Raw genomic sequence first — 72089 nt, forward strand, 5'->3', positions numbered from 1 at the left:
AAGAATATTCCTTTAAGTCTTATTCTTTAACCAAACCAAGGCTGCTCTAAACGCAAATATTTCTTGAAGAGGGTTAAGCTGGGACTGGGGTGGTGTGGGTAATTTGGCACTTTCTTACTGCCAATGACCTCAGAAAATTCACTCTACACAGAAAAAGTCATTCTCTATTAAACATCTAGGAGACAAGACTTGTCCTAGACAGTATATAAATATTGCTTCTAATTCTCCCACTTACTCATCATCATCATCAAGGTAAGCGACCTTATCTGCCTATTAAAGATAAGGGACTGTTTTTCATGAATGTAAGAACAAGTTTGGACCCCAAAGGGAAAAAGAGATGATAAGATAACATGGTGGTATATACCGTGTAAGAAGGGAGTGGAAGAATTTGCATTTCTGTGATAATTAAGGTCTATTTCTGAGCTTGGAGAGAAGAATTCTGTATCACTTTATGTTAATCTCTAGGTCAACGCAATTAGTTTCACCCTGAGAATATTTGCCTTCTTTAAATTTATGTAACTTAACACCGGAAGCTAGAAGTCAGCAGAAGTTAAATTTAAATTTATAGAAGTATTCTCCTAATCATCTTGCAGTATAAAAAAGGATAAGCTTAGAGGCTCTTACACTGAAGCTAGACAGAAGAAAATATTCCTGAGCAAGTTTTCTCGGTGCAGTGGAATATCTACATGAAGGAGATTGGATAATTCCTATTTATGAAAGCCTTGATCCCAATTAAGATGCTTACAACTACAGATATCTGAAAATCCAGTAGACAATGACTTAAAGAAATAGGAATTTTATAGCCTTAGGTAAGAGTAGATGCAAGACCAGTTAATAGATTCTTCAATGATGTCAAGGCTTCTGATCAGCTTCCCAGTGACCCCCTCAGGGTTGCAAGATGGCTGGCAGATAGTAAGCATTATATCCTAAAAAGGGAAAAGGAAAGTTTAGATGTGTCTTTCTCCTTACAATTGAAGATAACTTCCCAGAAGCTTTCTAACATTTTCGTGTATGTCTCATTGACCAGGGTTGTGTTTCATACTCAGATCAAAATAACCACTGGCCAAGTCGGGAATCCCCACGGGCAACTCATTGTAATCAACATTCAGTGTACGGGATTGATGAGAAGTCCACAAAACACATAAGACCAAGCTTGAACAGCTAGTGTCTGCAAAATTGTTATCGAATCCCATTGGTTTTAAAGGCAGAACGATTCTTCAAAAATTGGAAAAATTGTTTCCTATTTTCCCTTCATGTCTCATACAAGCTCTTGACTGAAATATCAAAATCAATGCATTTCTTTCTTTGTTTCGGCACATTGATACTTACATATTTAAAAATATGTTTTGTAATTATTTAATGAGTATTCTAATCCTGATCTCTTTACCAATGGGACGGACATTGCTAGCGTGCTTTCCAAATTAACCACGGTAAATGCAAAAGTAATTCTTATAGCTGAGATGACACCACGTCTTGTAAAGCTCTCACTTAAGCAAATGATGAAATATCATTAATCAGCCTTTTTGTTCACTCCTTTTTCAAAAAAAAAAAAGTTTTAAATTCAGGTGCTTCCATAGTTTCAGTTAATTTCCAAATCTCAGGGCTAAAGAAGCTTACTAATTTGAAAAAAAAAAAATCTGTGGATTTATTTTATTTCTACTGATTGAAATATATTGGTTTTTAGAGGAAATGTCTTTTGGTTCCAAATTATGTATATTGTGCAGCCTCTGTATGTATTTTCCGAGTGATTTAAATGAATTTGAATCAGCTCATTAGGTTCCAGACTGGTGCTGAACATAATGACTCATTCCTAAATTAATATTGTCTACCCTGAACTACTCCTGTCTAAATCACTTTAATCACTGGAAAGATTCATACTTTTCAAAAGGACGGCCACATTCAAATGAATTCTGCAACAGTTCATTAGGTAATGATGTCATTTATGTTCCCTGGGTCAGCAACTGTGTTCCCGCTCAGCTTTAAAAATGGACTGACTATGGGCAGATAAACAGGTACTTTGTATGCATTTGACGTTCATACATGCACAGAAGGGAGGCATTATGTTGGCATGAAATGTTTCAATTTGGGACATTGCTATGTCTCAGATTTAGCCTCATTTTTTTTTCTTTCTTTTTTTTTTAGCTTAGTACCTTGATTGGACACAGGTTTCTGACTTTCAGGAGCAGTTAATGTGTCAAATGCTTTGTCACACCTCACTGACACCAGACCCTTCAAAAGGAGGTTCTAACTGGACTCCAGCTTGGGCACAACATCGAGCATGCTTTTAGGAAGAAGAACATCATATTTGACATATAAATGAAGGCTACTTCAGGAAGACCCTGGGAGCAGTAGACATGATTACATTCCTATGGCAGAGCCAATGAAAAACCTCAGACTTCTCCCTGTCTCTGTCCCTTGAAATTAACAAGAAAAGGACAAACTGGGAGCTGAATGTGCTTAACATCTTAGCGTATTAGCGACTTATCTTTGAAATGAGCGTGCCCAGCAGTTCCCAGATGTGTATCCAAGAACAAACGTCAGGCCGATCCCACATGAATCACCAGGGGAAGAGTCCCCCTGCCCTCTTCTGGAAGGCTCTCCTTCAGGTGAGACCCAGAAAGGTATGTAATTTATCTTAGTTCACAGTGCTGGAAATCAAACAAGAACTTACACTGTGATTCTAACAGTGGATCCACTAACTTACTAATCTATTAAACCCTTCAAAAGCATTGAGTATGTAAAAGATCTCCCTGTTATTGAGTGAGCTAGACCTGACGCCAGGATTTTTCGAACATTATATCTCATTCAATCTTTGTAACACTTTTGCGTTATGGATTAGACACAGTTGGGACGGGTAGTATCTGCTCTGTGATTACCGGCATCTCAAAGTTGGAAGACTCAAAGCCTGCGGTGGATCAATAACTAGAATTTTTTTTGGAATTATCTTCACTACATGTTTGACGATTGATGCTGGCCATCTGCCAGCAGCTCGGCTGCGCGTGTTGCCTCTCCATGGGGCCTGGGGGTCCACGAAGCATGGCAGCTGTGACCTGTGGGGGAGCATTCCAAGAGAGCCAAGGGGAAGCTGAATCATCTTGGTGCGACTCGGCCCCAGAAGTGAATTCATTTCACTTCCGCTTGGGTTGCAAGCCTGCAGAAAGTCAAAATATAGACACGCTTATCAATGGAAGGAGGATCAAAGTTGCATTCAAGAGCATGACAGATTGTTATGCCATCTTTAATAAATGACACCTGCCACACCTTCTTTACTAAAGTCACGTAACGAAGCCACGAGACCAGAGAGCATGTGCAAATAACCAAACACTATGGATATCTCCATGGGCTTACTGATGCAAGGCCCCCAGGAAAACTCTATAACGGAATTCTAAGCAGCCTATTTAAAATGCTCTGCACATGAACCAGTGGCTATTTTTATGTGACTCTTTTCTCTCAATCAGAGCCTTTTTCTTTATTCTGTACACTCATGCACAGAGCCAAGTATCTCAAGTAATACTCGGTCTCCTCAGGCAGAAAAGTTGTCCATTTTCTTTACATTTAATAGAAGACACGCAAGATAAGGAAAAAGCCCACAGGAGAACACGCCGTATTAAAACATGAAGAAACGGATGCCGCTAAGAACTTGTTTCATGATAACTTCCTATGAATTTTTTACCAAGTTCACAATTAGATTAAGATGGGAAAGAGATATTTCGATAGTGTGACTTATCGTGCTACCGCATTTTCTCCTCTTTTAGGGGTGATTACAATGGAGAAATCTGTTTCCAACCTGTCATACCTCCCAAGTTATCCAGGATATTTTTTTCTTTTCTCTGCTGTCTAGGACAAGAGTGACAAAACATAAAACACCTGTAGGAGCACAAGAGGCGATGGTGGTAAGGTGGCCGGTGAGAAGCCAGGGCATTCTTTAGACAAGGAGTATGCTAAGAAGAGATTTATATAAATACGGTACGTGCGTCTGTGTAAGACAGAAAGAGAAAATAATCCCCTGGAAGCCGGAAATGTGGGTTTCATCTAAAAATACCTGATATTTAAAAAAATTTGTTGATTTCCTATGCAATACTTTAGCACAGGACCTAGGTTTCCTTCCTACTCTGCTGTCTCATGGTATAGTACCTGGGGAAAGGCTCTATTTCTCCCACTTTCTCCTCTTATTGGAACGATTACCGTATCAGATTTGGAAGCTTTTATGTGTGAAACAGGGTCTTGATCATGATATGCCTTAGGGGTGGGACTGACTGAACATTCTTCAATTCTGAATCACTGGCAACCAACCGAAAATCTGGCACTGACACAGTCCTAATTAAAGAATGGAAAAAAAGGATATTGGAACATTGTTTCAAAGTCAGATAACTTGTTCAAGTTTAGTCCAATTCCAAGACCAAAGAATGGACGTCAAGCCCCAAATACCAAGGATCGAAATCATATGAGGTAAATCTTCATTTCTTTATAGTTCCTGATGGAAACATGGCATACAGTCGACTGGTCCAACTGGGCAGAAACAAATCATTTTATTCAAACTTCTTTTTAATTCGTAAAAATACATCTTCATGGCAAGAAGATTCAAACAAAAAAAACATCCATGCTCATATATCAAAGTCTCCCTTCTGCTTCCTACTTCCCACTCCCTGATCAGAGATAACCCCTGATTACATTTAGACATGAACGTTTTCAACTTCTTTCTCCAGGCACACTTGTATGCATGCGTGCATGTATCACATTTATACAACATCCAAATGAATCATTCTGTATATTATTCTAAAATTGGCTCTTTTTTTTCCAGGAAAATTTTTGAATCGGTAAGTGTTGGACTGCTTTCTTTGTCTTTCTTCTTTTTCAAGATTGTGTAATACCTTATGTTGCCATATATTTTTTAAAAAAGCATTTCCTTATTTAAGCTGTTACAAATGAATCTGCAATAACAAATCTTAGATGTGCTATTTAGGCACGTGAACATGTTCCTCTGGTATATTTCTAGACATGCGTTGTCGATTAAAAGAAATCTTTAAAAGATTGAATTCATCAGATATTAAATTTCACTTGCCAACACAAATATTCGATGCTTATGATATCTTTTCCATTTTAGTGAATGGGAATTGATCATTTGTTACCAATGTATGTTTCTCTGAATCCTAGTGGCTTTTGGTAGAGGTTCATATACTTCTTGATCATTTGTGTTTCTCTCTTTCTATGAATGAACTGCTCATATTTGTCTACTTATCCCTGGGATCTTTTATTGATTCTTATTATATTTTTATATATTATATACGCTAATCTACCATTTCTTTAATATGTTGAATTTTTTCTTTCTCCCTGTGTATTTGACTTTAAGCTAATTTTCTTCTTTGTAGGTCAAGAAGGAGAAATTTAGTGCCCATCAGTCTCTAACTTTGACTAGCTATGTGACCTGGTCAAGTAACTTAATCTCTCTGTGCCTTAATTTTCTTTGCTAAAAATGGTAGTAATCATAATACAGTATTTTGATTGTTGAGCAGATACAATGTGTTAATACAAATCAATCATTGAGTACCATGCCTGGTGCATATTACGCAGTCGCTAAATGTTAACCATTGTCATTTTTGTGCCATACTTAGTATTAATTAATAACCCGTTAATTGCTAGAGTTGGTTCTAATATTTTATTTATTTTTGTGTCAACGCTCACAAATGAGCTTGTCTTACAGCTGTGTCCTGTACTGAGCTTTTTGAATTGTGTTAGTCTCACAGAATCGACTGAGCAAAGCAACGTATTTCATCTATGTCTTTGTTCTCTCCAAGAAGGAGGCAGGGATTTCTTTTTGAAGGTGACTCAATTGGTCCCAGAGGTTTCAGTGTCTATTTAAAAAACAATCCACAACTGGATGAGCATACATAGCTCCAGTCCAAGTTTTTCGGTCAACGCCAGTTCACGTGTCTGAGAGATGATACAAGCAAATTCAAGTTATCATAACTGCACTCCATTCTTTACCATACATTTCTCTCCTAGTAAGTCGTACATAACTTGTCTAATATAAAGGGTCTTGATGATGTCAGAAATCATAGCCAAAGCCCCACAGATTCGATTTCTGTCACTTGTCATGCACTCACAGCCACGCAAACTGTGCACAAAGGAAATGAGTACAGGTATGTAGCATTATTTGGCCACAAAAAAATCCCAGCGATGTAGACGTTAAGATAAGTTCCGTGATTTATCTTATTTTGATGAGAACACTCAGCTGAAAATGAGAAGGTTGCTATATTTCTATGTCAACAGAATACAAGGGGAACTTGGAGAAGACATTGGTGAAATATTTATTTAAATCAGGGAGAAGTAAAGTCATTGAAAAGAGCCCCTTTTAAAGGGGGGTGCAGAGCACGGAAGCAAAGGCTGACCGACTAATAATTCTTGATGAATGCCATTCATGATACTGGTGGAAGACAGAAATAAAAGTTAGGCAAGTTGGGGGGCAAGACAGTGGGGGAGACACTATTTGGAAAATACTGTAAAAGGGAAATGAAGATAGAGAAGAGAATCAGAAAATGAGGACAAATGAGAGAATTCAAAATCACAAGGACTTGTATCTTTTATTTTTTAATTTATTTTCCTTAAGTTTGTTTATTTTTTTTAAATTTTTTTTTCAACGTTTATTTATTTTTGGGACAGAGAGAGACAGAGCATGAACGGGGGAGGGGCAGAGAGAGAGGGAGACACAGAATCGGAAACAGGCTCCAGGCTCTGAGCCATCAGCCCAGAGCCTGACGCGGGGCTCGAACTCACGGACCGCGAGATCGTGACCTGGCTGAAGTCGGACGCTTAACCGACTGCGCCACCCAGGCGCCCCAAGTTTGTTTATTTTTGAGAGATACAGAGAGACAGAGCATGAGCAGGGGAAGGGCAGAGAGAGGGGGAGAGACAGAATCCGAAGCAGGCTCCAAGCTCTGAGCCGTCAGCACAGAGCCCGACGCGGGACTCGAACTCACAAACTGTGAGATCATGACCTGAGCCGAAGTCGATGCTTAACCGACTGAGCCACCCAGGCACCCCAAGGACTTGTATCTTTTAAAAGTTTTCTCCAGTCATTCATACAAATGGACAACATTTTTTCATTTTGCTTTATGTTTCTGTTTTATTCAATTATGCCATTCCTTGCGGTCTTTCTTCTTTCTGATTAATGTCATTATTCAAAACATAGTTTGGAGAGAAAGATCTTAAAATGAACGGAGTGGGAAAACAATGCTTACAAGTTTATCTTCCAAGTTTATGCCTGACTTTCATGTCTCAAAACGGAAACTCCATATAGAATCAGCATACCACAACATTCTAATGTGCAAAAGGAAAAAAAGGAAACCCCGAATTTCCCTTATCTTTCCTAGAAGCTTTAGAGTCCCAGACTTTTATATGTAGGATATACAATCACACCTTTTATCATCTCTTTATAAACAAATCTCAGAGTTTACATTATTTTTGCCTGAATGTGGACAGTACCATTTACCAGCATGATAGACTTTCCCCCACTATTTAAAAGAAAACAAGAAAGAAAACTTGGGTTAAGACAACTGAATGGAGTAAATCAGGATGTTGAAGAGCTGACTTCTTAGGAATGTTTAGTAATGATTTCTATCAGACAAATTTGTAGCTTATGTATTAAAAAAAGAAGGCATGGTTCCATACACTGGGTACTCAAAAATAATTACGATGAAATTCTCTCTCAATGACATGGTAAAATTTAATGATTTTCAATACAGTTGAATGATTTTTTTTGTTTTAAATTCTTCTTATTAACTCACTGAGGGGAAATAAAAATAAATTATTTTTAGACTTTTAATAGCTCAAGTCATGTTCTTTTTTTAATGTTTTTTTTTCAGACGGAGAGAGAGAGAAAGCATTCACACACAAGTGGGAAGGGGGCAGAGAGAGAGAGACAGAGGATCTGAAGTGGGCTCTGAGCTGACAGCAGAGAGCTTGAGGTGGGGCTCGAACTCACAGACCATGAGATCGTGACCTGAGCCGAAGTCGAACGCTTAACCAACTGAGCCACCCAGGCGTCCCTCACATCATGTTCTATTAAAAAAAAAAAAAATGTTTTCAGTGTTAGAGCACTTCACTTCCAGGTAAGTACTAGTAGATTCTGGAAGTCTCTTTCAGCTGATGAACTGTAAAACCTAGATACATTACCAGGCTCGTATCTTAAAGGCATCAAGGCTTGTAAGAAAATGAAAGCTCACGGAACAGAAGAACAGATAGGAGAGACCCAGCAGAGGAGAACTGATGGGATCCCAGTTATTTTTCTCTGGTGGCATTTACTAGGTTTGAGGGCAGTTTAGGAATTGAGATGTGTGCCACATGTCTGGCCAGGGGACCTGGCCAGGGAAGAGAAGACAGCGGACCTTTCACCAGTTACGTAGCGCGAGAGTGAGAAACAGCTAAAACAGGGAGACGTCCTATATTGTTGTGCACTCGCTCCTAAAATTTCTGATTCCTGAAGCTGTACAGAAGACTGAGGAAATAAGCCTAAACTTTCCAAACGGCAAAGGAGTGCCCTGGCCTTTATGAAAACACATCGAGCATAGGGAGTGCACAAGTAGGAGGTGAGATACAGACTTGGCCCTGGCAGAAAACCTTATGCCTTAGTAATAGAGGCATTGGGTTGAGCCTATTGGGATGAGCACTGGGTGTTGTATGGAAACCAATTTGACAATAAATTTCTTTTTTTTTTTTTTTTAATTTTTTTTTTCAATGTTTATTTATTTTTGGGACAGAGAGAGACAGAGCATGAATGGGGGAGGGGCAGAGAGAGAGGGAGACACAGAATCAGAAACAGGCTCCAGGCTCCGAGCCATCAGCCCAGAGCCTGACGCGGGGCTCGAACTCACGGACCGCGAGATCGTGACCTGGCTGAAGTCGGACGCTTAACCGACTGCGCCACCCAGGCGCCCCGATTTTGACAATAAATTTCATATGAAAACATATATATATAAAAAAAGGAAATAGAGGCAACCAGAGATCTCTTTACCAAAGCTGTGATCTGATTTGGACTGAGGTTTTCAGCCCCACGTGGTTTCTGCCCATCAGAGGACACGGTTAAACCTGTCTGGCTGAGTACTGCATAATCTGGAGACTCTGTGTTTCTTTTTTACCCAATGAAAACACTAAACTTGGAAAATATCCAGACTATGTGACCAGTGATGAACAATTTAAAAAAATAGACAATAGAACGAGACCCATATATATTGGAATTAGCAGAAGAACATGATGAAAAATATGAAAATAATTATGAAAAATACACTCATGGAACAGACACCAAAAAATGGGAGAAAGAAATATGGATGGAAAATTGTAACCTCAGGGGTGCCTGGGTGGCTCGGTCGGTTGAGCGTCTGACTCCTGGTTTCCACCCAGGTCATGATTTTGCAGATCATGAGATGGGGCCCCATGTCGCCCTCTGCACAGGTAGCACAGAGCCTGCTTAGGATTCTTTCTCTCTCCCTCACTGCCCCTCCTCCACTCACACACACTCTCTCTCTCTTTCTCTCAAAATAAATTCACTTAAAAAGAAAGAAAGAAAGAAAGAAGAAAGAAAATTGCAACTCCAAGCTGAAATTTATATATAAAAAAATGGACATTTTTGTACTAAAAAATAAATCTGAAATAAGGAACCTCAAGGATGGGTTTAGCAATAGATTGGACACAGCATGATTAATAAGTGAAAAAACAGATAAATGCAAAATGCAAAGCCGATGCACAGAGAGAAAGAGGCAGGGAAACAAAAGGGTGAGAGAAATGTCACGCACATTCGATTAATATAATATTTGCATACATGGAGTCTCATAGACAGAATAGAGCAGTAGAAATAGTTCAAGAGATAATCACCAAAAATTTTCCACAGCTGATGAATGACATCAATCCAGGCACCAAAGTTAACAGAAGTAGAAGACATTGAAAATCTTAATCTCCCATCTATTAAAGAACTTGAATCTGTTATTAAGACAACCCCAGAGCCACCTGGCCTCCAAGTGAATTCTTCCAAATATTCAAGGAAGAAATAACACCAATATTGAACAGATTCTTACAGCAAGCAGGAAAAAGGGGGAACACTTGCCAGCTCCTTTGTAAGACCCAGGGACACCCAACACCAAAACTTCTCAAGGACATTAAAGGAAAGGAAAATCACCAACTAATTTCTCTCAGTCACGTAAATGCAGTGGTCCTAAATCCGATCCTAGAAAATCAGACCCAGCAACATATAAATAGGATAATATATCACGAAATGTGTGGTTTATTCCAGGAATATAAGGTCGGTTTAGCATTTGGGAAAATGCATGCATATGTTCACCAAAAGACGTGCACATGAATATTCATAGTAGCAGTATTCATAAAGCCAACCTGGAAACTACCCAAAGGCTTATCAACAGTTGAATGGATAAATAAATGATGGTATATTCACACAATGCAGTACTATATAGCAATGAGAATGAACAAAATATAGACACTCACAAATATAGTATCGAGGGAAACAAGCCAGAAAGGAAGAAGTACCTATTTAACATGCAATTTGCATAAAGTACAAAAAAGGAGGCAAAGTAATCCATGATGTTAAAAGTCTGGATAATGGCTCCCCTGGGGTGAAAGAAAGATCATGATTAGAAGGAGACGGGAGGGGGGCCTCTGTGTGTTGGTACATTGTGTGTTACATTTGTAAAATGCATTAAGCTTTGCACTTACGCTATATGCACTTTTCTGTATGTATAGTCACTTCGATGCCAAATTAAGGAATAAATGTGTTCTAAACGGGAAAAATGCCTGACTTCAGCACTATATATCTAAAGGAAAAAAAGAAGGAATTTAGCCCCCCGCCCCCAGCTCATCATGTTTGTTATTTTAGTGATAATACTCAAGAAAAAAAGAAGTGTGGGATGAGGTGGTGTTATTTGGAGTACTGAGACTCCGTTTATGATTCATTTACTTAATCAAGGACTGTGTTTGCCTTGCACCAACGATTATAGGTTTACATTTTTTGCAGGTGAAATCACTCCAGGATGAAACCGAAGATACCCACTGATCAAAAGAAAGAAAATAAAAGACGTGGCTGGGGGAAAAAAAATCCTTTCTAACAAATCCATTAGACAAGTACGTTAACTTTGAGCAGCATCATTTGCAGAATCAATCTCATAATTTTCTCTTTTGGCAGATTTTCAAAGTTTTCAAAATACAGCTAGTTCCGTAATTCAAGTCCCACAGCAGTGGTGCTGCGTTAATTTTCTAATTTCTTAGTAAGAGAGTCAATCTGCATAATCAGTTTCTGAAACAATGGTGTATATTTCCCCCGTTAAATATCTGCTTATGGGGCGCCTGGGTGGCGCAGTCGGTTGGGCGTCCGACTTCAGCCAGGTCACGATCTCGCGGTCCGTGAGTTCGAGCCCCGCGTCAGGCTCTGGGCTGATGGCTCGGAGCCTGGAGCCTGTTTCCGATTCTGTGTCTCCCTCTCTCTCTGCCCCTCCCCCGTTCATGCTCTGTCTCTCTCTGTCCCAAAAATAAATAAACGTTGAAAAAAAAAAATTTAAAAAAAAAAAAAATATCTGCTTAAAGGAGAGTATTCTTTGATCTGTGACTTATAAGGGAGAAAGATAATGAAGCTAAATATAATCAGTGCAACCCAACACATATTTAAGAGCATCTAAAATGTGCTGAGTCCAAGCATTGGATATGTGGCAGTTAATATGTTAAGAGTGGCCACCAGTGTGTAAATAATTAAAGCAATTTTAAAGAGCTGAAACCAATCATGTAAATAAGGAATGCGTAGGTAGAGAAGATGCCAAGGATTTATGTTGAGAGGATAGAGTTGGGGAGGTGGCTACCCAGGAAAAGCATTCGTAGACATTCCTCAGATAAAGCAAAACTCGCCTTCCAGAAAGAAATGGCGCTCTGCAAAGCATTGTGTTTTCATGGAAACGTGAGAAGTATAATATGGGCCAATATAGTTGGCAGTTGGAAACAGATTGTCGGAACACTTTGGCTTTTGTGCGTCACCTGTAGGCAGTGGGCCCTTGAGTAAGGGTTTCAAAGGCAGAGCCATGATGAGGTTTGTCTCAGCGAGAGGACTCAGGCACGAGATTGACCACAGATCTGAGATGGTGAGGAGCCGAGCAAGAGGAATGGCCGTGGAGTCGTAGAGGATTCCGCACGTGACAGGCAGAGGAGGGGAAAACACGAAGTGAGATTTGGGTAACAATTCTAATTCGTATTGTGTTTGTGTGCATTTGTGTGTCCTTTCAGTTGCTTTTACTGGTCGACAAAGTGTGGATCTGGGAGTGAAAGCATCTGGAGATCCTTCCCATACAGCTGTTACATTCTTCACGAAGGTGACATTTCCAATCGTCACCATTTCTGATGGGCTGCGTAAATGGTTCCGTGAAACTTCTGCACACAACTGTGGACCATTCTGAGTGGGCCTTTCTAAGTATCCTAAGATATTGACCTATTGACCCATGACTTTTTATTCCCTAGTAATGGAAGCTGTGCACCTGCCTTGAAAGAAACTAAGCGTTACTCTGTCGGCTCATCATTCTTCCCCACTGGAAAGGTCAGGCAATCTGTCAAAATAATATATAAAGTCACTGTTGTGGCCCTCCTTCCTAGCAATTCTGATGCACTTACATAAACCCAGTTGACACCAATAATAAAATTTTGCCGCATCCTAAGGTAGAGGGGCGAAAACAAATCCAAATTAGGCTTATATCTTAGAGCATGAGCTCAGTATCCTGAGTACCTAGCACAAGGCTGGCCACATGGTGAAGAAGTCAGTACATACTTAATTGAACTGAACTGACTGGAAGAACTTAGAATTTTTTAGAAAAATGTTTGCTTGGGGGCGCCTGGGTGGCTCAGTCGGTTAAGAGTCTGACTTCAGCTCAGGTCATGATCTCGCGGTTCATGAGTTCAAGCCCCGCGTCGGGCTCTGTGCTGACAGCTCGGAGCCTGGAGCCTGTTTCCAATTCTGTGTCTCCCTCTCTCTCTCTGACCCTCCCCCGTTCATGCTCTGTCTCCCTCTGTCTCAAAAATAAATGTTTGAAAATAAATAAATAAATAAAATAAAAATGTCTGCTTATTTATTTATTTATTTATGGGTGAGAGAGAGTGAGCATGAGCAGGGTAGGGGCAGAGAGAAAGAGACAGAGAGAGAGAGAGACAGAAAGAGAAAGAGAGAATTTGAAACAGGTTCCACGCTGTCAGCACAGAGTCCAACATGGGGCTCGAACTCATGAACTGTGAGATTATGACCTGAGCCAAAATCAGACACTTAACTGACTGAGCCACCCAAGTGCCCCAGAACTTAGAATTTTTAACATATGAGGAGACTTTTTTGTTATACCAACTAGGACTCTGGTAGCCTTGATTTCTTCCACAAATTGGCAAAGAGTTAGTCCTGTTCTAATGTTGTATCATGGTATCCCTGAATTTAAGTTATTCAGCTCCGATCATTAATTTACTAAACTTCATGGGGAATAGTGTGGTCATAGGGAAGTAAAATATCATACAATCACATGAAAATCAGAATTTCCTACTTGACCCTATCTGAGACTCGGGTTAAGTCGCTGGCTCGTCTGACCCTTAGGTTCGCCATTTGGGTAAATCATTCCCAACTATGAACTACTTTTTATCTACGGGGTCCTTTCAAGGGTAATGTGGTTGTTAGTAAAATGCTTTGAGATTATCTGAGGAAAAGATCTGACATCCTATTGGTTTCTTAAATCAGAGTCAGGTGGGAGGTTCTAGTTCAAGAGATTGTTAGCAAAATAGTACTCAGAAAGATTCAAAGAGCAAATGTCCACAGAATAACATGTGTGAGGCACACTCCCCCCCCCCACTGCCATTTTTCACATTTACTCTCATGGAGGTAGCAGTGAAAAACCAGCTCTAACAAAGAAAGACCTCCCTTAAAAATTGTCACTTTTGTGAAACCAGGAAGTTTCTTCTAGACACTTAAGAAAGCCATCAGAGAGTTGAGTTTTGGGTACACACTGAAGATTGTGTTCTCTGGTCCATTTTGAATATGTTTTCCTCAAAATCACAGCAAAGAAAAGCTTTATGTTTTACATTTTTGTTGAAGTCTTCTTTACCGAGATATTCCATTTTCAGATTGCTCTTGAGATGTTAGTGTAATTGCGTCAAATAATTGAACTGTTTTGCATACACAAATCATAGTTTAGCATTTGGCTGTGATATGGCTTCCATTCTGTGTTGAAAAGAAAAATTAATTACAAGCTAACTGAAACAGAGATGAGATAAATTAGTGTTAGTTCCAAATGTTAAAATCAAGGCACTACCAATACTTTCTAGATCAGATATTAGGAGGCCTACTGAATATTCATTCATTTTCAGATACCTAATATATCTAGAAATTCATTCCCCTGCTTCCTGTCCCTCCCTGTTCCATCGCTCTACCCAATGTCGCATTCACCGTCGCTGACAATGGAGGTTTGGTCGGCAGTCCTGTTATTCTCCAGGACTGGCTTTTGAGCTTCCGTTTTAAAATGCAAGGAAATTGAGGGGCACCTGGGTGGCTCAGTCAGTAAAGCATCCGACTTTCGGTTTTGGCTCAGGTCATGATCTCACGGATTCGTGGGTTCAAAGCCCTGCATCGGGCTCTGCGCTGGCAGCATGGAGAGCCTGCTTAGGATTCTCTCTCCCTCTCTCCCTCTGCTCCTCCTCTACTTGTGCTGTCTCAGTCTCTCTCAAAATTAAATAAATACATACATACACAAAACGCGAGGAATTGAGAGGGTAAGAAAAGAGAAAGGAATAAGATTTGCCCCAGCTAGCAGCATTTTATGTTGTTGCATCATATTCCAGAATTGTTGCCTGTCCTCGAATTCTTTTGAGCTAAAACTTGCCGAGGTCCAGAAGACAATGGCTAAACTGTTGATTTTATTCGCCACGTAAATGCTCGACTCATTATCCCAAAGTTCCAAGGTCATAAATCATCTAGGTGCCTAACGCAGATCCAGAGTTGCAAAACATTATCAGTGGGGACGCCGTGGGGCGAATGATGAAGATGAGCCTGCATCATCAAAAGAGCTTCCGGCAAGAATTTCGCGCCATCATCAAGCACGTCTAGAAGGAGCGTGCACCGAAGCATTTCACACGTCACTGAAAAGTTGAGTCTGGGGTAGAAATGGCGGTATAAATTGCAATGTAACGTGATATACCATAAACATGAATTTTACAGTATACCATTTGGCGTTTGGCTGCTGTTGCTGGATGTTGAAGTGTCGTCTGGGCGCCTGCAAATTACAAAGCTTCAGAAATGGAACGTGCCGAGGTCCTTTTTCGTTCAGGTGTCCAGCCGCAATAACTCGCCTGCCGTCCACACAGTGGGCCCGTGGATGCGAAACACGGTAGCATCTGGAAGCCAGTTGATAATGTGTTTTTGGACTTTGGATAAGCTGCTTATTTTGCAGAGCCGCTGCCAATATGCCTTCCCACCACCAAGCTGTCAGGAGCATTTTGTGGTCGTGCTTCGCGGAGTGCATTTATGGATATGTTTGCCTGGGTGTTTGGATGATGAGATCACAGGCCTGTGTGTCACTTGAGCAGGGGAGCTGGAAAACAGCCGTGCCTCGCTGAGTGTTCAATCACATTAGTGGTTAGGGAATTGGGGGGTGGGGGGGAGGAATAGAGGGAGGAAGAAGGAAGGGAAGGAGGGAGAAGATACTCCATGACTGTGTACCAGCCTCCCTCGGCTAAAATAAAGGCACATTTTCATTACACAGCAGCGTTATCCAGTAGAAGCAAACGCAAGCCATATATGTCACGACAAAGTCCCTTGTAGTCACGTTTAAAAAGTAAAACCAAATGGGCGCCCCTCGTAATCGTGTAGTTTAGTGAATCCGAAATGCTATCATTTCAACATGTAATCAAGAAACAACTCTCCGTGACGTGTTTTCCCGTTTTGTTTGGACTGTGTCTATGATCTGTTATGTATTTTATATTTGTAACACCCCTCAGCCCAGGTTCATCACGTTTCAAGCACCTAATCACCACACGGGGCCAGCGGCTACCGCAAGGGACAGTGTAGCCCCAGAGTTCTCATAAGATGGGGCTAAAGCCCGTCGCCAGCTGAGACCACATCCTACGGACACAGCTCCTACCCCTGGCCTATATGCTGCTTTTCTCACCCATTCCTCCCCAAATACCTCACTTGTCCAAAACTCCTCAGCTTGGGCTTAGCTTCCAGGGAAACTGATCTAAGGCAATAACTTAATAAAGGTTTGCAGTTCTTACTTAATGACGAATCAGACAGATTTATTCTCAACATGACCTCATCCTTGCCATAACTCCTGTCTCCCGTCTCGTCAACCTCTACTCATTTCTTCCCATTTGCACTCGCCCCAGAGAACACAGATTCTGTAGGGACCGCCATCGTCCGCCGCAGTCACCTCTCAGTATCCATGGGAAAGGAGACACCGAATCACGTGGTAAGGTAACAGACAGCGATAACTACTGACCTGGACTTTGTTTTCCAGTTTGGAACCACCCTTTGTGCAAGGCGTTCATCACGCTTCTGGCTCTGGAATGGATTCTGCCTCTTTTGAATTTCTCCAAGTGCAATCCCAGGGTCAGTAAGGGTGTTCGGGATGAGCGACAAATGCACTGAGGTGAAGTGTCAAAACAAATAACCCTTTTCAAAAGACTAGCGTCAGAAAGGAGAATGAGATTTTGACAAGGCCCTGTGAGATGTATGCGAATGTGTCCTGTAGTTTATTCTTTTTTTTTTAATACCACTCACTCAAATTCCATTAAGAAAAATAAGCATTCGGTTCCTCTCATCATTTGGGAGCAAAGTAAGAGACCTCAACCATTCGTCTTTCTATGGAGCCCAAACTTAGGGATGTGTGGAATCCTAACTGTTCCCAAGATGGCAGAACACTGGCTAACAAGGGAACACGTTATGCACCTTCAGAAATCTCTGCTCCGAGATAACACTGAAGCCGTCTGTCTGTCGAGCAGCTATGCAATTTTATTTTATTGACTTTCTTTCCTTCTTTCTTTCTTTCGTTCTTTCTTTCTTTCTTTCCTTCTTTCTTTCTTTTTTCTTGCTTTATTTTTAAGTCTTGAGCAGAAGCAGACGGGCAAGTTGCATGTAAGAGCATTGACAATATTTTAAAATCAGCTCGGTTTGGGGCGCCTGGGTGGCGCAGTCGGTTAAGCGTCCGACTTCAGCCAGGTCACGATCTCGCGGTCCGTGAGTTCGAGCCCCGCGTCAGGCTCTGGGCTGATGGCTCAGAGCCTGGAGCCTGTTTCCGATTCTGTGTCTCCCTCTCTCTCTGCCCCTCCCCCGTTCATGCTCTGTCTCGCTCTGTCCCAAAAATAAATAAAAAAAACGTTGAAAAAAAAATTTTTAAAAAAAAAAATAAAATCAGCTCGGTTCAAAAGAAGTCAAAAGTAGAAAGAAAACTCTTCACAATTTGTGAAGTAAACTCCAAATTGTTCTGCAGTTTTTTCTCGTGCGTTCGAATTCATGGTGATCTCAAAGGCACTTTTTCTAAGGCATTCTTCGGACTTGGTCATAATGGGAGACAGGAAGGTTGGTGAATGCAAATTTTTGTTTTTTGGGGTTTTTTCGTCAGTGAAGATAATCAGTTGAAATAGAGGATTAAAGGGACGCCCGGGTGGCTCAGTCGGTTAAGCAGTCAACTTCTGCTCAGGTCATGATCACCCAGGTCGTGGGTTCGAGCCCCGCGTCAGGCTCTGTGCCGACAGCTCAGAGCCTGGAGTCTGCTTCGGATTCTGTGTCTCCCTCCCTCTCTGCCCTTCCCCTGTTCGTGCTCTGTCTCTCTCTGTCTCTCAAAAGTAAATACATGTTAAAAAAAATAATTAAAAAAAAAAAGAAATGGAGGATTAAAAGAGATAACGCCAAAATGAAAAAAGAAAAAGAAAAAAGTAACTCTACCATAAACCAAATTGTAAAGTAAGAGGTGAAATATCATTATGGATGAGTGTCTCAATCCAGTCAGTTTGCTGTAACAGAATGCAATAAACTGGGAGACTTATAAGTGACAGAAATTTATTTCTCAAAGTTCTGGAGCCTGGGGAGTCCGAACCAGGCAACAGATTCAGTGTCTGGTGAAGGTCTGGTGAAGGTCTGTTTCCTGGCTCATAAATGGCCTGCTGTCCTCTCCCTGGGTCCTCACATGGCAGAAGGGTAAAGAGAGCTCTCTGGGGTCTCTCTTAAAAGGGTGCTAATCCCATTCGTGAGGGCATTGTTCTCATGACCTACTCATCACCTCCCCAAAGCCCCACGTCTTAACACCATCATGTGGGAGACTAGTTTTCAATACGTGAACGGGGAGAAGGAGGGAGTCATATGCACAAACATTCAGTCTATAGCAAGCAATATCAAACTTGGAGTTAAAAGACTGGAGTTATATTTGTAACACAGGGCCTTGCTTGAGACACCGAATCTCTTGGAGCCACACTGTTCATCTGGCAATGGGAAGACTAGATTGAATGATTATGAAGCTCCCCACCAGTACTCTGGTTCTATGATTCCTAGTCGGCTTGTGTAAGGATGCTTGATGGGATGATACTATTTGCTTTGCCTTGATTGGAGATATATTCCTGGGTCAGTAGGTATGGTGGAAAGAGTTTTGAGGATGGATAAATTCAAGTTTAACTTCTACACCTACCACTTATCTGTATGACCTTGAGCAAATTACTGGCTCATCTGAAAAACAGAGATAATAATGCCTACTTCCCAGAGTTTTGCTGGCGTCCTTGAACAATGTCTGGAACAAAACAGGCAGGGGGGAAAAAAATCTTTCCTTTCTTTTCAGTTCCCGGGAGGCCATTTTCATGACACATCTCCCCTGTATGCAAGAAAATAGTTCTCTACGGGAAACTGGCTTCTTCCTTAACCTGTGCAAAGCAGTATGGGTGGAAGAGGGGAAACTGGGCCCCAGTCCACTCCTGGAAACAATTTCTGACGTCCCAGGGGATGCTCTTGCCTTATTCACAATCTCCCCAAGAGGCCAGAGGACCTAAGGGGACCAGACGGCTTAGGTAAATAAGCAGGCTGAGACAAAGAAACATGTTCGAAGAGTCAACTTACAATAAAAGAGATCTAGAGAAATAATAGAGATCTAGACGCAGCAGGAGAGGGGTAGGGGAGAGAAGGAAAACCCACACACGGATCCATCTGACTCTACGGCAGAATCACGGCAGCTGTCATTGGGATCAGGGTACCAGTGACTTTTAGCACATTTGGCTTTTTGATCCATTGGCAGAAGAAAGGAGTTGGGCCTTTTCCACATCAAAATTGCAAAAAGGATGCTGCTTTATATTTCTCGTAATGTAAAATAAAGCCACGAGCATTGTAGTTCGTCCTCTCTGGTGCTTCTTTAGTGGATAATAAGCACACCAGGTCGTGTTTGTGACATGTTTTTGCATGTTTTTTCCGAATAAATGAACATATTTTGTACGTCAGCTCATCGTTATATCTCATATCTCCTGTTTAACGTGTCCAAGAACGTAATTTTTATTTGGGCAATTTGCATATGCATATTGTTTCCTTATCTTAATGCCATCCTGTTTGGGCCAACTGGTTCACAGACACATGATGGGAATACAATGGCCCTGATAAGGTCTGGTTTAAATGATCAGAAAACTTTCTAAATGGGTTTACATTCTGGATTGTATAAATTAATCATTAAAATAGGAATTAAGGTTTTAGCAGAAAGGTTGTATGGCTTCTTAACCAGGTTTTCTTTTCTTTTTTTTTTTTTGTGTGCTTTTACACATGTATACCAAGGAGTTCCTTATTAACTGTGTGTTATGTCTAGACTACTAATAAAATGGCAGAGAAGGGTAAGGAAAGTAAGAGAAACCTGATACTTAGGAGAATCATGTCAAGGCAGAAAGAAGTTGGACATCTTCTTTTTGTAAGAAAATTAGATTTTTACTAAACATGTAAATAGTAAATATTTCATAATTTTTAGGAAAATGTGTTTGCATTCAGAACTCCATTTTAGGGGGGCCTGGGTGGCTCAGTCAGTTGAGCGTCCGATTTCGGCTCAGGTCACGATCTCACAGTTCATGAGTTCGAACCCCACGTCGGGCTCTGTGCTGACAGCTCAGAGCCTGGAGCCTGTTTCAGATTCTGTGTCTCCTTCTCTCTCTGCCCCTCCGCTGTTCACATTCTGTCTCTCTCTCAAAAATAAATAAACATTAAAAAAAAAAAACCCTCCATTTTAAATATGGCTTCGATGTTTCATGCGTATTATCAACCATTTGAGGAATAAGAATCAGTAGGAACTAAAGGAACATAGATTATCTATCATGCTACGTAATCATTCATCCATGTATTCATTCATTCAAGAAAATATTTACTGACCACATGCTATGTGCCAGGTTATAGAGCCAGACACCGAGAGGATAGCAACAGTGATGATAGAGCCTGTGCCCCCGGGGGAACCCTCAGCTTAGCAGGATAGAGATAAATGGGCAATCACCGTGGACTTTTGTATAGTTCAAAGCCGAAGAGCAAGACCGCTCCTAAAAGCCATAGCACTCCCGTGGCCATAGTGAATATGCTTAGTTCCTCCTACCAAATGCATGTACATATTCAGGGTTGACAACCTTCTTATGTTCAGAAAGACATGAACTTGGTGCATCCTCACTGAGATGTGTGTCTTATACAATTCTTGTTCTAAGTGGCGATGTTGATCTTCTATAAAGATACTAAACAAATTCAAAGGAAGACAGGAAGAGAAGGAATGGGGAGTGGAGGAGGAGGAATCATTCTACAACCGAGTAGTGGGAACCCATGGACTTTGGAGTCGGAAACGTGTAGGATTTATTTCCCTGTCCTCAATTCCTGGTTCTGTGACTTTGAAGAAAAAGCATTTAAGCTTCCGGAGAATCATTTCCTTCTTCACACTAATAAGGGAGGGGATACCTATGCCATAGGGTGACCATAACGAGCAGAGTGGGCATTATGTGCATGAATCCTGGCAGGGTATAGAATACTGAAACACAACAGATGCAGCAGTCCTGTGCAGAAAAGGTACGATTCAGCAGATGCACCAGCATTTGACTGCTCAGACCATAGAACTGGCTCAGAATTCCAATCTCTCTGCCCTTGAAAAACCTTCTTGAACCTCTGCATCAATCCAACTTCAGCTGAAACTTCAAAGCCCTCCACTTTGCTCCACTGCCACGTGGAAGCTGTCTTTGGATCCCCCAGCCCTCCTTGAGCCGTTCTCTGAATACAGGTTCCTAGCGCTAACATAACAAATGACTCCAGGCCCAGCGGCTTAAAACAATGGAAGTTTATCCTCCAACAGCTCAGGAGGCCGGAAATGCAAAATCAGGGTGTCAGCAGAGTGGCTTCCATCTGGAGGTTCTGGGGGAGGACCCATCCCATGCCTCCTTCCCAGCGATCGCCAGCCATCTTGCCATTTGTTAGTCTATCGTTGCATCGCTTCTGATTTCTCGGTCTTCACGTGGCAGTCTCCCCTGTTTGTCTCCTCTGTGTTTCTGTTTCAGGGTCTCTTGCTCCTTTCTCTTACAAAGATACGGGTCATTGGCTATTTAGAAATAGGGCCCTGTATGACTACTACCTTGTAGGTAGCATGCCTTCAGTGTAGTATGGCCACATTTTAATCTAACTAATTATATCTACAAAAGTCCTATTTCCAAATCATGTCACCATCTGAGGCTCCTAGTGGACATCTAAGGGAGGGGGACGCTATCCAACCCAGTATGCGCTAACCCTATGCTGGTGTCCTCCCCCCGCCCCCCCCCCCCATAGCATCTTACATAATGCTGAGCACACAGTATGTATTTAACAGGGAGTATTTCGTTGGTGATGACCCTGAGCTTTTCCAAGAAAATCCTTGGCTTCCTAGTGAAGGACTGTACCTCTTTAGCCTCGAATGTACCATCTGAAAAATGCACTCTATTGTTCACAAACAACAGAATTATTAACACAGCAAGACTGAAAGTGCTTTTTAAAGCCCATACCCATATTAGTGATGACTGAGTAATAGCTTAAGTGCAAGAGGCAGGAACACTTTCTGCTTAAAGCATACACCGAGGCCAGAGTTTTCCTTACACTGTGAAAATGTGTCTAAAAGCTAGAATTGTCCCCGCATGCGAGCAGGAATAATTTTTCAAATGAATTAGATCTTTTCACTCCTGTCTCAAGGCCTGCATTTCAGGGATACTGTGTGTGCTCTTTGCCTGAGGTTTTTTTTTTTTTTTTTTTTTTTTGTCGGTGTCATTTCTAAAGTTAGAAGTCGTGAACTAAAACACGTACCTTTTCTATCTAAGATAACAGGCCCATCTAGCCTTTTATTTTACCATTACGGTTTCTCTCGTGAGGATACAGGAGCTTTGGAATGTCTAAGCCTTTTGGGGAATTGCAAAGATACGCTTTTGGCAAACTGACCTTTACAGAAGCTGTTTGGGATTTAACAGTCCCTCTCCCACTTATCTTCCAAATCACCACCTCTATTTCTTACTAGCATAGTAGAATATCCTAATATAATTGTTGGAAACAATACACGCGGACAGTAACAGTATGTTGTGACTGAAAGTCACATGGAACAAGGGATTCAGCCCGAAAACTTATTCTCGCAAGGCCTCCATGAATGTCACTCAAATGGGAGATTACCAACCAGCTTTGGGGACGGCTGATAGAATTCACTCTTTTACTTCTGCGGTAAAACCTACAGTCTTTGGTATGCCAAGCAAGGATTTCCAGAATCTATTCCTGTTTTGCCCCTTGCCTGCCTGTCTTCACCTACGACGACTCTGCCATAATTATTCATTTCTGACAACTAACGAACCTTGAGCATTCTTTGAATATTCCAGACTTTTGGACCTCTATGCCTTCGCACATATCAATTTATCTAATTTGAATGCCTTCTTTCCCTTTGGGTTATCTGTTACGTGTAGTTAAAGATATATGTGTCCCCGGGGGGTTGGGGGCTGGGGGGGGGGATCTGTAGTACTATGTGTCCTTCTTCAGCACACAAAATTAAGTTAATTATAATCGCTGGCTCTAAACAAAAATAGAATCCTCACGATCTCATTGGATGAGGCAGGTGGCTCCAGCCGTGGAAGGGAAGGCCTCCAGCTCTCCTCTTCTGCCATTCTCCTGGGTGGGCTGCCACCTCAGAGTGTAGACGTTCCAGGAGGGGCATCCAGGCGTTGGGTAGTAGAAAGAAAATTAGTCACTTTTGTCTTGTGCTCCTCTAATAGGAGAGAAAATAAAACTTTCCCAGAGCCCAGAGCAACCACTGTGCCTTCTGTCCCTCGTTCCTGAGCCAGATATCAGATTTTCAGGATTCACATAATTGAATTATTTGGGGGGGGAATAGACGTGGCCATTTCACCACATTGTTATTGTTGAATACCATAACACCCTGGAAGTGAGGACAGAGGCAACTGAAGTTTGTCAGAATCTTTAAAATTCAATCCGGATCCAAGGGTACTTTATGATCTTGTGAGCCCAGGTGCCCGTCGTGAGGGGGAAAACAAAGGCTTCACTTACTAACCATAGGATATTAATCTATCAATTTTGCTCCTCTGGAAACTTATGCATTTGTGTTTATTATAAATATTTTGGTAAGAAATTATGTTCTCTGTGGGTTTTGTATGTATTGGCTATGATTTTTACATCTGTATCTATGTGAAGATGAAAACTCCAATGCATTTACAATGCTATACAAATATACATAGTAGCTTAAGTAAATCTGGATAAATACGAGGGAGATAAAACAGTGTGTTTAAGATGAGACTGATGAGATGGTTGAGAAGTTCACATCTCTCATTTACGAGTCCTTCGGTCTCCATTCACACGATTTAGGGGCTTACAAAGCTGTCACATGACCATTGTCCATTATCCGAGATGTACCAAAAAGAACTTTCTGCAGTAATGGAAATGTTCTATTTCTATGTTATCCAATATGGTAGCCACGAGCCAAACATGGCCATCGAACATTTGAAATGTGGCTAGGGTGACTGAGAAATGGAATTTTTTATTTTATTTCACCCGAACAACAGTACGGCACTAGACGTTACCATATCAGATGGCCGGATCTGTAGTCTTAATGCTTACCTTGACTCTCTTCATATTGTCTGCCTCAGCTCCAATCAACTACAAGTGGCTTCCACAGTTGCCACACCATTGCATATCTCATGTACCCTTGTGCTCGTTCTTCCCTTGCCTGCAATGCCCTTCCCTTTTTATCCACCTGAGAAACTTCTCCTTTTTGAAAATCTAATTGGCCCTTCCAATTAACCTATTCATCCTTAATTGGTCCTTCCTTTGAAGTTTCATGATGGTGTGCCTTATTATTATATTGTTTAAGATAATTTTAAGTGAAACTATTATGTTACTGTTCAATGCTACTCATCTTAATGTGTTTGCGAATAAACGTAACTTTTAGGGGTGTATTTTTTTTACACTGTTGTAATTTTCATAAGATTCATTGATATTGTGACAAAGAAATGTCAGTATATGATTAGGGGGATTATAACCCTGCTATCTGGGAATCTATGGAGACAGTGGAATTAGCTGTGCCAAATTAATGGATAATAAATTCACCTAACTTAGATTAATGAAAAACAAAAACAAAGGCAAATTGACTGTTGATATTATAACTATAAGGGGTAACATTTCTAGAAATGTTCTAGCATGTTCTAGAATGTTCTAGCATGAAACATGGACCATTAATAAGAACTCCCGTATAAAAATGTCCAATGAGAAATACCCCTAACAATGCTAGACTACCCAGCTGATGCTGGAAAACACTGGAAAGATCATTGAATCCCCAGTATCAGTTCCAACATCAGTTGATGAGGCAGTTGATATATTGAAAACCCCTTAGATTTACAGGCTTCGTGACCTTGGGCGTTAGAAGTTGGAAGAGAGTCAGTATCTTCCACACTGAGAAGGCAATTCGAAACCAAAAAATGATGTGAGTCACTCCATACTGTTTACAGTTTTATTCAGGGTAACTTACTGACATGGGGGAAGTGGGTGGATGAATGATCCAGGCAATTATGCAGCTGTTCTCCAGCCCCATTCTCCACCACGTCTGGGCCTTAATCCCCAGCTTTTATGGAGCAAAGGGCATGGTGGTGAGGTCATAGGGTAGTTACCTAAAGTGGAGCCGTCTGTGAACTACAGTAGCACGATCAGAACAAGCTTTCCCACATTTCTTTCTTTCTTTTTTTTAAATGCGTATTTATTTTGAGAGAGATAGAGAGTTAGCAGGGGAGGGGCAGAGAGAGAGGGAGACAGAATTCTATTGTCAGCACATTGTCAGTGTGGAGCCCCATGCGGGGCTCGAACCCACAGACCATGAGACCATGACCTGAGCCGAAACCAAGAGTCAGACGCTTAACCCACTGAGCCACCTGGTTGCCCTTAGCTTCCCCACATTTCAGTCAGAATATACATTAAGCTCCCTGAGGCATGGAACACATGACCCTGAGTGGAATCACTGGCAGCCATGAACAAGATGGAGGGCCAAGGTAGAGCCAACTTGGTCAGCGCTCCGACACTGAGAACATTCCTTCACCATTCCGCAGTCTTCCCAACTACAAAATGACCCGGCTCACCTACAGTCACGTGAGATAATGCATGTGAGATGTATTCTGTAAACACTATAATAAAGGCATTGCCATGATGATGACGATGATGGTGATTATTTCCTGGTCAATCTATTCAATAAACAGTTTCTGAAAGCCTGTCTTTTATTTGTCCTATGTTATCATCTCTTCCAATGCGTACAATTTAGTAAACACATGAACAAAAGTTTATATTCATGGACAAGCTCTAGGAAGCGTCCTGATATCCCTGTCTAAAAAATCAAAGTGTTTTAAGATGGGGCAACCTGAAGGACAAATCCAGTTTGATATGACAAATCAATTTGATATGGGAGGTGAGCATTCTACAGCATCTTATGCTATTACTCAATAAACATACTGAAAATTATGTCTGCAATTTCTCCTTCTACCCACTTAAAATCTTCAAATCATCTTTGACCATATCATATTCTTTTCTTTTTAATTTTTTTAATGTTTATTTTTGGGAGACAGAGGGACAAAGCACAAGCAGGGGAGGAGCAGAGAGAGAGGGAGACGCAGAATCCGAAGCAGGCTCCAGGCTCCGAGCTGTCAGCACAGAGCCCAATGCAGGGCTGGAACCCACAAACCACGAGATCATGACCTGAACCGAAGTCAGAGGCTTAAGCAACTGAGCCACCCAGGTGCCCCAACGATATCATATTCTTTATTTCCAAAGTGTATTAACTCCATCCCTTCCTTCTCAGACACTGCTCTAACTGTTTTGTTATCCGTCATCCAGATTACACATTTCTTTTTTTAAATAAGTTTCTTAAAAATATTTTTAGAGTTTATGTATTTTGAGAGTAAGAGAGAGCAAGTAGGAGAGGGGAAGAGAGAGAGGGAGAGAGAATCCCAAGCAGGCTCCACGCTGTTAGTGTGGAGCCAAACTCCAGGCTTGACCCCACAAATCTTGGGACCATGAACTGAGCTGATATCAGGAGTCAGATGCCTAACTGACTAAGCCACCCGGGTGCCCCCAGATTACTTGATGGGCTTTCTTTCTCCCATATTTGCTCCTTCTGATCTACCCTCCCTGACCTTTCCTAGTCGGAATGCACTTTCCAAGTCAAATATATCATCATTTTCCTCCATAGACACTTCCATCACCACTTAAGGACTATGGATGAACCTAGGTTTCTTGGCTGGTGTATAGGATCCCTTGCCCCCCTTATAAATTCATCCCTACCACTCTGACCAACCCATCCATGTTGTCCAGAGAGTGTGGTTTCCCCATGAACAGACTTTGTTTGGAGATTATACTTCCTTTTTAAGAGCATCCTTCATCACCTCCCTTGACCGAAGAACTTTCATCATCAAGACTTAAATGAACATAATCTCAGTTATACCAAGCTTCTCAAAACAGGACTAATCTATCACTCTTACAGGATTCTCATTAATGTGATCTTAATTCTTCAGAGTGAGTACTTCCCAGGGGTCTGAACATCCACAAATGACTACAAAAGCCTCCCTGAAGTCCTCAGCATGCAAAGGACTTAAGCTACAATAAGAAGAAATAGCACACTTGGTATTTAGGAGCAGAAGGTCCTAATGAGCATCCTCGAATTACCCCTTTACTGGCTGCTCTAGCTAATCATAATTTAAGCCATTAGCGGGCCTCTATGAGATGCCAAGTGATTTCTTTACAAATGTTGCACAGGGGACGACTAGGGAATTGGTTCAGGATAACGACCCTGCCATTTTTATTCCTGCAAGTGTAGGCTAAAGCAGCGAATAGCATCACCCCAGGGTTGCAGTGCTCAGGAATTTCAATTAAAAAAAAGTAATAAGTTAAATTTCACCAAAAATGTTACCCACTGCTCTTCAAGTAGGTACAATAAAGTAAATGCAGATTTGGAGTTTTCCATCAGACTAGATTTGAGTGAAGACTCTACAAGATAAAAGAATTTTCTTTCCTTTTCTTTTTTCTTTCTTTTTTTTTTTTTAACAGAGCTGGAAAATCTATACTTCTTTTCAAAGGCTTGTAACTTAAAAACTGCTTCTACATTTCAGTCAAAGTTTCCTAAAAGGAATTTTTCTTCCGGCCAGAGATTTTTTTACAAGAAGGTGTTCAAATGGGGGGGAAAAAAGAAGGAAAAAAAAAATGAAAAAGAAAAAGCTTTTAACAGAAAGTTAATAGGGTGGCCTAAATGGAACCTGAAATGGAGGCATTCACCCCCTTAATGTGACTCTCCGTGGAACTTCAAAAGGAAAGACAGCCTGACGGGTCTTCACTAAATGCAGGAATGGGGGTGCACTGCAGTGGTCATTAGCAGAGATGGATACTTCACTTCTCCATGTATTTTCTCTACCACTAAAGCCGTTGCTTATAGTATTTAGATTATTCGAGCACCAAAATACTCACCGGCTCGAAAATCAGGATGACTCTCTGTGGACTTTGTTCTCGGCTTTGTAGAGAGAACAGCCATCTTGGGTGGCCGTATTTCGACTGAAGGAAAATGTGCTCCTAAGAACACAAGGTGTCAGAAACCCATCCCGGCGCTCTTGGAAAAATAAGGGATGGTGCGATATTTTCCGTTCTTGTTCTAATCTTTGTCATGACAATGAGAGCTCCACACGTGAATACTTGTTCTCTAAGTGCCAGGGATGGCCTTTCACATTCATGCGGATAAATGTCGATGGAATGTCCACTTGTTGTGTGAACAGTGTGGCTCTTTGCTTGGTAGGAGGTGACACTTGGACTCTTATTTCAACCTGAATTAGAACGCTTCCTCAATCTTGCTCAAAGCCTGAGACATGAAACACTATTATCTACATTATCTAACCTACCCGTTCCGAGTTTTCGAATTGAGCTTTATTTAGCTCCATTCATAGCTGAATGGTTTACGCGTGGAAACACAAAATACAAAATTCAATAACCCGATGTAGTTCTCCCCTGAGAATAATATTTATCAGCAAGTGATTGACTACCAAATGTCTAATAAGGAATAGATCTAAGCTATTACATCTATATTCCTGTTTTCATCTAAATTCGTCCCAACCAAAAGCCCTGGAAGGGGCAAAGCCTATGTGGGATCCCAGGGCCTTGGAGAGAGCATTCCACTGACCAAAAACAGCAAGAAATGGAGTTTCCATGAGATGGACCATAGGATAATGGTGGCCAGATCCCCACTCTGTCCAAAGCACAACCCAAGGCCACGATCAGAGGGCTGAAAGCCAGGGGGCACCAGAAAGCAGATGTACATGAAGAGCAGACGATCAGGAGAAGGTAGAAGCCAGTTGATGCTAGTGGAACAGTATAGGGTGTGATACCTGGTGCCATCTGAAAAGGCCCAGAAATGGAACAGACATGGGCTTCTTTATTGAGATCGCTGTTTAGAAAAGAAACAGCTATACCTGACGGTCTCAAAGGAGCAAAGACAGATTGAGATATGTATGAGATACCTTTCACTAACAACGGTGGTGCTCATACTACAGAAAGCAACTTTCTAGGGGTAGTTCTGAAAGCAAGTTCATTCCACGGATTGCAGAATTTGAGTTTATGTGACCCCTTACCCGCCGTGTGGCTACTTGGGCGGAGTTGTTTTTTTTAAACAGCTCTTTGCCTCAGTTTTCTCATTTCCTAAGTGGGAATAGAATAGTACCACTCATACAGTGTTATCATTAATGGTGAATGGGCCAATAGGTATTTACGTGGCTAAAGTGTGGTGACTGTGGGTCATGTTTCCCAGGACATTGCTAGGGTGAGAAGAAAGCTTCAGAGTTGTGATGGCGATGTACGATAAGAGGAATCTGGAAGCCCCCCAGATATAGATCTAGTCCTCTCTGCTTGCCTGCTATTCTGGCCTACTCCTTGGCATTGCAGGAAAGATGGCGGGCACATGCCACAAGCAGAAGGAAATTGCACGGGGCGCCTGGGTGGTCCAGCTAAGCAGCCGACTCTCGATTTCAGCTCAGGTCACGATCTCTCAGTTTGTGGGATCGAGCCCCGCCGTGGGCTCCGTGCTGACAGCGCAGAGCCTGCTTGGGATTCTCTCTCCCCCGCTCTCCCTCTCTGCCCCTCCCCCACTCGTGCTTTCTTTCTCAAAATAAACAAATAAACTTTAAAAAAAGAAGAAGGAAATCTCTCAGAGCCATGTAATACTTATATTCCAAAAAAAAAAGTAAGACAAAGAGCCCTAAAATCAAAAAACAAAAAAGACAGATTCACCATGAAGATTTTAAAAACCAAATATGAATTGAAACTAAATAAAGCTACACACAGCTCAAACCCAGCTCAATACCTGAAGAAATCCAACGCACCATTCTCTCTCCTCAGCTTCCTGGCAATAGACTTCGTGTGCCCCCTGTGGTGAAAAATAGTATTAATTCCAGTCTCTATTGTTCGTGCTTAAATCCGATGTCCAGAATGCAACAAAGATGCATGAAAGATATAAAAGGTTTGAAAAGGTGCGCCTGGGTGGTGCAGTCAGTTAAGCGTCCGACTTCAGCCAGGTCACGATCTCGCGGTCCGTGGGTTCGAGCCCCGCGTCAGGCTCTGGGCTGATGGCTCAGAGCCCGGAGCCTGTTTCCGATTCTGTGTCTCCCTCTCTCTCTGCCCCTCCCCCGTTCATGCTCTGTCTCTCTCTGTCCCAAAAATAAATAAAAACATTGAAAAAAAATTTTTTTAAATAAATAAATAAAAAAAATAAAAGGTTTGAAAATATGACACACGAGCCAAGGCAAAAATAGACAATAAAAGCAGACCCATAGAGATTCCAACATTAAAATTTAAAAACAATGTATTGAAAATAAGTATCATAAATCTGGGAAAGAAATCATAGGAAAACATGGAAAAAAGTGGGTTAGATGATGGAGAATTTCAGCAGAGAAAAATGAAACAGAAAAGTAAATGTATAGAAATATGTATTACAAATGTATACATATAATCTGGGTGGTATTATACACCATACATATAAATATATAAGGAAGATTACATGAAGAGTTAAAAATAGAGAACCCAGAAATGGATCAAATGTAATTAATTGATGTTCATAAAAGGAGCAAACGCAATTTAATAGAGAAAGGATAGTCTTTTAAGCAAATGATTTTGAAACAACTGTACTTCTACATGTGAGAAAACTTAATCTAGGTACAGACCTCACGCTTTTCATGAAAGTTACCTCAAGAGGAAGCATAGATGTAAATGTAAAATGCAAACTATAAAACCCCTGGGAAATAACGTATAAGAAAATCTAGATGACCTCAGGTTTGGCAATAACGTCTTAGACACAGCACCAAAAGTGATATATTGGACTGCATTAAAATGAAAAGTATCTGCTCCTCACAAGATACTGTTAAGAAAAGGACAAGCCACTGGCTGGGAGAAAATATTTGCAGAACGCATACCTGATAAAGGACTGGTCGCCAACATTTGCATGCACTTTTCACACTTCAACAATAAGAAAACAAGCGACCAGATTAAAAAATGGGCCAAACACCGTAACAGACACATTGCCAAACAAGATACGCAGATGGAAGATAAGCATAGGGAAGAATGCCTCATATCAGACGTTACCAGGGAATTGTGAATTAATAGAACAATGAGCTATCACCACACACCTATTAGAATGGCCAAAATCCAAAACGCTGGCAACAACAAATGACAGCAGAGATGTGGAACAATAGTAACTTTGGTCGACAGCAGGAATACAATATGGTATAGCTCTTTGGATGACCATTTGGCTGTTTCAAACTATCTAAATGTACCTTTACCCTAGGACACAGCAATCACGCTCCTTGGTATTTACCGAAGTTAGCCGATTCGCACAAATTCCTGTACAGGAATATTTATAGATTTATTTATTTGGGTGTTTATTTTAAATTTTTTATTGGAGTGTAGTTGACACACAGTGTTACATGAGTTTCGGGTGTATCACACAGTGATTCAACTTCTGTAGATGTTCTGCTGTGCTCACCACAAGTGTAGCTCCCGTCTATTACCACACAACACCACTGGCCCATCACTGAGTGTATTCCCTAGGTTGTACCTTTCATTCTCATGACTTACTCATCCCCAAACTGGAAGCCTGTATCTCCCACTTACCTTCACCCATTTGGCCCATCCCCCAACCCCTGCCCTCTGGCAACCATCAGTTTGTTCTCTGCATTCATAGGTCTGATTCTACTTTGGGTGTGTTTATTTGTTTTGTTTCTAGTAGCTTTGCCTATAACTGATAAATATTGGAAGAAATCAAGCTGTTTTTCAGTGAAATAGATGAATGGAGAAATGAATACAATGTATATGTAATGAATACAATGTAGTATACCCATACAATGGGATATTGTTTAGCAATAGAATAAAATGAGCTATCAATCCCTGAAAAGACACAAGGACGTTCAAAGGCATATTGCTAAGTGAAGGAAGCTGCTCTGAAAGGCTACGTACCATATGAATTTAGCTATATGACATTTTGGGGAAAAAAAAGGCTCAGAGACAAACAACGATCAGTGGTTGCCAGGGTTTCTGGGGAAGGAAAAAAGGGATGAATAGGTGAGCACAGGGAATTTTTAGTGCAATGAAGCTATTCTGTATGCTACTGTAACGATGGATGCATATCGTTTTACATTTGTTACTCCATAGAATGTATATCACAGGGAGTAAACCCTGATATCAACTATAGAATTTAAGTTAATAAAGTGTAAATATTGGTTCATCAATTATAACAAATGACCACCTGAATGTTAGTTAAGAGGGAAACTGGGGAGCAGGTTGCTAGGGTATATAAAAACCCTATTTGCTCTCAGTCCAAGTTGCATGTGAATCTAAAACTTACCCCAAAACTAAACTCTCTTAATTAAAAGTAAATAAATAAACGTGCAGAAATTCTAGAGCTGAAAACTTTATTATGTGATGTTAAGAATTTATTGGATATGCAAAATAGAAGCAATAAAATATGATTGGTAAAACTAAAAAAATAAAATAAAATAAAAGTCCACTATAAACTATTCAAACTAAAGACAATTTGGGAAATCATCAATCAATTACTATTTTTTAAGTTATTTTTTTAATTAAAAAATTTTAACATTTATTTATTATTGAGAGACAGAGAGACACAGGCATGAGCAGGGGAGGGGTAGAGAGAGAGAAAGGCAAAGGATCTGAAGCAGGCTCCAGACTCTGAGCTGTCAGCACAGAGCCCAACGTGGGACTGGAACTCACAAACTGCGAGATCATGACCTGAGCCGAAGTCGGTCGCCCAACCAACTGAGCCACCCAGGCGCCCCATTTTAAGTTTATTTATTTTGAGAGAGAGAGAGAGAGAGAATCCCAGGTAGGTGCCTCACTGTCAGCGTGGAGCCCAATGCAGGGCTCGAACTCATGAACTGCGAGATCATGACCTGAGCCGAAACCAAGAATCTGATGCTTAACCGACTGAGCTACCCAGGCACCCCCCAATCAATTAACTAAGAAGAAAATAACGTAACAGAATGATTTCAAATGGTTCAATACATGATTAATTGAATTGCCAGAATATTGGAGACAGAAGGAAGCAGACAACATTTTTAAGAAGCAATTGCTGAGACTTTCCAAAATAGGTATAAAACATTGGCCCACGTGTATAAGAAACTTAGTGAGCCCAATCAAAATAAATTAGAAGAAAATTCCACCTAGAGCATCTTAATTAAACCACTGAAAACCAAAGCTAAAATGAAATTTTGAGAAGTAACCAAATTTTTATTCAGTGTTTGTTTTGTTGTTTTTTTTTAAACTTCTGGGTAGTTCCCAGCTTGTCACTCTTTCGCTACAATAAACACTTATGCATCAAGGTCCTGTAGGAAAGGGTCCCACTCATCAGGGAAATACAAATCAAATCCACACTGAGATATTACCTCACACTGGTCAGAGTGGCTAAAATGAACAAATCAAGAAACTATAGATGCTGACGAGGATGTGGAGAAACGGGAACCCTCTTGTACTGTTGGTGGGAATGCAAACTGGTGCAGCCGCTCTGGAAAACAGTGTGGAGATTCCTCAAAAAATTAAAAATAGATCTACCCTATGACCCAGCAATTGCACTACTAGGAATTTATCCAAAGGATACAGGAGTGCTGATTCGAAGAAGCACATGTACCCCAATGTTTATAGCAGCACTTTCAACAATAGCCAGATTATGGAAAGAGCCTAAATGTCCATCAATTGATGAATGGATACAGAAGATGTGGTTTATATATACAATAGAATACTACTTGGCAATGAGAAAGAATGAAATCATGCCATTTGTAGCAACGTGGATGGAGCTGGAGGGCTTTATGCTAAGTGAAATAAGTCAGTCAGAGAAGGACAGATATCATATGTCTGCACTCATATGCGAATCTTGAGAAACTTAACAGAAGACCATGGGGGAGGGGAAGGGGGAAAAATAGTTACAGACAGGGAGGGAGAGAGGCAAACCACTAGAGACTCTTAAATACAGAGAACAAACTGAGGGTTGATGGGGGGGGTGGAGGGGAGGGGAAAATGGGTGATGGGCATTGAGGAGGGCATTTGGGATGAGCACTGGGTGTTGTATGTAAGCGAATTTGACAATAAATTATATTTAAAAATAAGTTAAAAAATAAAATAAAATAAAAATAAAAAGCTTTTGCCTAGTTCTAGGGACTTGAATATTTTTTTCCTATAGTCTTCTCCAGAGTTTTGATAATTTACATTTAAGCTCATGATTTATCTTGCGTTAATTTTTATGGAAGGTGTAAGGTTTAGATCAAGTTTTTGTTTTGTTTGTGGTTTTGTTTCGGGGGAATTTTTGGCCAATGGATGTCCAATGATCTATTTTTTTTTTAATTTTTTAAAATGTTTATTTATTTGAGAGAGAGAGACAGAGAGACAGAGATAGAGAGAGACAGAGTGTAATCAGAGGAGGGGCAGGGAGAGAGGGAGACACAGAAATAGAAGCAGGTTCCAGGCTCCCAGTTGTCAGCACAAAGCCTGACATGGGACTTGAACTCACCAACTGTGAGATCATGACCTGAGCTGAAGTGGGATGCTTAACTGACTAAGCACCCAGAAGCCCCATATATTGTTTTGTTTTGTTTTTTTTAAAGCTGGTCATACATCTGGAAAACTTACTGAACTCTGTTACTAGTAATAAAAACTCATTGTTGATTCGAATGCTGTTTCTTTTATCTTTCAGAGAGAGAAAGAGAGAGTCAGTAGGGTAGAGGGGCAGAGGGAAAGAGAGAGAGTCAACAGGGTAGAGGGGCAGAGGGAGAGAGAGAGAGAGAGAGAAAGAGAGAGAGAGAGAGAGAGAGAGAGAGAGAGAATCTTAAGTAGGATCCACACTCAGCACAGAGCTTTTCATGGGCTCACGACCATGAGATCATGACCTGAGCCTAAACCAAGATTTGGATGCTTAACCGACTGAGCCACCCAGATGCCCCTATTCCAGTGTTTTTTTTTTTTTTACGTAACATTATAGTCTACAATAAGAAGACTTATTTAAAATTTAAAATTTTTGAATTTAAAACAGCTTAAATATAATCAAAAACAACAACTGACTTTCTATCAGAAACACTGGACATATTGAAAGTAAAAACACTACCAGTCTAGAGTTGCATAATCAGCAAAAATATACTTAAAAAATTAACAATATCCGGAGTAAAAATGGAGTTCTCTTCAATTCCCGTGAGAATTTCATGGGTGATATAAGAATATTTGAAAAATATTTGAAATATTTGAAAAAAATCTACAATTTACTTGAAATGGGTGAATTTCTTGAAAGACACAAATTATCAAAACTGATACAAAAATAGAATACCTGAGGGGCACCTGGGTGGTTCAGTGGGGTAAGCGTCCGACTTCAGCTCAGGCCGTGATCTCACGGTTCATGGGTTCGAGCCCCGCGTCAGGCTCTGTGCTGACAGCTCAGGGCCTGGAGCCTGCATCAGATTCTGTGTCTCCCTCTCTCTCTCTGCCCCTCCCCTGTTCGTGCTCTGTCTTGCTGTCTTTCTCAAAAATGAATAAACAGCAAAAAAAAAATTTTTCTAATTGAATATCTGAGTTACTCTATATGTATTAAATCTAGTAAACTAGTAGTTAAGTTTCCCCAAAGAAACATAAGCAGAGATTACGTCACAGGTGAATACCAATCCTATACTGACTCTCTTAGAAATTAGAAAAACACTTTCAGACTCATAAGACTAACATTACTTTGATACAAAATCCAGAAAAACACATTCAAGGAGTTGAAAACTATAGTTCATTATCCCCTTTTGACCACAGATATAAAAATCTTTGACAAATATGGATACATCATGTGAGGCACTATGGAAACAGGAAAAGTCATCCAGCTCAGGTCAAATTTATCTCAGGAATCCAAGATTACTTTAGCAATTAATGCAATTCACTATATATACAAAATATAGAAGAAACATACAATATATGGTCATCTCAATAAAGATAACAGCATCACAAAATTTTAAATCCATTCATGGTAAAAAAATTTGAGCTAATTAGACACAGAAAGGAAATTCCTTGCGATGACAAAATACATCTATGAAAAGCCTACGGACAGGATCATACTCATTGGTAAAATATCTCCTAGGATTGTCGAAAGAATAAAAAGAATAATGGGACATATAACTATGCCTAGTACAAAGCAAATGCTATGGAAGTATTCGCTATTATTAACAAAACCCACAGGAACACCAAAGATCAATAGGAAAAATTGATAAATAAATTCAATATATTCTAGTATTTTCACATTGAGAAAATACGCAAAATTAAAGAAAGTCAGCTAAATCTCTGGGAAACTATAGGTACCAATAAAGTCCCTATCAGTTCAAAAATAATTATGGACCGTTGTGTGCAGGAACCAGGGTATAGTCGTTTGTAAGAGTTGATTATTTGCATTTCTTCCCATCTTCCGTTTCAGTTATTTCATGCGCACAGCTAAAGTCAGCCATGTGGGAGTTTTTATGGCATGGAAATCAGCAAATGCTGCAAATTTTTTTTTCTGCCTCTGACAAGCTGGTTGTTAAACATCTATTGGCGATCCCATGGTCTTGTGGTAGAAGGAGAAAATCCAGACCCAAGACGCGGTAAAGAGAACAACACTCACACATTTCTTTAATTAAGAAAAGTTCAAAGTAAATTTACTTTGGCCAGTTATGTAACTCATTTACACTAAATCGTAAGAACAGGTATTTGCTTTAAGCATAGGTGTGTATGCTTTTCCATCTTGCCATAGGTTATATTTCTTTGCTAATGTCCATCAAATTTTGTGAGGCATGCTAATTATGAGACATACGAATAGGCAGGCTGAGCAATTCTTATTAACCCAAATTGATTAGGCAGGAGTAAATTAGAACTCTGGAGTTTGATCCATGTTATTTGTATCAAATGTCCATAATTCTGCCTCCCCTCGTGGCTCACGATGAAAACTAAGGAATGAAAGTTAAAATAAAAAGACGACCAAGCTACACAACGTCTCTTCCTTCCTTCCTTGTGTTCCGTATGTATGAAAAGGAACGGTTAAAAATTTGCTCATTCTAGCAAAAATCAACTATCGGGACTACATCAAAATAAAAGGCTTCAGGGTAGCAAAGGAAACAATCAGTAAACGTAAAAGTCAACCTAAAGAATGGGAGAAGAGATTTGCAAACGCCATGCTTCATAGAGGGACAGTCTCCAAAATACATAAAGAATCTATAAAACCCAACACCCGGAAAGCAAATAATCCAGTTAAAAAACGAGCAGAAGATATGAACAGACTTTTCTCCAAGGAAGACCTCCGGGTGGCCCACAGACACGTGAAAAGATGTTCATCACCACTTTTCATCAGGGAAATGCGGGTCAAAATCACAATCACCTCCTACCTCACCCCTTCAGAATGGCTACAATGAACCACACAAGAGACAACATAGGAGAGAGGGGAACCCTCTCACACTGTTGGTAGGAACGCTAACTGGTGCAGCCACTCTGGGAAATAGTATGGAGGTTCCTCCATACTCAAAAAACGAAAAATAGAACTCCCCTACGACCCAGCAATTGCACTACTAGGCATTCATCCAGGGGATACAGGTGTGCTGTTTCAAAGGGACGCATGCACCCCCATGTTTGTGGCAGCGCCATTGACAACAGCCAAAGGATGGAAAGAGCCCAAACGTCCATCGCTGTAGTAAAGAGAGAAGCTGATGTAACACAAACCTCCTTTGGTGTTTTACTTCTCAGTTACCTTATGCAGCTTTCTCGCTCGTACCTCCACTCGGAGGTTTTAAACGCATCTCTTTGTCTCTCGCATCAGTCATCTGGGGAGAACTTTTAGCCAGATTTATTAACTAAAAAATGTAGTGACAGAGGTCTCGCGAGGCATATGCTGGGGTTAGCTTCGGACAAGAGAAAACAGTGCGGTTCAATAACGCTTTTCCTTTGAGGGCCTCTTGCCAAGCAAGAGACCCTGTGGCCCTCCAGAAGGTTCTTTCTCCAAGCTCCAAGTTTGCTGCAAGGAAGGCCAATGCACCTACATCACAAAAAAACGAAAGGAAGTTTATGGGACAATTTACCCGCATTGGTAATTTTTTTCCTACCTGGCAAGGTAGTGGGTCTCACGTGGAAAGAATGGAACGCTGTGGATGTTGGGCCCGCCAAAAAGCCAGGCTCCATCACAACACTGCCGCTTGCTGGCTCCAAGTCTTTTAGTCTCTCTGAGTATCCGGTTCCTTTCCTAGAACACGGGTGGGCAACCCCCACCTCGGAAGTCATTGTGGGATTAAACAAGCGCTTGACGCATAGAAAATGCTCGGGCGCCGTGGCTTGCGTTGTTCGAATTGGTGCGATGCTCATCGCTCTGGGAAATAAAAGCTGTCGTTGTTAAGGGTCACGCGTTTTTGGTGATAGCTAGGCGTCATTCGGCCGAGCAGGAATTATGCATGAAGATTATCTTTGAAACGGGGAGGGTGCCGATGGGCATCGGGTTCACTGCAGTCAGGTGAAAGCCGTGGAGGTGTGAGAGCGTGTGGGGACATTGGTACAAAGGCAGGGTCCCACGCGGCAGCCACGGAGCTTTTGATTCCCCGGCTCTGTTGCGGAAACCGAGGGCCCGCCCTGGAGGCAGCGATCTCCTGACCCTCTTGCGGGGGATCCCGGGAACAAATACGGGGAAACGTCGGTTGGTTTCTACGATGGGCCATGCAGTCTGCATTCGTGATCTCATTTGGCCTTAGTAAGCTTGGGGGCTCAACTTGGGGGGGAAAAAACCAAGCTGAAAGCTTTTAGATCTATTTAAACACATCCATAACAGACTGTGTGCTTCAAACCATCGCTGTAACCTGCTCACAGCAGGTCGGTGCAGAGCAGCGTGAGGCCTGCCGGGCCCTCGGCACAGGGTCAACTTGTGTTGGCTTAATCCGAGTCTTCTTGAGCCAGACCATCCCCCAGGGGCTCAGGGATGATTACCTCCGGGCTATATAGAGCAGGCTTCCCGGGCGGGCGTGTGACCGGGGCAGCCCCACAGGGCTCTGCACCAAGGGCCCTGTGCTCGCTTTAACGCTTTGTGTCAATTGTCTAGACGGCAAGTTTTGAAGGAGGCGTTTCTCCTCTTCTTCGACACCGGGTCCCACAAATGGGTAACACATCCTAGTAAGGCAGCGTGGTCAGAGCAGGCCATTAAATCACTCTGCGTTAGCAGATACACTAACGAGCCTCAGATATGGATTTAGCTGCCCCAAATCACACTGGTCAAAGTGAAGAGAGCCAGGATTTGAACTCGAGGTGGTGATTGGCCAGGAGACCCTTATTGTGCAAGGGACTGCAGAAGCCATCCAGGAACCCATGAGAGGCTCACCAGCAGCACTGCCCTTAGCCTCAGCTGAAGCTCATTGCTCAAGTCCAGGGTCGCTGGTCCTGGACCACCACGGCCAGCAACCCCGGGCCCTCCTTCCCGACTCAATCGTGCTCCGATCCTTCCTGCCACAGCCTGAGCCCCTTTCTCTGAGCTTCTACTGTAACACAGATAAAGACAACCAACCATACCTCTTCTTCTGCACCCTCAGTTTCAGCTTAAAAAAACCTGATTAATTTTCGTCCTGCTAACATATTGGTTAAAGCAAAAAACAAATCACAAAAATATGTTCTTCCTTTTCATACGTTCCATTTTCCTCCTTTGCCTTACACCTGACCTGCAAAGCACGCCAGGGCAAGTCCCGTCTTTGTCTCCCCCACCCCCCCTTCAACCTCAGTGGTGTTTCCCAAGGGCATTTTTTAATTTTTTTTTTTTTTTGAGACAGAGCATGAGCAGGGGAGGGGCAGAAGGCATTTCTTAAGTGAAGATGAAAAAGGAATACAGAGGGAATGTGAAAGAAGAGGAAAGACAGGCTGAATGATTAAGAACGGCTTTTCCTTCTCTCCAGTGATCTGTAGCTGGAACAAAAGCATTTGGCTTTGTTTTCTTTATAAGTAGAACTAAGCAAACTCAGCAATACCTATAACTCTCAAGCCCCAAACAGGTGCCCCCACGAACCACAAGCACAGGATGGACATTAGGGACAACACGAGAGGCTAACACACACGGGGTGACGCCTCGAGGAGGAGGCAACGAGGAGTTTGCAGGCGGGTCAAAACGGGTTTGGCTCCCAGATGAAGCATTTGGGAATCTTCACTTGGGAGTGATTTTGAGCTTCTGTCCCGCTGGGTTTCTTCGTTCCTGAAATGGCAATTGCATTAGATACATCAGAAAGCAGATCCTGCATTTAAATAAGAATGGATTGGAAGCAGACAGGAAGGGGTTAATTACCTTTCCTGGGCAATGTTGGCTTCCTGGACTTGGCCCTGCTTCTGGGCTCCTTGGCTTGTTTCCATCGTGAGGGCCTGTGGAAGGAGGGACAGCAAATGGAGGAAGTATGCAGAGTTGAGAACAAAACACCAAGGGAGCTGAGAAAATCAGTGGAACAAAGGAATTCGACGTGGCCGCCCAGTGAGGATGAAGCCAGAAGCAGGTCTGAAAAGCTAGAGGAGGGGCGCCTGGGTGGCTCAGTGGATTAAGCGTCAGACTCTTGATTTTCAGCTCAGGTCACGATCCCACGGTTAGTGGGTTCGAGCCCGCGTCAGGCTCTGCACTGACACCACGAAACTGCTCGGGATTCCCTCTCTCTCTCAATAAATAAATAAACTTAAAAAAAAAAAAAGCTAGAGGAGCAGCACCAGGGAAATTCTAAGGAGCCCATACATGTGTCCTGTAAGGAGATCAAAGGTTCAGGTTATTTGTCAAATGGCAAGCTTTGCCCACGCTGCTTTGGAAATTTCTGCCCGGCCTTTGCGGTTGTAGCTACACGTTATTTAATTATAAAGAAATAGGTAAAGAAGAGCTAGAAACGTCTGAGGGGAGAGTAGGACAGCTGTGACCTTTGATGCCATTCTTCCTGGGGACACATTCCATGACAGTACTTCCTAAAGCGTAGCCTGGCTTGGAATCCCAAGGGGAAGTTTGCTACAATTGACTGTGGGACCTACCTGCAGACTGTCTGACTCCGTAGAACTGGGGTAGGTCCGCAGGATGAACATTTCCACTAGGTTCCCAGGCGATGCTTTTGCTATTAGCCCAGGGACACGCTGAGAGCCCCTGCTTGCAGAGATCAGTTTATGCAATTGCAAGCAGTTATCAGGGCTCCGAAATTAGCCCTAACTATCGTTGGTGATGTCTTATCTGCAAGTGTCCCATTTTCAGGGCCCGGCCCCAAAAGCCCTTAAACTGCCATCAGAATTTACTGGACACTGCTTTCCCCACCCCACCCCGGCCCCAAATGCATCCTAGAGTAGGTATTCATCTTCCAAATTTGAAATCTTTCTTTGTATGTCTTCGGTGTTTGAGTTTTCCCCACTTCAAAGGCCTATTTTGTGATACTTTCGGTAACAGTTGCTTACAGAAAAAAGGGGTAAAATCCTTACATGGGAGTGTAACCTTTTAAAACCATTACAGACCACAGCTGAGCCTCTGAAAGGTACATTAAGGGGACAGCTGTGCGGGAGGCATTTTGAGGAAATCTCCAAGCCTGCAATTTGAAGATCCTTTTAACCCCCTCCAGCGTCCCAGAGATCTCAAGCTCTCTTTCTTCCGGACAAAATGCTATTTCCGGGGTTTTCTCTTTCGTTGCCTAAGATCCCACCATACCAACATGTGAATCCCCATTTATTTTTGTATTCTTTTTATGTCTGGCTCCTTGGAGCTGTTCTTAGAGTTAGCTCCAGGCAATCTGCTGCAGATGTGTGAGAGGATGGTCAGCAGACCTTGACCATCTTTAAAAAAAAAAAAAAAAAAATAGCACTCCTATGATCTTAAGAATAAAATCCAAGAGGAAGCCTAACACAAGAGAGTGACCTCCTGGTTAAGGTATTTAATCCTTTCTGATATTTGCATCTCACCCCGGCAGGTTTATGTGGGAATGGCTTGCTGAAAGTTTGGGACCATATTGGCATTAGGCCATGTCAGAGTAGATAAGTAGGCAAATCACGCGTCCACGTTTTGTGGTTCTACTGGATGGAAATTAAGGCTCGGCAACAGGTTAAGAAAAAGACATGTTCGGGTGAGGATGTCTACCTTACTACCTTACGTCTTGCTTTCTATCAAGTGTACAGGCTCATCCTCTTTGGATCTCTTGATAGATTCCTGTAACAAAGAAGCAGAGAAACAAGATGTTGGCAACTTTACCAACTGAAAAAAAAATCGTGAAAAGAAGGGCTTCCAGAATGTTATTTCCTTCATCGGTGTTTCCAGACCGCCAGGTTGTTCTTTTCATACCTTGCGAGCGTCACAGCTAAATATGATATTCATACTATTAAGTAGCAAGCATAGCAGAGGCAGGAATCAATGGAAATGGATGCTAACCAGATACAGCTAGTGTGGACATCCTGGCGCATATTAGCTGAATACCGACTCTGATGAGAGCAACACTCAACCAAAGGAGAGCATCCCCTTCATCGTTATCTTTACCAGAGTCACTAATGTAGTTTCTGCTTCCGTACTTTGAAATGGTGGCTTAGGATCAAATAGAGGACTAGGAGCATCCCCGGTCTCCCTATCCTGTATCCCTTACAGCATAGCAAACTTTCTGAAGACTCTCAGTGACGAAACTCTGATGGGACCCAATGACTGGAGAAACAACGTCCCAAAACAAACTGAGAAGGGAACTTCTGTGAAAAATGGCAACAAACGGAGACAGTAGCCGCGCTGGTACTTCCAGTCGAGAGATGACAGAAACTGGGAATAGGACGTGACCAACTTGTCAATAACCCACCGAATGGCCTCCACGTCTCTTGTTCACGTGGGCTACGGCTATCACGATGTAATGGCTTCAAAATTAGAACTAAAACGTTTTGAAAATATTTATTGACTAACTCAAAATAGCATCAATAAATCCATTACACTTTCACAGAAACGACCCATTAAAAATGACTGTCTTTCCCCAAGCCACAACGAATTCAGTGAGAAGAAAGCATAGTTTTTACCTTTTGCAAATGTCTCTAGTTTCTGACTTCTTGGAAGACAACTGGTTTCTCCTACTGTCTCTGCCTGAAATGTTTTGTGCCCTTTTGTTTTAGTTGAAGTAAGTGGGGAAAAAAAAAAAAAAAACTGGCCTCACACATATATGCAGTTGGAGAAGGGGAGGGTGATTTTTAGAGCCTTCTCAGATAAATATGGATACTCTCCTTTGAAACTACACCTACTCTTCACAAGTGCTCATTTTGTAAATGTTATTTAGAATGTAGAACCTGAAACCATATCAATGAAAGTTTTCATACTGTTATATTAAACCTCATTGGTCTATCTTGCATGTTAAGTGGATATTTTACTCATCAGTGATGTCACGACCTAATACACACACAGACACACACACACACACACACACACACACACGGGTTATAACGAAGAAATGCTAAACAAAAAAGTAAAATGGTATCGGGGAGGGGGGGCTGGGTGGCTCAGTCAGTTAAGCGTCTGACTCTTGATCTCAGCTCAGATCATGATCTCATAGTTCCTGGGATCAAGCCCGGAGTGGGGCACTGACAGTGCAGGGCCTGCTTGAGATTTTCTTTGTCTCTCTCCCTCTCTCTCTGCCCATTCCCCACTCTCTCTCTCTCTCAAGAAATAAACATTTTTTAATAAAATTTTTTTAAAAAACGTGAAGCAGCATTAATATTAGCCAAAATTGACGTGAGGCGAGTAGTTCTGAAAAGAAATAGTTCTTCTTCAATATCTAGGTTCCCAGAAACATATCGTTTACATTAATAAGGCAAAAACTTGGATAATAACAGGGCAAGTCCATTCCCTCTCTCAAAAGTTGGCAGATCACAAAAGAAAGCGTAAAGGTAGAAAAAACTTGAACATTAAAACCAACAAGTCTTGGGGCGCCTGGGTGGCGCAGTAGGTTAAGCGTCCGACTTCAGCCAGGTCACGATCTCGGGGTCCATGAGTTCGAGCCCCGCGTCAGGCTCTGGGCTGATGGCTCAGAGCCTGGAGCCTGTTTCCGATTCTGTGTCTCCCTCTCTCTCTGCCCCTCCCCCGTTCATGCTCTGTCTCTCTCTGTCCAAAAAATAAATGAACGTTGAAAAAAAATTTAAAAAAAAAAACCAACAAGTCTTGTTACATAGATGCAGTAGGACTAAAAGAAGGATGAAGGAAGGAAAGAATCTTTGAGTCTAGTGAATCCAGAATGCTAATTCCTACCAATATGCTTATGAAGTCAAGTACATGGGGTATGGTAGGATGTGACAGTAAGCTGCAAAGCAAAACTTCACAAGTTACAAAAAGCAGAAATCATAGATGCCATTCTCCTGACCATGATGCAAAAACGAACACACAGAGACAAAGAGCAGAGCTCCCAAAAGTAGAGCTTGCTGAACGTTTAAATTGCTGTCCCTGGTAACACAAAATGTAGCCAGAAGTAATGAGGGAAAAAATAACAGGCAAACTGCATCAGGTTTCATGAGGGGGGAAAACTGGGTATTGGTTTCTATCCTCCTGTAAAATGGGATTTACCTTTATAACAATAATAATTTTACAAGATCAAGAAATAGAACATGAAATGCAGCATGTACGTGTCTTAAGTGATAGAACGTTCATTGATAAAACCAAAAAAAAAGATGAGGGAGATTTTGATTCACCGGACTCAAGTGTCCATTGGGTAGAGGTGGATGAGGCATGAATGATTCCGATCACTTCAAGTAATGTCTTCACAGCTGTCTCTTCACCTTTGGGTTCTGGTTCATCATGTGCGGCCTCCTTCAAAAGTTGATTTTGTACTTGTTGGCAAAAACAGCAGAAAAAAAGCCTGTCCAATTCTGCATGCTCTTAGTTTAGCAGCTGCAGGTAAGAGAGAATTTCTCTTTCCTAATAATTTTAGCAAACCTTCTGGGCAGCACCTCATGCCTAATGTAATTCCCCACAATGGCAAAGGGAAGTGTCTGTCGGAAGAGAGGCAACATGTCATCCCAATTGATGGTAAGAATACAGTTGGCGGTTTCCAAAACTCCTCGTTTGGAAAGCGAGAATGTACCCTAGGAGTAAGAGGCAAACTCCAAACTTTGATGAAGGCCACAAAGAGAAAACAACAATGAAGCCTTAAATAGGCACAAAATAAGATTGAAATGAAATGTGACATACGCATTATGGGATGGGAAAATGCGAAATTATAAAGACGTCAATCACTGCCAAATTCATCGTGATTGAAATCTCAAAAGAATTTTTAAAGACTCTTGGCCAGGAGATTTTAAAATGTATCTGGTCCCACCAGAAAAAAAAAAAAGAAAAAAGAAAAAGAAAAAAAAGCGAAGGACAAGTCAAGAAAATGTTTAGGAAATTATCAGGGGATCTTTGTAAATACGCAAAAAAAAAATAGTCGAAACCTGTAATAATTAGTCCACACAATATTAACATAAGAGTAGATATGTCAGGGCCAGACCCAATGGAGAAAAACCTGTGAATAACTAACTGGAAATGATCTTTACAATATTTTTCATACTTTAAATCAGTTGGGGTCAAATAGACCCTTTAATAAATTAGCGTGTTCATATACTATTGGTAACCTTTTGGGAAAACACTGTTAGATTTCTTTTTTTCATCCTGCAAACTAGACTTCTCCACATCAGCAGGTATATTCTTGTATGTTCCTATTTTTATTCTTATGTATAAAACCACATATTACCTTATCATTCATCAAAATGATTAAAGACCAAAGAAAAGGAAAGAAGGAAGGGGGAAAAAAATGAGGGGGGGGATGAGTAAGGGAGGGAGACAGGGAGGGGAGCTCTGTCCCTGATGGAATTCAGGTCGCATGGAGAGGTCACAGCTAGTGCAGCAGGTAAAGCGTGAATGGCACCAAGCTCTGGAGAACTGCAGGGGTGATTAAGAACTTGGTGACTATTTATGGAAGGAGAAGTTGAGAATAACCCTGAGGGACCTCAATTTCTTTCTTTTTATAATGACGTTTCAAAGCTGAAGAGACCAGATTTTAAATTTTAACATCCAAAATCAAATTTTTACCCAAGACATTCTAGCAACTTCATATCCTCAAAGCTACAATTTTTGTAACGCTTTAAATCTAAAAAGAGACTGCAGTAGATAATTCTCTCTGGAGGAGATGGGTTTGGGGTGGGGGGTGGGAAATATATGAAATATGTTTGCTTTCTGCCATTTCATTGGCAACCACACAAGCAGGACGAACTGGAATTAGAAATACAGCTCATCTCCATAATGAAGCATCTACAAATCCTCAGTCCTCGTGTCCTTGCTGCCCTCCTTGGCTTGCTTCTCATTGGCTTTCACAGTTGGCCTTGACTTTTTAAATGTCCTGTTCTCATAGACAGTATTTTCTCAGATCAGACGCCTGGAATTACAGTCCTTGGTAACCAGGAGGATGGGTTTCCTGGGACCAACCTCCAATTTGGTGGAGTCCTATTGAAATGCCAATCAAAGTTCTAGGCAGCAGGGGAAGAAGGCTCCCCGGGAGCATTCTTATTCTGAAATGTAAATTATGGTTTGCCTTGACTTCCAATGCAATCTTTAAGATGTCCTCCTCCCTTTGTTCAGAAAACATTCTCAGTGCAGCTGGGAATGCGATTTCCAATTAACAGACAAATCAGCGTGTAAGGAAAGCAAGACTATTAACATTCTTAGAGTTAGGCTTGGAGGCTTTTTCTCATAGGCCATGTCAGATTTGCAGGATCTCGAAAGAACGATGGTTGGGGTGGACTCTGATTGATTTAGAATGGAATACAATTTTCCCAGGAAGTGTGCTTGTTAGCGTTTAGGAATCATAAGCGGGCAACCCTTGCCAGCTAATTCAGATCGTGTGTACCTAAATATAAGGACGGAGCATTTTATAAATACAAATCGATAAAAATCTATTTTGTAATTCAAATGATCGCTTTTCAATATTTATTTTCCTCTGGGAAATGTTAGAAATAATGAGGAAAGTCAAAGTTACATGCACTCACACATTCACCCATACGTGGGCACACTGCCTTGCCTGCTTCCTTGCCTATTGTACCATTGCCCAGCTGTGGTAGCGTTTGAATTATTACCTTCAATAAGTCGTCCTCCGGTCCGGATGCACCTTAGTCACGTCATTCTGTGCTCACTGTCACTGAACACAGAGCTCATTTCCCCGCGGCTTGATTTCGGCCAATAGGATTTTTGCAGATTGACACAAGCAAAAGTTCTAAATGAATGCCGTGCTTGAAAATGTTTAACAGCTGCCTCTCCACTTATTAAACAGCTTAGGTGTGGAACCAATGGTTAAACAACGGAAGGAAAGAGTTTCTGATTTGTGGCAGTTAATGATTTTCATGGTACAAATACTCCCACCACAGCCAGTTTCGAGCTACCCGTGAGATACCGGTGAATGCGAAGCTGGGCAGAAATATGCATTGACAATATTATTTCATAGGATGTCTACTGAAGGGAAGGAGACAACCTTCCTCTACCCTTCAAGCTCCTCCAGCTGGACTAGAATTACATTGACGTGAGATAGATTAACAGGAGAAAACCCTAAAGTTTTATTACATGTGCTGGGAATCCCAATAATGAAATTGAGACCTAGAGAAGCGACCAAGGCAGGGGGCTTTGGGGGCTCAATCCGCTACGCGTTCAACTCTTGACCTCAGTTCAGGTCTTGATCTCAGAGTTGTGAGTTCAAGCCCCGCATTGAACTGCACGGGGAGTGAAGCCTACTTAAAAAAAAAAAAAAAGACCAAGACAGACAGTTTGTATACTTTTTAGACAAATGTAGAATGAATCTGAGGAATTGACAGGATATAGAAAACCTAACTTTGGGAGCTTCAATTAGTAAGGAATTCTAAAGAGAATTCGGGTGGGGGGAGTAAATTAGTAGAAAGAACAAGGATTGTTTATACAGCCTTCTGGGCTCTAAGTTTCCTATTTCTGGTGATAAGAATTTCTCTTCACCTCCTGGTACAGGGAGGGCACCTTTCAGGTGGGAGATTTATTTCCTTCTATCAGGGGGACAAAGGAGGGTCTGAGTGTTCTTACACAGGCAGTCTCTTAAATCACTTTTATTTAAAATTATCAATATGCCAGTGTGGCACATTGCGAGGCAGCCTGCCCTTGGCCCCTGTGCTATCATACAGATATAATAGATCTAAATGACCTTGAGGTCCTAGATAATAAGAGAATGTAGAAAAGTAATTAGAAAGTGGTGAGCTCTGAACAATTGTCTTTGTTTCTGTTTTAATGTATTTAACTGTATCTTTGTATCATTTAAAATTTAATAATGACCGTTTTTAGCAACCAGCTCACAAAAGGCTAAAAATGTTAACAATCGACTCTTGTCAATACAGTCAAACCTTGGTTTGCGAGCATGATTCGTTCCGGAAACACGCTTGCAGTCCAAAGCACGTGTATACCAAAGCAAAGTTCAAGACCCATGGGTCCAGTTGTGGTCATGTGACATTCGGTGTCAGATACCACTTCTATTTTAAGACATGGCTTGTTTATCGAGCTCAGGTTTAGTAGAAACATTTGCTCGTCTTGTGGAACCCTCGCCGAACAAGTTACTGGCCATCCAAGGTTTTACTGTAAATGCAACCAGCTGCAGCACACTCCTGCTTGAAATGAATGCTTCCCATTGGTCATGCTCCCCCACACGCTTGCCATCCCTGGGAGAAGAAGGTGCCCTGGCCAGCTCACCGGTTCAAGGCGGATAAACACACTAAGCAGCGTCTCCCAGCGTATTTACAAGCCTGCACCCTGACGTAGAACTTCCGTCCCAAGCTCTGCCAGCAGGAGCAGACCAGCAGCCGCTGAGATCCATGGATTTGAGCGAATGCCATTTGAGGCTACTGAGTCTGGAAGTAATTTGTTACGTATTCTTGGCGCGGTAGTTTGTGACTAATGTATCGATCGCTTTCTGAGAGGTAAAAAATGGTACTGCATTGTGGTTTTGTTATTGTAAGAGTCAGTAAGATGTTAAGTATTGCCTAGGAAAATTATTATTGTTTATTTTTGTAATTCCTGTGCAAAGTAATTTAGAAAGATATAAAAGTATTTCCTGGATCATCTGGCTGGCTGGTGTATTACCCCGGGGTTACTGCATTACTTTAGTGATTGCCTCTGATTGATATTTACGATTATTTTGAGCCAAGCAAGTATTTATGGTAATAGCATTTAGCTGTTGGTAAGCAAACCTGACTGACATTAGTAGGGTGTGTTTTAATGTCAATCTTCCCAAAGTCACCCCAGGCCTACATCTGTATTAAATTACCGGTAACATAGATACGCTTCTTTCCGCAATACTAACTCACAATCGGAGGATAGTTCTACGGAATGAGACTCTGTGTTTAAGTTTTTAAGAAAGCGAGACATTGATTTGACATCATGAAAATGGCAACGTAATCGAGTCAACGGGATTCATTTTATTGCTGTCGTCTAACGAGCAACAAAAGCTTAGAAAAGAATTTCATAAGCACCGATCTATATGCAACAAACGGAGGCCATTGCATTGAGCATAGCCATAGCAAATGGAACAGTGATGGTTTCCCAAGTGTTAAAAAAACAGACAGGAGGAAAAAGAGGGATAAAAGTTCCCCTCGCATAGACCTTGCAAGTATGCTGGCCCTAAAACCACACGGACATCAGCCAGCAATTTCACAGTCACATCACAACCAAAAAATGTTCTTCCAGAAACCTGTCACTTCCTCCAACTTCCACCGTTCCTGCCCTGGTCTGAGTCCCCAACAACTCATCCCGGCTCCCTCCCTGGGCACCACTCCTTCTGTCTTTGCTGTACTGGTTCTGCTGAAACAGAACTCACATCAGCTCAATCATCTCCTCAGAAGCTGCCAAGGCCTCCCTACCGCACTCAGAGGGCCTCCAAGTGTCTCCCGGGACCCTTCTCACCTCCCGTCCGCTCGCTTTCCCTTCCTTCATTTTCCTTTCTCTCCAACCCTATTTCTAACTGCTCCCCTCACCCTGACAGTACAGGCTGCACTCCAGACAGACAGACGCCAAGTAGTGGATTGTGAGATCTTTGTTCTTGCCATTCTCCGAGCTCTAAGTTTGCTTCCCACATCACCCTTACTGTTGACTCTGTCTACCCAGGCTCTAACGGGACTGTCTTCTTGGTGAGGCCTTCTCTGACCGTCTTACTTGAAGGTGAACACCACGGCCTTTCTCTCATTACTTGTGTCAGTACATAATAACTGTATGTGACATCATACCAACTTACTGTGTTTGTGACCTCTTTCCGCCCACAAGAATAGAAGTTCCACGCGGGCAGGAATTTGTATCTACCGGTGTTCACTGTGGTATGTTCAGCGCTCAGAGCTGGGTCTACACATAATAGATGCTCAACAAATAGTTGCTGATTAGGTAAGTATGTGTTTATAAAGCTGTGAGGTTTAGATGAGGTCATCAATACACAAGGTTTGGCGTTGGGTCTTCTCTTATAGACCTCTCCCAACAAATGTTCGTGACAGTCCTAATTTTCTTTTGCTTACTGAAAGTCAAATGCAGGTGACAATGTGTAGAAGAGGGAAGAGTGACTTAAAACTTAAGAGACAGGCACATTTTTTTTAAGTGTTCTAAAAAAATCTCCAACAGACCTGATGATTTTTCAAAAACTATTTAGAAGCTTTGGACTTAACATTACAAAATAACAAATTTCAAATTCGCTCAGATCTCTCTCCATTTCAACTCCCAAGAGAAAGTAAATAAAGTGACAGATGAAACAAATGTGATGATGTGATGAAAGGCTTACATTCTTGGGTACTTCTCCTTATGTTCGAACTCAATAAAGAGCTGACTCGTCTCTGGAGCCCTTGCCAGGAAATAAACACATTTTTCCTTTGCTGGCTCCCCTGCTCCCCGGGCTCACGAACTCTGCATTGTTCCGAGCCCTTAAGTTTCTTCTTCAAGGCTCTGGTCCCTCGCTGAACTTGCTCCTAGTGTCTGTAGCTTATCACCAGACCTCAGATTATATCCACCTTCCCCGGAGGTGTTTTTTTTGTTTTGTTTTGTTTTTTGTTTTTTTTTTATTGTTGTTTTTTTGTCACTTCTCATTCTTTCAACAGTTTTATATTCCTTGCTACTTCTCGAATCTCTTTATCTCTCACCATCATAGCTCTGTTAGGAAAGTGAAACTCTCTCACCAAGATGTCACTTGCCTAAGTGATTCTGCTGTTTCCCTCCTCCTTGCTTCGGTTGCCTTGGAATATTTCATCAAAGACCATCACCCTTTTTATTATTTTTTTTTTCCTTACAGTAATTCCTTGGGTCTTTTCTTTCTCTTTTCTACCCGCTGTGGCATGTGCAAGGAAGTATATTAAAATGATGCAGATAGGCTCCCAATGTTTTCTGATTATTTATTAGTCTAATAATACTAATACTGGTATTGGAAGTATTGGAAAACACTTCTGCCATATAAAGTATGAGAATAAATATCCGCTATCTATCTACCCACCACCCAGAATAAGAACTAAAACTTGAGGAAGCATTGGAGCCCCTCGTGTACTCTTCGGCATTCACAGCCATTCTTTACCCGCAAAGAGCAACTGACCTACTGAATTTGCTTGTTATCTTTCCCATGGGTACCTTCCCAAATAAGTATAAACTCTTGTTCATATTGGTGTCCTTAAACATTAACCATTTCTAATGGTTAATGTTAAAAACTAACATTTTTTCCGTAGCGTGTATTTCATATAGATGTTGTCATGATGTGTTCATTCTCAGCATCGTGCTTCAGAGACTCGTCTGGGGTGACTGGTGTAGTTCTCATTCATTCTTTTTTCACTGCAGTAGAGGTCTCTATCATTTTTTTTTTTTAAATTTTTTTTTTTTTTGTCAATGTTTATTTATTTTTGGGACAGAGAGAGACAGAGCATGAACGGGGGAGGGGCAGAGAGAGAGGGAGACACAGCATCGGAAACAGGCTCCAGGCTCTGAGCCATCAGCCCAGAGCCCGATGCGGGGCTCGAACTCACAGACCGCGAGATCATGACCTGGCTGAAGTCGGACGCTTAACCGACTGCGCCACCCAGGCGCCCCAGAGGTCTCTATCATTTAAATATACCATGGTTAAGTTTTACAGTTTGCCATCGATACCTTATTTGTTCTCCTTGTTCCTATACCATCTGATGTCCAATCTGCCTAAAAGCTGCTTAGATCACCATTCTTAATTTCCGTCTTAGTTAACACCCTGCCCTGCTCAAGAACATAAGTAGCTCTCCATTGCTTGTAATCACTAATTCTCTGATGGTTAATATTTAAGATACTTTATTGCACTTCGTTCAGAGTACTGCCATTCTCCCAATCATTTTCTCTAGACATTAGTAAAGCCCATCCTATTTTCAGGCCCTAATAACATCTTCCAAATATGCCACAGAAAACTAACCACTGGAATAATCTTTCTTCCTCTCTCCTTTCTCTGCTTCCCTGTCCTTTCAAAACTTTTACATGATTCAGACCTGGTCCTTCTACTTTAATCCCTAACTCCTCCTTTTTCCTACCCCTGCCAACATGCTTCTGACACTAGGGGTAAATACTCTTTTTCATGAATATGAAGGAAAGTACCCATTCTATTCAAAGTATTCATCGGACCTTCGATGGGAATAGGTGGGGTGCAAAGACAGATACAGGATAAAACATAGCCCCTGTTGGTAGAGGCTCAGATAGTTATACGTCCATAAAGAGACAAGGACAATTCAGCACAGTGCCTATCATGTTCAGATTTTATGTAAGGTGTTCGTGAAGCATAGACATCACCTCTTGCTTGCCTTTGGGAAAGAGGGAAAAACAGACTCTCAGGGAGCAAATAATATGCCTGGAATGAGTTTTGAAAGATGAGTAACCTGTTAAGAAGATAAGATGGCAAGCAAATGGAAGAGGAAGAAATCTGAACAAAATCTCACGAACCACATCACATCGCACCACCCATGCACAGCACGTAGTGGGAATGGAAAGTTTTGAAACTTGAGCGCTAGGCAGTGATCAAATAGCATTTCCCGCATAGAAGTGTTGCGGGGATGAACGAGTTAACACGTCTAAAGTGCTTTACTTTTTTTAGTTCCTGACATCCAGTAAATACTGTCTAATTGTTAGTCAACCAAGAGGAGGTCTTAAATGCCAGGCTCCAGAACTTGGATCGCAGCAAGTGCGAAAAGGGCTTTAAATGAGGAAATGACATAGCGGGCTTTGCTCTTTAGGGAGAACGCTCTGAGGGTATTGCGAATGGAGAAAACAGGACGGGGGACCTGAGCAAAGAGGAAACTGCAGTTCCCACTAAGGGACAGCCAGGCCACGGCAGAAGTGGTCGCGGTGAAGATGAGGAGAGGTGGGGTTCGGTAACCAATGAACCTATTGAACTACCGCTGAATGTGGTGATTGAGGGAGAGGAAGGAAGAACCAAGATGGCAGATAGATGGCTGGATTGAAGAAGGTGCACCAAGTGAAATGAGGAAATTCTCCTTGGGAAACTGAGAGCATCTCCCGTTTGTTCCTCATGGAACCATCTTGGTGTAGCTTCAGACTCGGCTCTCAAATGGTGCGCCCCAAAATGCGGCTGGTGATGACTGAGACCACGAAATAATGTTCTCTAACGAGGCGTATTGTGACACATGACATGAATGGATCAGGTGCATGAAAAGCAACTAAAGCAGCGTTCGCCGAGTAGAAGAGCCTGGTTTGGGGCCCTTGGAGAAAAGGCAGATATTAATTTACAAAAAAAACAGAAACACGTGCCTGCCAATGATCCCTGGATTGAGACTGAAAGCCACTTGTCTTATGATTGAGAAAATGCTGTCTCCAGAGTAGTATACTAATTGTAGCTGTCAGATGCATGTTCTTCAATTGTTCCGTGAGATGAATATATGCTTTATAATGTTAATGTCATAACTAGGCTTAAAATACAACCAGGGATGTATCGTGGCAGCTTCCTAACATGGAGACCGGGGCCTAATTAGCCATTTAAATTCCATAGCCATTAATTTAACTTTCCTTGCCCTCTTGCATGTTTATTGGATGTAAGCAAGTGTTTGAGGAAGTGGAGCGATGAGGGTAAAGAACCAAAATCCTGCCTTGGATTAAGTCACAAATAGGACAAATAGAACAAATAGGCCATTATAATGGAGAAAAACCTAATAGCGGCAAAAGCACACATAAGATGCAAAGATAGTCTGCCAAAGGTTGGAGATCCGGGGAAGGATGGGGAAGCATTGCAGGGTCTCTAAACAGAGGTGGAAAAGATGTGAGATGGGTTTCCAAAGAATCTCCTTGGCTGCAGTGTGGGGAATGGGTTGAACAAAACCAGCACGAGAGGCAGGGGCGTAGGACATGTAGATGTTGGACTGGCCAGTTGAGAAAGAATTAGTACCTTAACTGAGGCACAGTGTAGAATATGGGGGAAAGGATATGGTAGCCAAAGGAGTTTGGGAGCAGGGCAGAAGAATGTGAAAGTGGTGGTCCGTTGAACAAGTGGGGATGAAGGGGTCTGATTTCCATCTAACACCAACTGGTTGGACCGTTACATCTCAGTGACATGGCGTGGAGGGCGAGTTTGCCCTTTGCCTGAATTTGAATCACGAGCGTCCACGGGCGTGTGCGCTCACACGAGCCGCTTACTTGTCACGTCACAACAATCTCATCTTGAGAGGAAATGAAACCAGCCAAACTGCACGGTCGCCGTACTGGACCGTGACCTCCCTGGTACCTACCTCATTGAGTTAGTGTTAAGACGTAATGGATTAAACTAGAAAAGCGCCCAAAATAGCGTCCGACGCATCGGAAGCACAAGGGGAGGGCTGGCTGGCAATCGTTATCCCCTTCCAAAATCCAGGTGCATGGTTCTGGTAGCATCATAATGTACTTCTGAGAATTCCCAGGCCACGGATATCGTGTGCCTCCTAAAAGTGGATGGTGCTGTCCTGCCAGAAGGAGAGCTCGGCACCCAGGGGGGGAGGCTGGCACGTCTCACGGCTCTAACACCCCAACCCTTGCTCCCACTCACCAGAACTTCTTCCTCCCTTTTAATTAAGGCCTTGCTTGGCATCATTCAGAAAAGTCCCTCAAGCTTACTTTGTGACTCATAGTCCAACCATTTGAACAGTACAAATGTTTCCTCTGCAGGAAGGAGCAGATGCACTGGTGGAAAACAAGGAGGTGGGGGGGGGGGAGCCTCGGAAATGCGGAGGAAGCTGGGGCTAAAGAAATCGCAAGTTTTCATAGACATGTTAGCTTCTACAAGCTCCTTATTTTTCATAACACAACAATCATCAGAGACCTTTGTCTCTGAAGGAAATAAATCCAGCCACGGCCGCCTGGGTAACCATCCCTGGGGTATCGATCTGCCATTGGATGGCATACCGGGTGGGAAAGGCTTCTCTCCAGGTAGCAATAAAAGAGTTATCAACTCGCTCTGGTACTCCCCTGGGACCCAAAAAGAAAAAAAGAAAGAAAGAAATCTAAGTCTGGCACCTAGGTACTTTCCTGAGCGGGTTGTCATGGCAACGGGATATAGCAACTGTTTTCAGGATTCTAAGACCTTGGCAATTCTCACGCGTTCCTCTGTCTCAGCTTCTATGTATGCACGGACATATGGATCCCAGAAATGGTGCCAGAACCGAGAAGAGGATTTGAAATTCATGCCAGAATCCCTCTGGGTTACACAAGACCTCAGCCGACCTCGCGGAGTTCAGCTTGCTCCGCAGTGCCACTGACAGCCTGACCCATCCGGTTCCACTGCCTGCTGGGGCTCACTTGCTCCAGCTGCAAAATGAGAGGCTTGGACTCCACAAGCACAAAGGGTAATGTCAGCTCCACAAGGTTTTGAATCTCAGGAATTTTACTGAATTTGCTTCTAGGGTTCTTCATGGTTGAGCTTGAATATGCTGTTGCGAGGGAAAAAAAAAAAAAAACTCCATTAGAAGTATTATTGGTGTCATTACTTACTCCTGTTCCAGAACTTCGTTATTCAAAGAAAGCATTTAACTCACTGTGCACAATGCACATGTTTAAAAGGTGAGATATGTATAGTGTGTGTGTGTGTGTGTGTGTGTGTGTGTGAAACTCCAGCTTTAACTCAAACTCTATGGTCCCCAAGAATGCAGAAAAGGAAAAAAATAATTTCAGAAAAAACTAAACTTTTTTGTGAGTTCAGGGATTGCGTCCAGGTTGCACACTCTTGTATCCTCAGCACTTTGGGCAGTCCTTGACAAATGTAGATGATTAATAAATATTGGGGACACGAACGAATGAATGAGCGAATGAATACATGGACGAGACAGAATAGGCCTATTTAAGTTTCTTTACATCTGTTACAATGTGCCTCTTAGAGAAAGAACACCCTAAGGGTTGCAGTTATCTAATGCCGTGTAACAAATACATCTAAAATACAATGGCAAAAAAAAAAAAAAAAATTCAAAATTTTATACTCATAGATTCTGTGGGTCTAGAATTTGAGAAGAATAGAGTGAAGATGGCTCTTCTTTCCTCTAAATGTCCAGAGCCTCACCTGGGGATGACTTCCACAGCTGGGCACTGAAAGTTCTGGGACGGGGTGGGGGGGACCCACTTGCAAGATCCTTCTTCACTCGTAAGCGGCGGCCTTGGGGATTGCAGAAAGTCTGGACTCGTCTGGGAGAACTCCTACATGGGGCTCGAACTTCTACCAGAATGAGGACTGGCTTTGGAGAAGAAAGATCTGGAGCACGGGCCATGCAAGAGATCAAAGCGGAAGCTGCCAAACTTGCTTTGACTTAACCTCAGAAGAAACAGTGCGCTCCGCCATGTTTTTTTGGCTGTGAGGCATCGAAAATAGTGCAGACTCAGGAGTGAGTGACGGTGCACAGTCCCCCTTGTGCTGGGATGAGTGACCAGCCACCAGTGGCAGGAAGGATGGCAAGAGTACAAAAGACTTTGTTAAAAAATAGGATGCCAACCTGACTTTTGTTTCTTTGTGCATGGTCTGCTTTCTCTCTGAAAGCTTTTGAGCGTTCTTTGTGTCTTTTATGTCCTGGGATTCCACTTCATTAGGATGAAGAATGCATTTCTCCTGATCAGCCCTGTTTGGCATTCTATGAGCCCCTTCAATCTTAGGTGTTTTTATCTTGACGTAATGATGGGAAATTTATCTTTATCAAATATGTCCTTCCCTCCATTCTTTGACTCCCCCTGGAACGTTATTATCTAGTTTTTAGCACTTCCCACTTTAACTCACCCTACTTTCCCTTTATCATAGCCTGCTATCCTCTAGAAAATTCTTCCATCTTATCTTTCACTTTTATAACCAAAGTTTCATCCGTGTCCATTCTGATACTTACGCCATTCACTGAATATTTTATTTTGTCTGCTATGTATTTGATACAAAATATTTCTACTTGTTTAAAATTGTAAACTTCTCTTCCTGGGGAGCCTGGTTGGCTCAGTCAGTTGAACCTCCCACTCTTGGTTTTGACTCAGGTCATGATCTCAGTGTTCGTGAATTCAAACCCTGCATTGGACTCTGTGCCGATAGTACAGAGCCTTCTTGGGATTCTATCTCTCTCTCTTTTTCTGCCCCTCCCATATTCTCTCTCTCTCTCTCTCTCTCTCTCAAAATAATTAAATAAACTTAAAAAAACGAGACTTCTCTTCCTGACTTCCTATTGCCAATATTTCTCCCTTTTTGAGTATATTTATCATACTTACTTAAAACAGCCATCTGTTTGACTATTCCCTTTTTTTGTTAAGTGGTTCGGAACTCTCAGGTGTCTTGTCAAGTTACCCTGGGGTACGAGCCCCATGATGATGTATCATATGATGGCTCAAAGGTCTGGCCTTGGCATGTAACCCCACTGAGATACCACGGAATGGCTCTGGATGTCCCTCTGTAATCTCATTCCCACAGGAAATGCTGCCAGTCGGTAAATCACCTTCAGGTTTTTAGAGGAAAATGATATGATAAAGAGATATCTTTCATAGCTGTAAACCACCAGCCGTGGGAATTGGAGGGAGGGGGCTAAAATAATGAATACTCAAGAGTTGTTTTCATCAACACTTCATCCCACAGGTTCTCTTATGCTGCTTTCATACTAAACATTCAACACCAACAGCCTGGCCATTGCAATATCTATGGGGAAAGGTCAAGAAATAGTCCTTTAAATGGCTGGCTTCTCTACTTCTCAGGTGCCTAGCCCATTCACACACACACACACACACACACACACACACCCCAGAGCATGATGATAGCCTTACACTTCCCCCAAATCTTCTCATCTTTGTATTTTCCTGATTTCTCCAGAGTTGATTTTAAGAAAGGAGACCCAGCAACCCCTGCTAATTTTCTATCCCATCAGAATTGGAAAGGTCCTCCTGTGTTTTCCTAAGGAAATATACTTCAGATAAGACAGGGACAACAAAATACCATTTCTCCTAAGTGCTGCAGTCATGGATGTCTCTTACGAGGTGCCCATAGGACATACATGTTCAAGGGAGGCTTTTGTTGGAATTTCACGTCAGACATAATAATGAAGATAATGCGGATAATCAGCACTCTCGTCAAAACCACCATTGTTGCTGTGGTTATTATTATAAACGTTCTCATGTATTCACTAGTTTCTAGTGCCATATTCTATAGTAATCATTTTACATGTAAGGTCATTTGAAACCTATGGCCTCTGGACAGGTTCCTTAAGACGGTCATGCGCAAAGCTTCAGAATTCAACAGCACAAAATGAAACACGATGAAATGAAGTCAGGGGACCAATTCCCCATTCCAATCTCTCAAAGAGCACGAATGGAAACTTGTCCTGTCTCCTTCTCTCACTTTCCAAGCTCTTGGCCTTCCCTCCTTCTCCAGGCTTTCATTGGCTACTCTCCTCCAACCTCTCTACTTCGTTCCTTATTCATTCAGCTCCTCTGCTAAGTTCTTCCCATCTCACTGTCCTACTCGGAGTCTTAGGATTCTTTATGGCTTATTCGGGATCATAAAAGGTTTCTCTGGCAGCGATGCACTCTAGAGAATGGTCAGACACTGAAAAGTTGGATTTACAACTGAAGCATCCTTTTGGGTAGAGGAAACAGGGTGTCAACCTCTGAGTACTTCCTTATTAATATTTTCCTCTCACAAGCCTATGACCTCATTTACTTCTCTCAACAACACCATGGGTTATATATCATAACTATATTTTTCACGTGAGGACAGCAAGTCTCGGAGAGGTCAAATTCTTGCCTAAGGTTATAGTACACTCTCTTAGGAATCAAGAAATAATGATTTAGAGTCAGAGCTTCTGCTCTTGGTGCCCGTGCCTTAACTACTCTACAATATTGCTATACTTCTTCCTGGGGTACAAATTCCAAAAAGAACATCAAGGTCCAGGCTCTCACATAAACTCTCCTTTTCATCTGACTATTTTTGTCAAGGGAGACATTGTATTTAAAAGGACCTGTCCGAGCTCTCTGATTTTGCTTCTGCTTGCTCAAGTGAATCTCCATTCCCAGAAGAGCGGCTCACCTGAGGTCATCGCTGCAATTTTCATCTACATAATTTAATAGACCTGTTACCAGTGTAACAGCTATTAACAACCCATTAGTAATCATTCAGCCAAAGCTAGACAATCTCGGGTACCAAAGCTTTTATCGTGGAATTTTAAGTCATTAGATTAATAAATAATAAACTACCTGCCAGAGATAGTCACCATAAAAGACCACACTTCAAATGTGCTGGCTTACGTTGTGAAATGCAATTAAGTTATCCTCCTGAGTAGCTGAAGCAGCATTTCTCATAGCCTGCCGTGCTCGTATACTTATAACCAGCTCAGGAAAGCCAGTGTTCGCGATCTGAAACTAGGATTCAACTTCCGGTTGCCATGAAGGCTAGAATGAGGTCTGTCTACTCATCAAGAGACACTCCTGCAGAATGCCAGCAATCTCCCTACCTATAAAAAAAATCTTGTTGGGGCGCCTGGGTGGCACAGTCGGTTAAGCGTCCGACTTCGGCCGGGTCACGATCTCGCGGTCCGTGAGTTCGAGCCCCGTTTCGGGCTCTGGGCTGATGGCTCGGAGCCTGGAGCCTGTTTCCGATTCTGTGTCTCCCTCTCTCTTTGCCCCTCCCCCGTTCATGCTCTGTCTCTCTCTGTCCCAAAAATAAATAAATGTTGAAAAAAAAATTAAAAAAAAAATCTTGTTATGTTTGGTAAACTGAAGAACCAAGGGCAAATAATGGGACTTCTAAGATATGATGCTTCATTCGTACCTGTGGGCCAAATCTCTAACAGCAAAGTTTTGAAACTAACACTGGGACAATTGCTTAAAGGATGTTTTACCTGAGTTCGTAAACAATTCCAGACAGATTAACGAGCTACTTCTTTGTTTCTGGCATGAAAAACGAGGAGAATCGAGAACAGTCAATTCCAGGGTTCAGAATCTGCAAATCTGTGACGACTTTAAATCCAAACGATAGGCCTTTCTCCCCCCTGTGCAATACTCCAGATCAACGTAGTCAACTTCCTGGTACTCCACATATAGGTAATGAATGAATTAAAGAATAAATAGGGACACCTGGGTGGCTCAGTCGGTTAAACGTCCGACTCTTGGGTTCAGATCAGGTCATGATCTCATGGTTCGTGGGTTCGAGCCCCACGTCGGGGTCCGTGCTCATGGTGCAAAGCCTGCTTGGGATTCTCTCTCTCCCTCTCTCCCTGCCTCTCCCCTGCTCATGCTCTCTTTTTCTCAAAATAAATAAATAAACAAAAATTTTTTTAAAACAAGAATAAATGAATTTATATTCCCATAGTCTTTTTATAGTTTACAAGTAAAGTATATTTATTCACGTCTTAATAAGAAATGACGGGAATTGATGCACTGCCTTACAAAGAAAAAGGCCAAGGCACACACAAAACAGTGTGGAAGAAAAACAAGGGATTTGGAGCAAAGCAGAACTATCATAAATTTTACATCCACATTAGCTTCTAGTTTGAGGATCCCTCTCCAGGCTTGGACCCCCCCAGCAATCCAGTGGTAATAAAAATATCTAACTCTGTACTCGTCATGAAGTTTAAAGGATCACGTGCCAGGAAATAACAGATGTCCAATAAATCTTCCTTCCCTTCTGCCCCATCCTCTAGCTTTGCTCATGGAAGTCTTGAACGTTGATCTTGCTTTAAGACAGTTAGAAAGATCTTTCCATTTTTGCTGTTAGATGCAGCTTCTTTAAATTTGCCAAGCTTGAGAAACATAAGGTAGTCTGGTGGAAATTGTTCATTATTTCTCCTTATTGGTCTGATCTTTGTCTAGCACTCACATTCTCCTATTCCATCCCACAGTCAGGCCACGCTAGATCCAAAGTAAAAGGAACGTTCAGTAGTACCGATCTTGTCTCAACGTAAACTTTTGATATTTGGTTCCTCATGGATTTTCTACATTAATTTTAATTTTTTAAACGGATTTTTTAACGTTTATTCTTATTTTTGAGAGACAGAAAGAGACAGGGCACACGCAGGGGAGGGGCAGGGCAGAGAGAGAGGGAGACACGGAATCTGAAGACACAGAATCCAAGGCTCTGACTTGTCAACACAGAGCCCGACACGGGGCTCGAACCCACAAACCATGAGATCATGACCTGAGCCGAGGCCGGACACTTAACCGACTGAGCCACCCAGGCGCCCCAATTTTAACTTTTAAATATATTTAAGATATATTGAAGGGTGTCTGGCTGGCTCAGTCAGTAGAGCCGGTGACTCTTGATCTCAGTCAGGGTCGTGAGTTCAAGCCCCACATCGAGTATAGCCCGTGAAAGAAGGAAGGATGGAAGGAAGGAAGGAAGGAAGGAAGGAAGGAGAAAGAAGAAAGAAAGAAAGAACGAAAGAACGAAAGAAAGAAAGAGAGAAGGAGAAGTTACACTGAAATATTATTTGGTTACTGAGTTTTTGATAACTCTCTTAAATTTTGCACCCAAGACGAATGTATCACTTTCCTCTCCCCAGTCTGGGTCCTGTCACTTCCCCGTCTTCTTCATATGTTCACTCTTATTTTGCACCAGTCTGAATCTGGCTTATGCTACCAGATACCAGAAGTGCTCAAAAAGTAGGGGAAGTCTCTGCCTTTGGGCCTCATGAGGTACTGAAAATGGAAGAACTCCCTACCTTTCCGTGACATTGAACACATCGAGGCAGAGCACAAAGTCTGTTAAGCCCAGAGCTTAACTGGCGTGATTTTGTTTGTCTTCGTTGTTTGCACGGCTCCTATTTATGTGTTTGCTTGTTTTATTTATTTTTTCAGCAAACTATGAACCATCTTAACTAGGGATTGAGGAGAGGAGATAGAGACGGTCCCTTCTGACATTGTCCTGCCGGTCACTTTCCCCAGAGCTGGCGCTTACAGGACACTGGGCCCAAGGAGAGGCTTAAATCTCCTTCTACTTTATCTCAGGGCCGCAAGCTTCTCAGGGTTGTCCAGAGCCCCAAACGTCCCTTCCTCTATTTTCCCAAGCGTATCAGTTCGAGGTCATGCACACCAAGTAAAGAGGGACCGAGGGGACTCAGCAAGAGCTGAGCCCTGTGTTTCCCGACCAGCATTAGCTCAGCTGGAGTCACGGCGTGATATGTTTGTGGCCGGGTTCCCAGGAGGTCCCTGCAGGGGCCACCTCCCTGATAAAAACCGAAATGCTGACCTTCATACTCATAACAGATGCGCTTTCGGCAGACGCTGAAAAATGAGAAACCAAAATTGACCGGGTACAGGAGAAACGAACGGTGTGACCAGCAAGACTAACTTAGTTTAACGCTTCTTAAGATACGGTCTACGGAGGAAATTAACAATAATTACCATTTATTGCCTGCTTGCGAAGAGCCTGTGCCAGTCTTGGTCCTTTGGTCAATATATTTCACTGTTGCAGGGACCTTCTACGATCGTCACTATTTTTAGCCTTGCTGCAGGTCGCTTCGCCAGGCCAGGGAGCTCCGGCAGAGTCCTGAATCCGTGACCTGGACACTGCGAGATATACTCCGCAAGCTGTCAAGGAAAAGCATGTTGGGAAATTTCAAGTACACAGGATCTTGGTTAATGGGTACTGTTACGGACCGAAGGTTTGTGTCCCGCCAGAACCCGTATGTTGAAGCCCTGCATCCCAGCGTGGTTTGGGGATGGGGTGTGGGGAAGTAATTAGGTTTAGGCCAAATTAGTAATTGAGTCCTGGAGGTGGGGTCCGCATGATGGGGTTGGGGTCCTCATCAGAAGAGACTAGCTCTCTCCACCGTGTGAAGATGCCACTAGAAGGCACCTGTCTGCAAACTAGGGAGAGGTTTCTCCCCAGCGGCGGAATCTTCCAGCACTTTGATCTTGGATTTTCTAGCCTTTAAAACGGTGAGGTAGAAACTGCTGTTTCAGCCATCCAGTCTATGGTATTTTGTTATAGCCGCTGCAGCTGACGGGGGCAATACAGGGTATGCGTGCCCAAGTACGTATATGTGTTTGGGATCTGTCTAGTCAAGGTCAAGATTCTGGAGGACTGTGGCAAGCAAGGTTTTTAACTGCAAACCTTATCAGAACCTTTAATAGGCTAAGAGGAACAGTGATTCGCCCAGAGAAGTTTTCAGTGGGAGCTTTTCCAAAGGTGTTTGACTTGGGCCACCCGCCCCCATGACGGAGCATTGTTTCTAGGTGCCGTTTCATTTTGCCCTGGCCCTTTGCTGTCAACTGGGGCTGACCGGACGGCAGCCGGAAGTTCACGACCCACAACAGGTGCGTGAGTGCCACCCCGGTGTGGGATTCTGCCGGCTCCTGAGTTGTCCTGCCAACCTCTGCGCGAGCGACGTTTCGCAAGGTGCAGCCACACACGCCCGCCCCAGCCCTGAGAGTGACACCAGACACGGGGCAGGGCTGGCCAGGCAGTCAGCTGAACGTGCCAAGTGATGACCCAGAAAAGCATACAGAATCCTTGGGACTTCTCAACGGGCACTCACTGCCCTGTAGACAGGGGAAAGGAGAGAGCCGAGGGAGCTTGCCCGCCCTGCCGCTGTGTAGGTCCCATCTCGGGGGGACGTGTGTCCCCCAACAGCCTCCGCTGCCCCTGGTGCATTTAGCAGATGCGGTGGGGCCCCCTTTACCAGCGTGCAAACAATGAGGCAGGATCTGAAGGTGTGAGCCTGGGAGTGTGTGCAGACGGCCGTGCCTGGGTGCCTGCGCCGTGTTTTAAATCCACTGCCCCCCCCCCGCCCCCGGCAGGAGCAGAGTTTGAAATGTCACGTGAGATTCCGTGCACCCCCGAGAGAGGTAGTTTCATTCTCGCAGCCGTATTTTTAAAAGCAAAAGCCCCACGCGTACACACTCTCTCACACGCACGGGAGAGAAATCAAAATGCCCAGGGCACCGGTGGGAAAGGCGTGCTATTACTCTGCTTCCAAAGCAGTTGTCAGATCTCTGGTTATATCTCGAACCAGAGCCTTGCCTTTTATGTGACAAAGAGTCTTAAAAGCCTGCTAGCTTGTTCCAGGAAGAAAAAAAAAAAAAAAAAAGTAGAAAACGAGTAGATGGAGTTTATTTGAAGTTAAAGTTGAGAGAAAAGGAGAGGCGGGAGGTTCGTCTTAATATGTGATATTTTATCCTTATTATTATGCATTTTTATTCTCTGATTTCCAGGCAAAAAGTGCCCAGAGTGAGGCTGGTCTCCAAGCGGGTGCTCAGAATTCTTGAATTGTACTGAGTTAGGTTGAATCAGATCCCACCGAATCAGATAGTTTCTGTGAATGCTCCCCTCTGTCCAAGGAAAGGTTAGGAACGATCCTGGGTATGAAGAGGGTTAGCGATAACCCCCACTGCGGCCCAGGAAGCAAGGGGGAAATGAGAGCTGCGTCCTGGGCCAAGAGTTACTAGCAAGCAAGAGAAAGTCTCAGCCTCACGTCCAGAGTGAGAACAAGATCAGAAGCAAAGCGTCAGACAGGAACTTTGAGAAAGTAATTTGGGATGGAGGGCCCAGAGGCAATCCCCAAGGCCCTTGCTCAGGGCAAATCTTTTGGGAGCCGGAAGTGGGTTATTAGTGTGGAATATTTCTGATGGCCTCATCACTTGGTCGGGAATGATGACAAAGGGGGACTGATTTTCAGAGCTGCAGCCCATGTGGTGAGCAGTATGTTCCAGATTTCAGGGGCAATGGCCAAGACAACTATTAGGGGCAGTGAGATCAGAATGGGTCTGGTTTGCCCCCCCCCCCCCCGCCCCGATCCTAAGACTCCTCACCCCTGTCAAAGCCAGAAGGTTACAAAATGGTTAGATAGCTTTTCTCCTGTGCGTAGATGGGGTTGAAGCACGTGAGCCAAGAAAAACATCTTTGCATATTAAATAAGACGGTTTTCACAGACCTAATTGCAGCATTTTCTCTATTTATGTGTACTTCCAGAAGGGGAAATTCACTTGCATGGCGGAAAGGGTGCCGTCCTGCTCCCTTGCATGGAGTAAATCACGGAACCAAGCATCAGGCGTGCTCTTGAGAAGATAGCAAATCACCTTCCCACCTCGAGACTACACGGTCCGGGCCCCAGGGTGGTTATTAATGTGCTAGAACCGTTTAAAAATCTCCAGCACCGCACGACCCTCGGCTGACTGTTACTTAACCTTCCAAACCTCCCATCTTCCCACTTGTAAAATTTTGCTGAGAGTAATTGCCAGCACTTCCCCGACGGTCACCCCGTGCCAAGTTCTGTCCTCCGTACTTCCTGTGAATTCACCCACCTGCCTCTCCGACGTCACCCCAGACTACAGCTCAGACTACAGCTCTGCCCATTTTCGAGACGGGAAAGGCAACGAGCCCATCCAAGTCACGTCGCTCCTAAGTGAGTCAAGCGCCCCACATTTGAACCCCCGGCCACGGTTTCTGGGTCGATGTATTTAACCAGAAAATTATGCTTCCTCCCGGGGACGTTGGTCCTGATGTGAGATGAACGTAACAAAGGTGAGATGCTAAGTAGGCACATGGAAGTGTGCCCCCCCAAATGTCGTTGACCTCCCCGTCTTGTCCGGCACGTGCCTCCCAACCTCACCCTGGATGACGGGCAGGGGAAGGGAAAGTGGGTTCTAGGTGACTCTCAACGCCCCGGGTGACTCTGCCAGAGTCCCGAGACGGAGAACCTGGATGTGCCATGAACCCATTTCACAGCTTTGTAACACTCGCTCTCCAGAGGTCCCTTCCTGACTTCTGCCTTCGTTCGAACGTGGGGAGCTCTAAGGTGCTTTTCTCTCGTTCTATGAAGAGCTCTGTCTTACAACACTCCTGGGACCTTACGATTATGTCAGACCTGTCAAGTCTGTTGGGTCCAAAATTGTTGGGGTCTCTGCGGGCTCTGATTTCCTCTGACGTTGACTCGCACGGCCACCGCACCGCGCTATCCGGGGATGTCTCCTGACGGCCAAGTACGGCCAAGTACATGCTGCGTCTCGAGTTGCCAACGACTGGTTCCCACAATGAGGTCTGGGTCTGATGTGCCGCGGGATTCGGATTCATCAGCCGCAGGCTGGGCTAGATGCACACCGTCCATCTTTGGGTTTTCCTCCTCCTCGCCATCCTGGGCTCCTTGAGAGACCTCTTTGCTTTTAATTTTAACCCTGGCAGGTATCTTAAGAATTGGGAACGGGGCAGGCCAGTCTCGAAGCGTTCGAAGGCCCCACAGATCATCCTAACCGGGAGCTCGTGGCCCGCTCTGTGTTGACCTCTGGACCCATGTGCCCCCCAGGGTCTCCATCCACTCCAGCTTCCCTACTTCCTTGACGCTTGAAGTGGGTTCTCCAATTCTTGCCCACCTCCTCACCTTCCCTTGGACCTCACTGACAATACAAGAGTGGCGGGCTGGCTTTTCATACGTTTCTCAAGTCTGAGAAGAATCTAGACTCTCTTCTAGCATACTAAGGTACGGGAGTTATGGGTAGAGAAAGTTAATCTTCACAAGGCCAAGTGTCTGATTGTATGTTTGATGTTCCTGTATGATTTCAGACCTCTATGGAGGCCTCGGCCCTTGTACTCCTCCCTGCCTTATATTGAAGACTTTATGCCCCCCCCCAAAAAAAAGTTGGCCATTGGCATTGCAAGGAGGGAGGCAAGTAATGGGGAGAGTCCTGAGAAGCACTACAGAGATTTTCTGCTGACTGACGCACATAGCCATGGGATGTGCCTTAATCATCTAGAATGAAGTCCTGGGCCTGTGGAGACAGCAAAGGCACACGCATGTTGAGTAGGCAGACGGCTTCAAAATCCCCACCATCCAGTGGGCTATGTACTTATACTTTATCATTTGAACCTGAGGTAAAACACAGGTTACCATTCGCTAGGAATCTGTGGGTGCCTCACCACCTAATACACGGTTTTATAGAAACAGTACCACCCTGTTCATTCATGGCATCACCAACCAATTCGATAATCAATGTTTAAGATCAGAATGTAGAAATCAGTCAACATTACCCAGATGTGGACCGTTGACTCAACAGGACGTTTGTCAAAGTTGAAGAACCAGGTGACCTGTAAAGGGAGGGAATGGGTATAATGGCAGCAGAAAACCTAAGCTGTTTTGGTTAGTTCCAGCAGCTCTCGGCTTAACTCTGGACTTTGTGCAAGAAAGGATGAACCAAACAAACGGTGGAGACACTGACCCCCGTTTGTGGCACGAGGGAGGGAATGTGAAGGATAAAGCTGTCTGCCATCCATTTACTCTGACAAGCTGTAAAGTGAGCTCTGAGATTGAAGTTCATGGCAATAGAAATTCCACACTACAAATCAATTTTTTTTTTTTTTTGCCTAAATATTTCTCTGTGTAATTGGCTCAGAAACACTTAAGCACGTTGCTCATTTCTGCTTAAGACTCCACGGCTCGTGGGAGATATAGCTGCTGCTGTAGCTCTTGGGTCTGATGCTGCCCTGATTGTCGTACTTCCTCACTCCTGCGCCAATACTCCGTTTGGGCACTTGCAGGGGTAGAATCTGTTTTTGTACACCAACGTTTATCTCTAAGGTGAGAGGTGGTGCTTTTCAGACAAAGCACTGTGCTTTCCTTAAGATTTTCTGGAATGAACTCGGGAAAAGTTTGCTCTGAATTTTAGCTTCTAGAAATTGAGATTTCAGATTGCGTAAAACAAAGCGGTCTGTATTGCCTCACGACTCCGTCATCAACCATTCTGGCCAAGAACACAATCGGAAGTATTTCTCTGTACTATGTCATATTCTGGCAACATCTGTCTTGGAGACGGGAGTTGTTTCACGTCTGTAGAATCTCTAAGATCCTTGACATTGTTTAGGTCAGTTTACGGAGGACAAGAGGGATCAACAGTTTTGTTTTTAGTCCTTAAACCGTGCAAATTCACTCTTCCCAGTGAATCACTTTTGGTCAGATAAAGTCTTCCTGCAAATCTGACAGACACGTAGGCTCCCTGAGTCCAAGGGATTGCAAACTCTCCAGAGAAGGAGTTGGAAGGACTGATCCAACCTGTAAACGATTTCCCTTGGTCATCCTATAACCCCACTGTCCTAGAGGACCTTTCCACACTTGATCCTATAGACCAAGGTAAAATTCCCAAGACCTCAGGATCTGCCTAAACTCAAGCGAACATTTTGGGTTCAATGTGGCTGATGACTACCCCCAACTGAGTCATATCTCACAAAGCAAGGACACGTCTCCCCCAAATCCACTTTTACTCTAGGTTGGCTTCTAGTACAGTATGTATAGTGAAATATTACCTATATTTTCATTTTAAGGACTAAATTTTGAGAGGATTATAGTGCATCGGTAATGAGCGATCCTAAAAATCTCTGTACCTTTCATGCCAAGCACCTCTTCTCCTGAAAGCTTCTTTATTTTTTTATTTCTTTATTATTTTTATTTTTTAATACAAAATTTATTGTCAAATTGGTTTCCATACAACACCCAGTGCTCATCCCAATAGGTGCCCTCCTCAGTGCCCATCACCCACCCTCCCACCCGCCATCAACCCTCAGTTTGTTCTCAGTTTTTAGGAGTCTCCTCAAAGCTTCTTTAGAGAGTAATGCTGAACACTGGGATTCAGAAATCCACATTTTAAACGTCTATGTAGGATATTTCTCTGCAGATCACTGAATGGAGGGTAAGTTAGACCAGCTGCCTTAGATGTAGAAGTCTCAGTGGGTATTCCATTCTTCTCCATTCTTGTCTTCACTTTCCACAGTGCCCCACCACAAAGGAAGGGAAATCAAACAAGTTAAGGAAAACAAAAAGCAAAGAGAAAGAAAAAGAAACAAACAAACAACACACACACACACACACACACACACACACACATACTCACTCAAACACACACAATACTGAATCTAAATTTGGGGGCCAGGAATTTCAGCCACGTATTCAAACATAGTTGGGTTGTATCAAAGTGGGACCTGAGTTTGAAGCATGAAAGTCAAGAGAAGGAAAGAACATGGTTTCCTTTCCTTAAGACTTGGTGACTCCGCTCAGCTGTCGCACATGACTGAACAGGGCTCTGACGAAGAAATGAGCCGCTATTCTGTTTTGGTAGCAGAACAAAGGCAGGTCTGATACACGAAAAGAAAACCAACTGGCCTTGAAAAAAAAAATATCCCTTCCCATTTTTTCTCTGAATCCACTTAGCTTAACACCCAAAGCCTATGTTCATTCAACCACTGAGGGGACGAGGAGTTCAGAAGATCTTCAAGATGTCCTGTTCTTATCACCATGAAGTGTCTCCCCAGAGCGTATCACTGCAGTTTTGTTTACTCCCCACTGTCACATGCAGTTCACTACAGAACAACTATGACGATATAGCCCAAATGAAAGACAAACCATTGGAGATCATCGGATTTCCCTTTCGCATGTTTTTCTGTTTTGTTTTTTACCATTTCAGTTCCTGTTTATTAATCTTCATAAAACAATCCAGTTATGCCTATTTGCAATAGTGGTAAGTTCTAGTCTTTAATCTTTTTTAAGTTTATTTATTTTGAGAGAGAGAGAGACAGTGTGAGTGGGGGATGGGTAGAGAGAGAGGGAGAGAGAGAGAATCCTAAGCAGGTTCCACACTGCCAGTGCAGAGCTCATGACCTAAGCTGAAACCAAGAGTCGGATGCTCAAATGAGTGAGCCACCTAGGCGCCCCAGTTCTAGTCTTTCAATGGTAGCTTCTCGGGTTACTCTGCTCTCATGAGCACCCTGATGTTTAATAAAGCCTGTGTGCCAATGAATGATTTTCTGCATTTATCGCATCTATAGGGTCTCCTCTCCAGTATGAATGACCTCATGTCAATGAAGATTAGCCTTAAAACTAAAGAATTTTTTCACATACTCTACATTCAGACATTTCCTCCTTGGCATGGGCTCTTTGATGATAAATGAGATCCACATTCTGACTAAAGGATTCTCCACGTTCACTGCCTTGATGAGTGTTCTGTTTAGTGTGCTTCTGTTGACAGCTCCTAAGGGTCGAATTTCAGACTGAAGGCTTTTCCACATTCAGGACGTTGATAAGATTTTTCTCCACTATGGACGAACTAATGTCAAATAGGTGTTGGCTTCTGACTAAACATTCTTTCACACTGACTACATTTATAGGGCTTTTCTTTGGTATGTATCCGCTTATCTTAAAGACAAACATAACCCCCAGAGTCTTTTAGTTGGACTAAGATGCATCCCAGAGGCTAGCAATGGGAAATAATCAAATCTGTGTCCAGCATGCCATAGTGTCTATGACTTCTCGACTGAGGCCACTGGCCCAGGTAAGACTGGAGGATTCTTTAGAATTATCTTTTCCCTGGCTAAAAGAGAACCCGTTTGGGGTACCTGGGTGGCTCAGTCGGCTGAGCCTCTGACTTTAGTTCGGGTCACGATCGCGTGGTTGGTGGGCTCAAGCCCCACACCGGGCTCACTGCTATCAGTGCAGAGCCCACTTTGGACCCCTGTCCCCCTCTGTCTGCCCCTCCCCCACTTGTGCTCTCTCCACAATAAATAAACATTCGGAAACGATTTTTTCAAAAAGACATCCCATTCTATGCCCAACCCAAATTGCTTTTTATATTCTGAGGTTCCATTTCTGCGAGTGCTGCCGTACCCAAGTAAAATTCTACCCTGGGGATTTCTATACAGGGCATCGAGCCACAGCTGGCCTTTGCCTGTATTTTCACATCTGGCTCTTGGTCTTTCACAAGCCAGCACACCTAACATCAGCACATTTGTTCTGACTTCTTCTTTTCTACTTTTTCCCCCCAAGGAAGTAAGGAGGTAAGTTTCGTTGTTGTTGTTGTTGTTGACCCCCTGGGAACACTGAAGGTGAGGGAACGCTGAAAACTGGTAGAGAAGTTGCCACTTGCTTCCTTTCATATTTAAATCTTTTTCCTTTCCTCTCTATTACTTCTGCCATTTTCAACTCCTTTTCCATCCTTCGCTTCTTTATTTCTTTTCCTAAATGCGGTTAGACTTGACCGCTTGGATCATGCTTCTTTTTTCAGGCCCTTGACATATTAAGCAAACTCAAAGAATGGAGAGGGAGGGTAGCCCACATGAAAACCAAAAAGGAAGCTGTGCAGCGTTGGCTGCATTCCTTACCCTACAAGATCGTCTTTCTTCTCTATGATTCAAGGACGTGTTTATTTTTCTTTTGTTCTCTTTGCCTGGATGGCGTAACAACGCCTATATTTATTCCCTCTTGCAACTTTCATCAGTTAGGCTATATAAGAAGTCATGCCAAGGCTTAATGACTTAAAACAATAGCCATCTGTTAAACTTACAAGCTTATGCATTGTTACTTTGCACTCGGCTCAACTGAACAGTTCTGCTTATCTGATGCCCAGGGTTGGTTGATCTCAACCGGGCTCATCCATTGGCTGGGAGCCAGCTTCCAGATTGGCTGTGGACCAGCCGGTCACATGTGGCTCAGGTGGAGGGCTGGTTTCACTTGATCTCTCATCCTTCTTCAGGCGAGACCAAGCCTACTCACTTGGAGTCTAGGGCAGGATAGCCCAAAGCTGACGGAAAAAGTACAAGGCCTCTTGAGACCTAGCCTCAGAACTCAAAAAATGGCATGTGGC

Source organism: Lynx canadensis, chromosome C2 (assembly GCF_007474595.2).
Source record: "Lynx canadensis isolate LIC74 chromosome C2, mLynCan4.pri.v2, whole genome shotgun sequence".
Taxonomy (NCBI): Eukaryota; Metazoa; Chordata; class Mammalia; order Carnivora; family Felidae; genus Lynx; species Lynx canadensis.